The sequence below is a fragment of the Neofelis nebulosa genome, chromosome 13 (genome assembly GCF_028018385.1).
Source record: "Neofelis nebulosa isolate mNeoNeb1 chromosome 13, mNeoNeb1.pri, whole genome shotgun sequence".
Classification (NCBI taxonomy): domain Eukaryota; kingdom Metazoa; phylum Chordata; class Mammalia; order Carnivora; family Felidae; genus Neofelis; species Neofelis nebulosa.
Window position 1 is genome coordinate 23800021 of NC_080794.1, and position 69997 is coordinate 23870017.

At 50.5% G+C, this 69997-nt stretch overlaps 2 protein-coding genes and 1 long non-coding RNA gene across 5 annotated transcripts; all 3 read left to right on the top strand.

Moving 5' to 3' along the window:
• Positions 1-24714: 24714 nt before the first annotated feature.
• On the top strand, positions 24715-36971 carry LOC131492648 (liprin-alpha-1-like). Of its 3 annotated transcripts, XM_058696360.1 has the most exons (5): positions 24756-24846; positions 25124-25341; positions 26187-26279; positions 36019-36120; positions 36392-36967. In XM_058696360.1, the coding sequence occupies exons 3-5, from the start codon at positions 26223-26225 to the stop codon at positions 36605-36607; spliced, it is 375 nt and encodes a 124-aa protein (XP_058552343.1). In that variant the 5' UTR covers positions 24756-24846; positions 25124-25341; positions 26187-26222; the 3' UTR covers positions 36608-36967. The 3 variants fall into 3 exon arrangements, with proteins under 3 accessions (XP_058552344.1, XP_058552342.1, XP_058552343.1); XM_058696359.1 differs by lacking the exon at positions 25124-25341 and having other exon boundaries at positions 24740-24846; positions 36392-36966; XM_058696361.1 differs by lacking the exons at positions 25124-25341; positions 26187-26279 and having other exon boundaries at positions 24715-24846; positions 36392-36971.
• Positions 36972-38855: 1884 nt separating this feature from the next.
• On the top strand, positions 38856-39740 carry LOC131492667 (uncharacterized). The gene is made up of 3 exons (XR_009252228.1): positions 38856-38942; positions 39172-39228; positions 39346-39740. It is a non-coding gene; the product is annotated as an uncharacterized LOC131492667 (long non-coding RNA).
• Positions 39741-40339: 599 nt separating this feature from the next.
• On the top strand, positions 40340-44758 carry LOC131492408 (liprin-alpha-1-like). Its single transcript, XM_058696035.1, has 4 exons — positions 40340-40348; positions 40542-40676; positions 42232-42315; positions 44535-44758. Exons 1-4 carry the CDS (start codon positions 40340-40342, stop codon positions 44727-44729), a joined length of 423 nt encoding a protein of 140 aa, XP_058552018.1. The 3' UTR covers positions 44730-44758.
• Positions 44759-69997: the final 25239 nt, after the last annotated feature.

The following is a 69997-nucleotide window of genomic DNA, read 5'->3' on the forward strand; positions in this document are numbered from 1 at the left end:
AACCCGATTTTGTGGTATGAGTCACCAGTGTCCTTCTGTCTCCCTTTTCCCAAAGGTGATTTTCCTTTTGTTTTCATTTGGGTTGTCTGTGTTTCTTACAGTCCCCTGTGTGGGCTTCACTCCTCATTGGCTACACTTTTCAGAATGATGTAAGTGGAAAAGAGCAGAGATGGGGGCCAAGACCGTGAAAGTTTCTGGGCACCAGAAGCACATCTCTTAATGTTGGTGTGAAATTGGTCTTTTGAAGGGCAGAGACAGACCAGGGGGGACAGAGCTTTCCTGTGAACCCACACGGGCACGACTTGGTCTGTCTTGGGAGCTCATGTTCCCACAACACGCGACTCCGTGCTTCTATACGTGTGTTTGCATAGGTACGTGGAGGCTTAGAATCTCCCATCACAAACAGTTCCTGTATTGACGATTCTAGCATCTTGTCTTCAATGGTGGAGATTGCATCGAGGGACGTGGTCACCTACGCTCTCTGCAACGGGGGCTCCTGCCACACACGATGTTTCTGAATATCTTCGAACTTAAACACCCCTCCACGACTCTAATTTTCCCGCTTTGTCACTGAGCATGGGGTATACTGGAGAGCTGGGTTCTACGTACTGTGTTCTCATGAAAAGCCCCAAATAGGAGAGCCGAGGGATTGTCCCCTGGGAGAGCGGGCCCTGCTCCTGACTCGGCATGGCCTTACGCTGCCACCTCTCCCGGTGGTGTCTCCTAGTCAGGAAGTGTAGGTAAAAGGAACCTGAAAGTGTGCTCAGAATTTTATTTAGGCCACACCAGCTCCCGTCTTTAGCCTCCTGTCCCGACTGTGAAGGACTATCCCTCTGACCTGTGTGGGTCACCTGCGGTGCTTGTCTTCCTTGGCCCCAATATCTTTCAGGAAAATGAAGCTGTTCTTGGCTGAGGCAGTGCCAGGAAATCATCCCCAAAAGAGGGTGAAGTCTGTCGTGTGGGTATTTTAGACACAAGTGTAGGTTCCTCCCTGACTTGCTGAGCCCACACCTTCCACAGAAGCCACGTGAGGATGTCGAGGCCCTGGGAGCCGACTCCCGAGCCGGTGAAGTCACCGTTGCTCTCATCGTCGTTTCTGTTCCCGTGGCTTTGAAACATGCTGGATGTTGGGAGAACCCCTGGGACAGTTGTGGGCACCCTGTGGCCGTTCCAGGTGTTGGAGCCGATTCTACCCCCAGCACCATTCCCAAGGACACTGGGCAGTGGCCAGGGCTGGTTTGCAGGCTGGTTTGCAGGGCAGGCTGCACCCCAGGTGGTGCAGAAACAGGAGGAGGGGGAAAGAGAAGGCAGAAAAGGTGAGGTGTCTGCCTGAAGGCCAACAGAGGCACAGAGGGCAGAGAAAAGGGTTCACGTGGTTCTAAAGTGTGTCAGCTCAGTTAGATGAGCAGACACCATGTTTTGTTTTTTTGTTTGGCTTGGTTTGGTTTTCCAAAAGGGAAATTAGGCAGTCATGTCAGGCCAGAGAAGACAGGGAAGATCCCTGAAACAAAAGGGGTTTCGGCAGCAGCTTGGGAAGTTTCCTTCAAATCTTCATCCGGAGGTAGAGTAGCCAGAGACCATTTGCTCTCATCATCCTAGTTCTTAATCCAGGGAATGAATGAGAGAGAAGCCCACACATATAGGTACAGTAAGCAGAGTGTATAGGGAGAAACAGTGAGAGAGAGAGTCAGAGTCCCTATATCATGGATGGCCTGTGGAAAATACACCGCCCAATTTCAGTGCATGGATTTATTGACAATCATTGGAAGCTGGCCTTGCTGCCTTGGTTGGGAATACTGCCCTGTAGCCGACGGTCATTCCAAAGACACCACAATAGCAGTGTCAAAGCCCTATGTGCCTTAGAAGACACTGTCACTTGCTCCAAGTTAGTCTTAGGCCACGGCAGGCATGGCAAGAGTGCCATAGCTAAGATCTCATGTAATTCACCTAGTCAATGAGTGGATAGGTCCTCATTTAATTGTCTTGCTTTTTCACAGTGTCTTTTCTGTTTTTGTTTCTTTAATGCCAGTTAGTGAATATGAAGAGTTATATTACTTTCAGGTCAACTATTCCATAGATCACTCTGTGTTCATCATGACAAGGACACCGTTCAAACACCATCACCGATTTCACCACCCCCCAGTGCATCCCACCACCCCTATGGTACTATCAGATTGTTCTCTAATCTTAAGAGTCTGTTTCTTCATTGTCTGTTCTCTCTCTCTCTGTCTCACTCTGTCTCTCAGTGTTTCCGTTTGCTTGTCTGTTACTTCAATTAAACATATGAGTAAAATTACTGGATGGTACTTGCCTTTTTCTGGTTGACTTCTTTCCCATACCATCATATTCTCTACCTCCATCTGGGTCCTATAGTTGGATGTATATCTATATCAATATCTAAATCTATATCTATATCTATATAATCGATATATATTGATATATGAATAAATATATATGTTTACATATATCTATATATCTATAGATTCATATAAACATATAGAGATGTAGATACATTCATGGATATATTCATGGATATATATGTATAGGTATGTAATTATGTATATAAATATGTAAAGACGTATATGGGTATATGTGGATATATAAATATATATATACACATATGTTTGGATATAAATGAATACACATATGGATATATATTTTGATATATATATATAAGTACATGTATATGGATATATACAGACATATATATGAATATATATATATCAATCATATATATCCATATATATATCCATATATCCATATCCATGTATATATATACATGTATATCAGTGATATATATATATATCCATATATATCAGTGATATATATATATCCATGTATATCAGTGATATATATACATATATATATATATATATGTATATATATCAGCAAAAACAAGGAATGAATACTTTCCATTTGCAGGGACATGTTTGAAGTAGTTAGTATTCTGCTAAGCGAAATAAGTCTGTGAGAAAAAGACAAATCCCATGCAATACTTCCACTCATATGTAGAATTGAAGAAACAAAGAAGCACAGGGAAAAGGTAAGGGATAAATTGAAACTCTATTAGGATTCACTGCCACGGACTTTTGAGAAATTCATTACGGAAACTGTCTCTCCCCACAACAGAAACAATTCATTCGTATTTTACAGACATTGGAAAATGTGGCCAACACTATCCCCAATCAGAAAGCAATCCTGGAATCATTAATGATTACCCAGCAATACTGCCCTTGGTTCCCCACACAAGGAACTTGTGGTCTTAACAATTGGGAACAAGTAGGGAAAACATTTAAAGCTGGGCATTCTGAGGGGGTAACATTCCCCCTGAGGTCATCCTCGCTTGGTCCATTGTTGACACTGACCCCTCCCCTTGCGTTCACAGGATGTCTATACAGATGTCAAATTACCCCGAATAGAGGAAAGACCTGAGCTTTTGGACAGTCAGCCTGTGCCTTTGGTGCCTTTGCAGACAAGAGACACTCTCCCTCCCTCAAAGGGTGGGAGGATGTGGAGCCTCTAAAAACCTCACTGAGCAGTTATGACAAAGACCTCGCCCCCATGCAGAAGAGAACGCACGAAGGAACCCCATAAGGCTGGTCAATTCCAGCTGTTTCCGTCGTCAAGCAACATGGGCAATAGGTCCGTGAAGGCCTGCTCTTTCCGATAGGAAAAGAATGGCAACAATCAGTTCAGCTGCATGTCCATCACAGCCCTTTTACCACGGGCACTTTTAAAAAATACTCATGCTACTTACTCCACGTGGCCTGGACTGGGGCTCTCTCATGAGCCTCATTTTGACTCCAGCCCAGTGTGCCGTCTGTGCCCACGAGGTTCAGGCAGCTTGTGTGGTTCCTGCCCTACAGACCTTTGATGCTGCTATTGCCGTGTCTTTCGAATGACTGTCTGCCACAGAACAGTCTAGCCAACCAAGGCAGCAAGCCCAGCTTCCACTCATTATCAGAAACAATGCAGTGAAATGGTGTGGTGTATTTTACACAGGCGGTTTCTACTCCTACATGCCACGTCGGGGAGAGAGTCTGAACAGCACTGAAGAAGATCCAAGACAAGGCCCTGATCAGCAGGGTGCACGGCGGGCAGAGGGGCGTGGGTAGCAGGCAGGGGGTGCGCACTCCAGGGCCAAGTCCACCGCCTCACGACAGACGGGCAGGCCAGTGACAGGAAGTGTCCCGCGGGAGCACCAGCAGCTTCCCTGGGCAAATGCCGAGCTGGTGGTGTTTCCAGTCGTGGGGTTTAATTCATCTTTTAAAGATCTCTGGGTTTTTAATTCCTACGTGAGCTCTCTATTGTTAACGGTTGGCAATGATTTTCAAAATCTGAAATGTGCACGGGCACCTGGGTGGCTCATTTGGTGAAGCATCAGACTCCTGGTTTCACTCAAGTCATGATCTCGTGGCTTGTGAGTTTAAGCACCACGTCAGGCTCTGCACTGACAGTGTGGAGCCTCCTTGGAAATCTCTCTCTCCCTCTCTCTGCCGCTTCCCAGTTTATTATAAATAAATAAATAAATAAATAAATGCATGAATACACACATACACACATACATAAATGAATAAATAAACAAACAAAGAAAGAAATAAATGAAGAAAATCACACAAAATTTAAACGTGCATGAACTCCTGGTGACTCAGGTGTGCGAGCTATTGACTTGTGATATAGGGGTTGTATGTTTGAGCAGCACACGTGTGTACGGATGACTTCAAAAAGATAAAATCTTTATGAACATTTCTAACATGCACGCGAAATAAAACATTGCAAAAGAGCCAACAATCTGCAGCCTCTGCGGGAGGGTACTGCGTCTCTAACACACCCCGCATGCACACATCAGTGTATAACTGATGCCTGGCAGGGATTTTAACGAGGGACAGGAAAACCAGCAGGGCCTGCAGGGACAATCTGGCAGCATCCACCAAAATTTTACATTCCACCTTCCGTGACCCGGCAATTCCTCTTCTAGAAATTTATGCTTCTTAATAATCACTAATGTCTATGACACAAGAGAACAAGGTTTTTAACTTCAAAAACTGCATAGCGCCTGGATCCCATGGTCCAGAGAAGAAGGAAGTAGCTTGGGAGACTTGGGCCCTTCACGGGACTGGGGTTGAGCTGGCATCCGAAGGACGACAATCCCCCTAAACCCATGGAAGAGACAGGAGTGCTCTCACATGTTCAGGTAAAAAGGCTGGGAGTGTAATGTGGGCCTGTCTCCCCGGGTCCTATTCTGGGGACGCAGGAGGCGTCCCACACGACGGGGCCCCAAGCGGTGAGGACGTGCTGCCACAGGCTGACCTTTCTGTGACTCGTGTCTCTCGGTCATGCCCTGGACATTGAAGTCCACGACACTCTTGTCCACGTGCTTTGCCTTGAGGCTGTACTTGATGCCAAAGTCGCTCGAGTAATTTGAGGGGACTGGACAGGGGTCGGGGACAAAGACCGACGATGGACTGGTCTCTCGTCTATCACTCACGACAGCAACATTCCGGAATTAGGAGTCACCAGGACACGACGCACACGTATGAAAACACCACCCACGGTCACACATCAGTGAGCCGGCCTCGGCCTACAACTTGTGCCCTGGGCAGCGAGGACCCCAAGCCTGTGATGGGTACCTGCTTCTTGGGGCAGAAACGAGCCGCGTTCCCACTCGGGAAACTAACCCTTTGGAAGCTACTCACTTACCATCCCTTTCCAAAGGGACAGGAAATGCCCACACCTGGCCACAGCACCCGCGCCCTGGCTCATCTGATGACAAGCAAGAGGCGGAAGAAACCGGCTTGCTCAAGACACATCAAGTCCTCTGAGAAGGTGACACTCTTTCATTGGTAAAAAAGGTTCTACAACATGGGCACAACTGAAAGGTCAGCCAGTGACGTATTCGAGAGCACCCGTGTCCAGTAAAAGTGAACCATCATTAATTGAAAGGCTCGGGTTTACACTGTTAGGGGAGAAGATAGCTCTTCACTGACCAGGCCCCAGAGCCGACTGTCCAGGGAACACTGCTCAGAAAGACAGCTTCCGTGGCGGTGACACAGGACCCACGCACCCGGAGAGCACAGTCTCCCCCAGAGGAGACACCGCACTCCCCAGGAAACCACCTCCGGGGACATTGGCTTCTCCCCCTGCTCGACTGGCCTCAGGCCTTAGCTTTCTGAGAGGCGTGTTTCTCAGTTTTCCCCTGGTATTCAAAACCCACAACAGAGTGCAATTACCACAAGAAGGGAAACACGTTTTTAGAGGTCTCCAAAACAGGTCATCTGATCCCAGAATGCGTGTGAAAGGTTTGAAACCACAAACCGTGTTATTTTTTGACCTCTGCCTTCCTAAGCCATGGGCAGGCCTACCTCACGCGCAAAGCTCTGGGGATGGAAACTTTCGGCCAGGAAACATTCTGCAACGCCCAGTAGGCAGTGCGGGTGGACCGGTAGCCACCTGCAGGCCCTGCACGGTAAGTTGTGCTCGTGGACTTCAGCCCCGCAATGCCAACCCTCGGCGACCCCCTCCCGCCACAAGCACACCTGCTTTTCCATGAGCTCTTCCAAGAACAATACTATCATCAGTAACCACAACGGGCATGGTGGGGGGGCATCTGCGCACACGGCCCTAGGAGACATGAATCCCCGTCGCCCCGTTTTACAGGCAGGTAACGCAGAACCGCAGCTGACATGTGGTAAAGCCTGAATGCAGACAGAGGGTTAACTCCAAAACCCAACTGCTGTGATGTAAAACAGGGTATACACGGCCCTCAGTCAGAGACTGAGAGACTGAGGCCCAGAAGCGCCAGGACACCGGGCCTTAGCCCTGGAAACGGGCACGTGTGCGGCACTCTGCCATGTCTGCCCTGAACACCACCGGGTCACAGTGATACCCATGCAGGGAGCCTGGTTAGAAATGGTCCCCACGGGCACGGTCTTAGGCAGTGGAAGGCTGTCTGTCCCTGGTCTATGTGATCTGTAGATACCAATGTGGGGGATTTCTACAAGAAACAGTGTTCCTCTTCTCACTTGTTAACCTGGAACATCATCTGAGTCAGGGACTGGGGCGGGGGGCTTCTAGAAGCTCTGCACCTGGACGGCACCCCACAGGCCTGAGTCGAGGTGCTATCTCGAGAGGCCCAGTGCATTCCCTGGTCTAGAGGGAGGGGCTCCGTCACCTGCACTCTGGTTCCCATGACGCCTCACTCACCTGGTCAACTCTGCCCACCTGGACACCAAACTTGCCTCCAATGCCCCTGATGGACTGGACCTGGGACGAGTGCTTGGAGAGCTTTGACTGATACTCGTGGCCGACAGCTGACTGAAACAGGTCACAGAGCAAAGGTGTCAGCTGCCGGGCATAGCAGCTGTATCAGACACCCCCGGGCATGGTCCTCGGGGAACAGGCCCCCACCTTTGTCCACACCAGGGCTCCTCCTGGGAACAGGCTCTGTGTGCAAGCTGGTGGAGGAGGGATCCCCGAAGCCAGCCAAGACCCTACCAGGTGGGGATTGTGATCTGAGGGGCATGGGGAAAGGGCCACGAGGCCGGAACCTTCCCCAGCCGACTCAGGCACCCCACAGGCCTGAGTCGAGGTGCTATCTCGAGAGGCCCAGTGCATTCCCTGGTCTAGAAGGAGGGGCTCCGTCACCTGCACTCTGGTTCCCATGACGCCTCACTCACCTGGTCAACTCTGCCCACCTGGACACCAAACTTGCCTCCAATGCCCCTGATGGACTGGACCTGGGACGAGTGCTTGGAGAGCTTCGACTGATACTTGTGGCCGACAGCTGACTGAAACAGGTCACAGAGCAAAGGTGTCAGCTGCCGGGCATAGCAGCTGTATCAGACACCCCCGGGCATGGTCCTCGGGGAACAGGCCCCCACCTTTGTCCACACCACAGCTCCTCCTGGGAACAGGCTCTGTGTGCAAGCTGGTGGAGGAGGGATCCCTGAAGCCAGCCAAGACCCTACCAGGTGGGGATTGTGATCTGAGGGGCGTGGGGAAAGGGCCACGAGGCCGGGACCCTCCCCAGCCGAGTCTGACACCTGGCACCCACAGATGGCGATACAATCGCTAGCTCTGTAAAGCGAGGCACTTGCCCACCGTGTGGCATAGGAATGAGGACCAGAGATTTGCGGCAACAGGCGGAGACAGACTCACGCTCTTGGTGACACCAGGCACTCCACCACTCTACACACAAACTGCAATTGCAACGCCTGCTCTATCCACATACAGGGTCTGCCACGCAGGAAAGTCTAGGCTTCCCGCCACTCTGGCCTCGGTGGGACCAGCTACCCGGGCATCACAGCACTTTGCAAACAAAGCTTCTGGAATGCAGCCCCCACCGAGCATTTATATACAAGCCCGTTTCTGAGATCTGCCCACCAAGTTCAGTAAATGCCAGATGTCCCACATCCTCCAAAGCTGAAAATATGGACTACCGAGCTCCCAGGCAGCCCCCGGCCCTGCCTGGCCTCCCAGCACCAGGCTCTGTCCCCAGTGTGGACGGCCCAGACGTGTGACCCAGTGCGGGCATCTGAACCTTCCCTCTTACTGCCTGGGACACGGCACATACACACCCCTCCACCTGGTCTCTCCAGGGCCGTACAAGATACCTGGGTCAGGAGAGGCTGGGGTGAAGAGGAAATCAGGAGGCCCTTCTCAGCACAGTTGAAGGGAGAGAGAGGCGAGGTTTCTTCCAAACTTCGGAGCCCTGCCACTCTCTCCCCTCCCCGGCTCTGCTCTGATGTCCATCCTGCCTGGAGACCTGAGTCACACTGGCCTCCCACAGCCTCCGGGTTCTACTCAAAAGTGCTGACAAAGCTCCCCTGGAGGACAGCCTGCGGAAGGGACTCCCCAGCACAAAACTTACCAGAAAGGAGTTGTAAGAGAGCTTTTCTAAGAGTACTGCCAGACAGGCAGAGTGGCAATTTTTCCAAGTTTTTTCTTTAATCAAAACAGGTTGATCCAACTGAGAAAATCATGCCTATAACTAGGCATCAGCACCAGGGAGGGCGTGGTCTGGAAGCCTAGTCTCATGGCCCAGGCAGGAGGTTTGGCCGAGGCCAGGAACGAGCCAAGGAGCGAGAGCAGGAATGAGGTCCGCCTCACTGGCTCACCCGCAGACAAGGGCAGGATGCCAGACAGCAGTGCACACTGGGCCTGGCGGCTGCCACACCTGCCCAGGCCACACTCGTGCGAACAGTGCCTGCCTGAGCAGAGTTTTCCTCTCCAAGACTCCATCACATTCTCCTCAAATCTTAACACAGGGATCTCAGGGCTCTTTCCAACTCAGAGAGGACAGGTTACAAAGAACTTCAGAGGTATGCGTTTTTGAGTCTCATTTTTTCATCTTTATTTTTTATTTTGCGTGAGACAAAGACAGAGCATTTCAGGGAGTGCAGAGATACTGAGAGAGAGAATCCCTAGGAGGCTCTGCACTGACAGGAGACAGCCCGATGCAGTGCTCAAACCCAGGAACCGTGAGATCATGACCAGAGCCGAAACCGGGAGTCAGACACATAATAGACTGAGCCACCTAGATTTCTGACAAGCTGGTCCAATCTGGAAGAGCTGGAAGCCAACTTGCCTACAGGTGCAGGGAGGCACGGAGAGAGGGGCTGTGAGCCCATGGCAGCACCCCACCAAATTCATCTGTAAGGGCAGCCTCCCTACTATACCAGGTGTAGACACCCGGGCATTTCCGTCAGCTGTCTGGGTACCATCACCGCAGCGGCTGGTAACTCATGAGATATCGCTGAGCGCCTGCACGGTGCCAGGCCAGGCACGAGGTAAGGAGGACAGGTCCCAGCCCCAGAGAGCCTCCACGGAAATACAGTAATGTCCACGGTGAGTGAAGGACCACAGGCAGAAGACACGGGGGAAAGGCAGCTGCAGACAGGCTGGTGGGAAGGAGGGCTCCTCAGGGAAGCTTCGGGGCCTAGTAAGGCCAGAGCTCAAGGTGTTGAGAGGACAACAGAAGCAGAGAAGCCAGCAGTGACAGCTTTGTTGTTACTGCCATCAAGCTTCTCCTTGATAGATTCATTGTTTGCCCCAATGTGTCATTTTGCCAACCCAGAGCTAGAGACCCAGACAGACCATGAATTTCTCTCCGTTTCAAATCCCTACAACCCCATGGGCACAGGCTTTGTTTCAGGAAGGAAAGGCCTCTACCTGTTTCTCTCACTGTCCGAAGCACGCGGGGGTGATGGGTTGTCTGTACTGCAAAAGGCAACCAGACAACTTTGTAGAATCCAAAGATGATTCCACTCCCCACTCTGCCTGTCTAGATATCTCCGGGAATGACAGTCACACCAGGAAACGTCCCTGTCTGTTTCCTGTAGCTCACTCTTGGTCCAACCCCAGCGTAGGCAAATTCCAGACCTGGTGTGCGGTGCCCCTAGGACGCCCCAAATATCTGCTCTGTGTGAACACAGTTCAGTGTGGCTCACTGTGACCCAGTGGTGCAGTTCTGCACTTGGCTCAACACTGAGTCCGATCTGAGCAGCATCTGGAATTACAAGGGACAGGTTAGAATTATAGACCAGAAATTCCATATCAGCTGATGGCTTTCCTTCTATGCACAACAGAGGAAGACATCTGTTGGGTCTGAATAAGAGACACTGCTCAAACTGGGAAATTCACATCTACAGGGAGGTCTGCAGAATGTATACAGGTACCTCGCTGGAGAAACATGTAACACACCAACCCCTACACCGTAGTCTCTTGCATGGGGCATGGAATAGAGCGGAAGAGCTCCGGGTGTCTAAGGACAGAGGATGCAAAGTGCCACCAAAGGCTGATGTGTGCAGTCAACCATGCTGAGCCCTATAGCTGGATGGCAGAGGAGGCTGGCCCACTGTCCTCAGTGAGTGCTCTCTCCCAGACTCACGGGAAGTGACTACACAGAGGGCCAGGTCATCAATGCCTGAAGGACAGCAAAGCACCTGCTGGCTGAAGCCTCACCCACGCACTGAAGGACAGCCCCAGATGTGGTTCTGGCACAAGCTGGCTGAAGGCTCGCCAGCGCCGAGAAGCAGAGTCTCTGATCTGGTTCTGGTCTACAGACTGGCACAGATTAGGCTCGTGGTGAACCGGGGGCAGCAGTGACACCAACACTCACACTCAAGATGCTTCTGGGCTTCTGTCCCCCAGAGCCCCCCCACCGCCCCCGAGTAAGGCCTTCTGCCACATTGCCCACGCCCCGGTACACATGAGAATCCTAAAAGAGCTTCTAAAACGCAGGAACACCTCATGAGAAAGGTCAGTCAACAGAGGAGGATCTCACCTTCAGCGCATGGACTCAAAGCTCTTCTGCAAGAAGTCTGAGCCCCTACTTCGCCAACTCTGTGCCCGAAGTGAAACGGCACATGCTGCCAACACCGACCTTGTCCATCCAGTCCTGCCACATGCAGAACTTCCTGCCATAACCATGAGAGGCTTTTGTTCCTCTTTCAAGCTCTTTTCCTTGAGGGTCTGGTGTTCTTAAAACTCATTCTCTCTCAACTTCTGTATGCTTGAAGGGAAGGAGGGGAAGGGAAGGGAAGGGAAGGGAAGGGAAGGGAAGGGAAGGGAAGGGAAGGGAAGAGAAGAGAAAGAACTGGGAATTGTGGGAGGGCGTCGGTGCCTTCTAAGATGACACGAGAGGTCACGTGGTGGGATCTCTACACCACTAGGCCCCATTCCTCCACACCCCCAGTCCCTGCCTTTGCCAGTCTCCCCTTAGTCTGCCAGGCCCATCTTCTCAGTAGGGCTCAGAGTCAAGTTTACAGGGAAAACAGAAACTAATGTGCTCCGGGCCAGTGAGTCATCCCAAATCCAACAGTAGGTGTACGAAACTTGGAATTTTCTATATTCATATGGAGAAAAGGTTCTCTTTCATCAGGTAGCGGGATTAGGAGAAGCACTTTGCAAGCCTCAGCTCATAGCAGAGGTGGAAAGCAAGTCAACAATCCCACATCGCAGAGACTCTGAGGACGCTAGTCAAAGACAGTGAGGCAAAATGTTTAGACAACATCTCTTTACTTGAAGTACTACTGGGTTTACATATTCTGACATATTCGAAGGTGACCTAAGAGACTATCAGAATTTATCATCTAAAGCCCCTTTCTACAATTAACACTGGGAATAGTGAAGCAGATCCCAAGCTGTGGTCAAAATATGGCAGGTCAAGAAGCCTTTAGAGCTGTCACAATAAAGGGACCACAAAATGGCACAAAGGCCACCCCACAGGGCTGTCCAGGGGTCACCACGTCCACACATCTGGATGGCAATCCCAGAGTATAGCGAAAAAGCAAACGAGCCCTGGCCACTGCCCAGTGTCCTTGGGAATGGTGATGGGGGTGGAACTGGCTCCAACAACTGGAATGGCCACAGGGTGCCCACAACTGTCCCAGGGGTTCTCACAACATCCAGCATGTTTCAAAGCCACGGGAACAGAAACGACGATGAGAGCAATGGTGACTTCACCGGCTCGGGAGTCGGGTCCCAGGGCCTCGACATCCTCAAGTGGCTTCTGTGGAAGGTGTGGGCTCAGCAAGTCAGGGAGGAACCTACACTTGTGTCTAAAATACCCACACGACAGACTTCACCCTCTTTTGGGCATGATTTCCTGGCTCTGCCTCAGCCAAGAATAGGTTCATTTTCCTGAAAGATATTGGGGCCAAGGAAGTCAAGCACCGCAGGTGACCCAAACAGATCAGAGGGATGGTCCCTCACAGTAGGGATGGGAAGATCCAATCGGAAGCCATTGCATCCTAAAGAAAAGTCTGAGCACAGTTTCAAGGTTCCTTTTACCTACACTTCCTGACTAGGAAACACCACCGGGAGAGGTGGCAGCGTAAGGCCATGCCGAGTCAGGTGCAGGGCCCGCTCTCCCACGGGACAATCCCTCGGCTCTCCTATTTGGGGCTTTTCATGAGAACATGGGACTTAGAAAGCAGCTCTCCAGTATACCCCATGCACAGTGACAAAGCAGGAAAATTAGCGTCGTGGAGGGGAGTTTAAGGTCGAACGTATTCAAAGACACGGTGTGTGGCAGGAACGCCCACGTGCAGAGAGTGTAGGTGACCAAGTCCCCTGATGAAATCTCTGCTCTTGAAGACACCATGCTAGAATCATCAATACAGGAACTGTTTGTGATGGGAGATTCTAAGCCACCACATACCTACGCGAACACATGTATAAAAGCACAGGGTCACGTGTTGTGGGAACATCAACTCCCAAGACAGACGAAGTCGTGCCAGTGTGGGTTCACAGGAAAGCTGTGTCCCCCTGATCTGTGTCTCTGCCTTTCAAAAGACCAATTTCACACCAGCATTAAGATAGTCTCTTCCTTGGTGTGCTCATGGTGCCCAGAAACTTTCACGGTCTTGGCCCCCATCTCTGCTCTTTTCCACTTACATCATTCTGAAAAGTGTAGTCAATGAGGAGTGAAGCCCACACAGGGGATTGTAAGAAACACAGACAACCCAAATGAAACAAGAGGAAAATCACCTTTGGGAAAAGGGAGACAGAAGGACACTGGTGACTCATAGCACAAAATAGGGTCAGTCTCCCGTGGATCTCATCAGCACCCCTCTTCCTGGGGAATGGACATGGTGTGTCCTCGCTAAGATTCCACATGAAAGAGCAGGGCCCAGGGTCACAGACGCTTGGATGAACGGTCTCAGAGGCTACCCAACAAGTTCTCTGGCCACAGTGTGACAGCTCTAAGCTTGGGGGGCTGGGCAGCTGGGCCACCAAATGCACACCCACAGCCCCGTGGGTTTAAAAATTAACATGAATAAAAAAGAAAATAAGATGTTGCAGACTAAGACAACGTTAGCCCTCTATTTTTGCAATGTGACAATGCCTTACTCACTGCTTTAATTACAAGTGAAAAAATTTTTTTATTTTTGTTAACTTTATTTTGAGATAGAGCACATGCGTGAGTGGGGGAATGGAGAGAGAGAATCCCAAGCAGGGTCTGTGCTGTCAGCCCAGGGCTCGATGCGGGCCTCAAACCCACAAACCATGAGATCATGACCTGAGCCGAGGTCAAGAGTCAGACGCTCAACCAACTGAGCCACCCAGGATACCCTAATTAAAAAATTTTAAATTAATGGACATTATTTTATTCTCCTGAAAATGTTTACAAATAGCTTTAACTTAAGCTTCCGAGAGCATCCTGGCCTGAAAACCAGAGCCATGGCCCTGAAGCACAGAGACTAGGCTGTGGGCCTCCCCTCAGCACCAGTGGAGAAAGGTTCTGTTCGCCTCCTCTAAGGATGGCTGGCCGGACGCACTGAAAACAATCCAAGCAAGCGGGACAGCAGCCACCGGTTGCACAGGAGAGGCTGACCTACCCTCTAACTGCTGGATGTGCTCTGGTGTGTGTGCCCCGAAACCCTGTGGGCGGCCACCATGCCCATGGCTCAGCGGACGGAGGCCTTGGAGGCAGCACAGTGGGACACAGGCCTCCCTGCACCTGGCCCTCACCACAGCCCAGCCTGGCTGGCATCCTGGCGTCCAGGCCTGATGCTGCTTCCTCTCACGTGTGGGCAGGATGGTTTCCTCTTGCATCACTGTCTCCCACGCACGTCCTAGTGCCTTTCCAGAGTGGTTCCTGTCTCACGGGTCCCTGAAAGTGCCTTCTACCAAAGCAGAGAACACTCACCCCCACCAGGCACACGCACGCTCGTGGCTAGGAGAGGCCCAGCACACTGGAGTGAAAAGATCAACCGGCAGTAATCCTGATGCACACCAGAGGTCCTCTTGACCATTTTCCATCTTCTGCTTTCTGCCTGGACAGTCTAGGGCCTGTCGTGTGACCCGAGAGTCCTCTTCCCTGTGGGAGGGTTGGGCCCGTTCTCCCCACCCTGATGCCTCCGCGGTAGGACTAGGCAGAGCAGGCCTTCTCCAGAAATGGGTGGACTGGGGAGGTGGTCCCATCTATGTCCAAATCTCTGGAACCTGTGCATGTGACTTTATTTGGAAAAGCAGGCTTTGTAAGTGCAGCTACGTGGAGCACCTGGAGACCACCCTGGACTCCCTAGGGAGGGGGCTGGGGAGTACACGGATGAATGTTCTTAAAAGAGGAGTCAGGTAAGATCCACTGAGAAGGGACAGGGCACGAGAGCCAGCAAGCACCGAAGCAGGGCAGGATGGAGCCTCCCTGCTCCCGCTGAAATCTGCCCACGCACCGGTTGGTGTGGACACAGCGCTGGCCTCAAGTCAGGACGGCGAAAGGTGCCGCAGGAAGACAAGGAGGAGAATCAGAGGAATCCACGCCACTTCTTCCCACCAAGGACTCAAGCGACAGGGGTGTAAGAGAAAGCAGAACGTCAGAGATGTTGAGAAACACCATCAAGTGAAGCCACATCATCAGGAAGGAGGCAACAATCCCTCTTGGGCATGTGCCTGCTGCCCCTCTGCAGAGGCCATGGGGACAGACCCCTCCCGGTACCGCGGAGCACCCGCCTGGGAGGTGGCAGGACTCGGCCAGCAAAAGGCGAGGAGGACAGTGTGAAGTCACAATTACATTCAGAACACTCGACGTGACTCACAAGAAAGGACCTTAAGGTCAGCAGTGATGAGGGTACAGTGGCCTCAAGGAGGAGTGTGTAGCGGTAGGAGAGTCAAGGGTATTCGGTGGGACCTGGCGGGTCTGTGGAAAAGCCTGCAAGCCCCGGAACATTCAGTATGGGGGAACACAGCCAAGGATGGCTAACGCGTGTTCTCAGAGAGGCCACATCCCTCGGACATCTGCTCGGTGCTTGGTCTGTTTCTCAACTGACATTTCTTTTTTCAGCATCATTGGATTCACCAAATCAAGTTTTAATAAACCATGTGTAACCTATTGTACCTGTGGGGAATTGGTCTGTTTCCAGAAACTCTCAGATGCCGAAGGCTTGCCCAGCTTTGGTGGGGAAAAAAACAGAATCTTAGATGTAAAACGCAGGGAAGCACTTTGTTGTTCCAAACCTCACGGTTAACACTAAGGACCAGGAAGTGCAGAAACTAAAGATCAGCCAGCAAAGGTTCTCAACAGGAAGACACAGAATGACCTAACTATGCCCTGACAGAAAGGAGAAGGGAAGGGGCGCCTGGGTGGCGCAGTCGGTTAAGCGTCCGACTTCAGCCAGGTCACGATCTCGCGGTCCGTGAGTTCGAGCCCCGCGTCAGGCTCTGGGCTGATGGCTCGGAGCCTAGAGCCTGTTTCCGATTCTGTGTCTCCCTCTCTCTCTGCCCCTCCCCCGTTCATGCTCTGTCTCTCTCTGTCCCAAAAATAAATAAAAAATGTTGAAAAAAAAATTTTTTAAATAAAAAAAAAAAAAAAAAGAAAGGAGAAGGGAAGTGTTACTCCACAGAAAGTAACTATGTATCCTTCACAATTAGTAAACCATCGGCCCTGGCGGGAGAGACAGTACAGGAAGAGGAAATCCCAGCGATTGTCAACTGTGCCCTCCACACAAGGCCACGGGTCAGGGCGTCCATCCCTTGACCCAATGGCCATAAGCTCTCTGTGGCGGGGAGGGAAGGAACCATCCCAGAGTCGCCTGAGCTATGAGGGATCTTGTGCCAGAGTCTTCTGAGGTGGCCTCATGAGGGCTGCTTCCGAATCTGTGTCTTCTCCTGTCTCTGCCCCTCCCATGCTCATGCTCTATCTCTCTGTCTCTCAATAATAAACAAACATAAAAAACGTAAGGAAAATCTACAAATGGAGAATGAGGTCCACTCTTTAAACTTGTTCACAAACAAATGTAAAAAGTTGATTTCCATAAGAACACTAAGACCTTTATTAGAGTTGCACTACATTATTTCCAGGGTCTCGCGCCTTCTTCCTGGGTGCACACCCAGCACCCTGCCCCGCGGTGGGAGCCCAGTGCTTCCTGATTGCTCGTCTGAGATTTGTGGTGCCAGGGAGCCCAGGGTGGGCGTGGGGCAGGGGTGGGGGGAGGACTGGCCCAGGTCACCCCCCGCCCAGGCTTGCCTCGGCCTCAGCTCCCAGGTTCTGTGGGTCACTCCAGGCAAGCTGCCCAGGCCTCCAGGACTAGGCTCTGATAGAGCCAACGCACTGAGGACACCCACGATGCCTAGCTGTAGTAGGTGGAAGAGCACACTAATATTCAAGCAGATAAGCAGAAGTTAGGAGTCATCATAGATCATTGAAGTCTGAGCGCGCCACAGCCTTGTTACATACGAAGTCGGCCATTCTCCACCATTGTTCACATTCTAGTCAAAGAGCCTCCCGTGGCGCCGTCGCCGAGGGGCTGGGGCAGGTCAGCATGTCACGGACCGACGACGAGCTGCATCTTCTTTGGCTGCATAGAGGACAGACAGGTAGTGGCCCAGAAGTCTGCAGGGAGAGTCTCTGTGACCCAGCAGCTAAGTCACAAATGTCCTTGGGTCTACACTGTTTTCTCCAAGAAGGTGCCTTCCTAAAGTTTTGTCATCCTCCAGAAATCAAGACTGATTGGAAATTAAAAAACAAAAGTGTATACTAAAGTTACCAGCCCTTTAAAATGACCTCGCTCTGCAATTTTGTTTACAGGTATTTACCCACATTCCTGACAGCCATCGGGCCCCCTGCCCAGAAGGCAGTCCCAGGGGGTAAAGGGAGACAGGGCCACACTTGTGCCAGGACCCTGACCGGGCACAAGTCAGCAGAGTCCTGGGCTGCCTGGGCCTGCTCCACTGTCTATGTGAAATCACCTTCCTGCCATAGAAGAGACTACCTTTTCGCTTTCCAAATAGTCTTTAAGCTGCAGACTGTGCCACACGCTGGGACAGTCCCACAGCACCCTTTCCCTTGCCCTGTTCTCCTCACAAGCATGTGTTCATTCTTATGGCAATCACGACAGTCTTAAGTAGTGGTGTGGGAGTAAATCAGTCCTGGTTTTGTAGAAGGAGAATACAACGTTTTGTGTCTTTTCAAATAAATAACTGAAACATTCCTCCAGAGCACAAGGCCCTGGATTGCAGTGAGATATCAGGCTACCCCAAAAATACAACTTACAGGCTCTATTCCCAGGCTGCAGTCCACGTGTTATGATGTCAAAAATATTTCTGAAGACTATCAGTGTCAAACACCAAAAATGAAAGAAACCAAACTCCTCATCTCTGTGAAACTATTGGTTTCTCAATAGCTAATTGGTTTGTTTATTTATTTTTTATAGTTTTTTTTTTCATTTTTGAAAGAGACAGAAACAGCAAGAGTAGAACAGGGTCAGAGAGGTAGGAGGAGAAAGAATCCTAAGCAAACTCCCCACTGTCAGCACTGTGTCCAATGTGAAGCTCAAATTCACCAAGTGTGAGAACACGACCTATGCCGAAACCAAGACTCAGATGATTCACTGACTGAGCCACCCAGTCGCCCCTGTTTTTAGAGTTTGAGAGACAGAGAGAGAGAACAAGTGTGTATGAGGAGAAAGGGGCAGAGAGAAAGGAGGATGACGGCGCAAAGCAGGCTCCACGCAGAAAGCAGCCAACCCACACTTTTTGTTACCTCTGAACTTACAAAAATACACATTTCGGGGAGCGGTGGGGTGGGAGAACCAGAAGGCACTACCACGAATCTTAGTGTTTTCATTACAGAAAATATAAGGATGTGAACGAAAACACATCAGCAACATCTAAGGGACAGAATTTTCCCAGCATGGTTCCAGGAGCAAAAGGTCTACTTTCAGTATCAAATTGCATACAGTCAGGTGGCAACTATCCAAGTTAGTGTAAAACACTTTTATACACTTCAAACATAGGGACATTCAAATCAGACCACTGTTAAACAGTTTCTACAAATTTCCATTCCCAGGGAACCAAAAGCCTGAGGGTTCCTACAGAATTGTGAGCAGTAACAGAAATAACGGCATTTCACCTGAACTACAACTGACAGCGTGCCGGTCATGATCCTTATTATGAGTTCTGAGAAGGAGACTACATTGAGGCAGACAGAAAGAAACTAACGGACAAGTCCGGGGGCTGAAGGGGAAACGGCCTCTAGCGGGAAGGTGCCCTGTGGGCCCAGTGTGGACGTGAGGCACCCCACTCCAGACCTCGCAGGCACTCGGGGCACTGAAGAGTGGCCACATGCGTTGCCTGCTGTCCAGTATCGCAGAGCCCACTGAGTTCTTCCCCGGCTCAAGGCCCCATCCCGTTGTCCCATCTCCAATGTCCCCCCTTGGCCCGCCTCCTGCTTCACCCCGCTAGACTGCAAACCACCTCTTCTGTTGAAGAGGGCTCACTTTTATTTTTCAGTTGTCGGATCACTGGGATGTGGTCTCAGCCTGCCTCCTTCATCCATTTAACTCAGCTCTGGGACACGCTCAACCCACATGCGATCTGCTCTGCAGTGGAAAGTCCCAGAGAGATATGCCCGCACCACTCCTCTGGATCCCATCCCGGGCATCACAGCGCCTCAGCTGCTTGGTAAGAAACAAAACCCACTGCTGTTACTCGTTCTCAGAATCAAGACCAGTTAAAAATAAGAGGTACTGAATAGATGGCAAAGGTCAGAGTCTATTTATTTAAGAGAAACTCAAAAACTACAGGGGAAGGAAAAAGGAGGGCAACCTAGTGAGTACTCCAGAGAGACCACCAGATGAATGACAGTTTCTGAATGCTGCTGACCATGTCCTCACAGGGGCTGCAGTTACACATAATGAGATGGAGCTTCTGTGATCATAGTATCTCGTGGATATTTAGATGCAGACACTCTTAAAAGCCACGAGACTGCAGTGCTCCCACTGTTCCCATTTACAAGTGATTAAAAAGAAGCACAGGAATGCTACTACGTAGCTTCCCCAGAGCCCCAAACTCATCTGTGCAGGAGCCAGGCTCAGAGTCAAGTGCTCTGGGGTCACGCCCTCCCTGCACAACTTCTCAAGGTGGACTGGGAATCCTCGGGGGTCCTTTCCAGATTTCATACATGCTCTACGTCCTCTAGGGACCATAGTTGAATACGGGCCTCAGGTTCACTGTGGAGGAGATATAACCTATTTGCAGCTATATAGAACATTGAACAAACAACCACTGCTTCAAAACCAGGTACGCTGAGAACTGCTCAGCCACATGACAAATAACACAATGCTTATTTTTTAAAGTTTATTGTGGTTATCAGCTTGTCCGCCCAATTTGCTGAGTCCCAGAGCACCCTGGGAGGGTTTTCAACCTCCAATTCAGCGGCTGTGGGGAAGCAGAGTGATGAAATGGGAGGCGGGGGGTGTCAACAGCCACGTGAGGTCTCCCGAAAGGGGGAGGGGTCTGCAGGTCGAGTGACTGCGGATCTAGAGGAACGATGCCAGTAAGACCTCCCGCATGCGAGAGCCACGCAAGGGACACCAACCTGTTCAGGCGGTCTTGTCACTAGCGTGGCCGGGGTGGACCTTTTGTTTCTTGCCTAGCAAGCAGCACACTGAAGACTGATGACCTTCTTTTGGGGGGCATTGTGCAGCGAGTCCTGGCTACTGCTAATGCTGCTGAGGTTGCTCAAGGGGCCATCCTGAGAGCCTGTCGATCTGGGTGACCCACAGGAGAGCATCTTCCAGGCATGCTCGTTACACGACACACCGCCCCACGTGAGGGAGAAGCACAATCCCCCAGCTTCTAGGGAGGGCTGAGCCCTGGGAGCTGACACTCTCTCTCTCCCAAGTATATCTGGAGTCCAAGCGCCCTGGGTCGAGAACGCTCAGCACCCCTCCCAGGCCGTGACCCAATAACCATGTCGTGAGTCTCATGTAATGCACTGAGTCTGTCCCTGCATAGTGAGGGCCAGCCTCTCCTAACTCTGAATCTGGTCTGTGCTAACCAAGAGCAATCAGTTTCTGAGATCCCAAAGGAAGGATTGCCTTCCTGAGAGTACTTGGTGTTTGGGTGGCTGGTAGAAGAAATGATGGCTAGCCAACTTGTTTCCCTCCCTGGCCATTAAAGATGCTTTCACTCTGAAGAACAGTTGGTTCACCATGGGCAATATTGTCGAGGACCTGCTTAGCACAGAAAGAGACCATTCATGAACTACTGCATCCAAGCCCTGTTCCAAACATCTGAGCTTAGCTTACAGCACAAGCCTGTTACCTTGGAATCACTGTCTTCACTATCCACTGATAGGATGGCAAGGGAAAACAGTGAACTCCAGAAGCTTTCCCTCATTTCTAAGGTAATAACACAGGCATCTTGCCTTTGGGTTCCCACGGTAGAGGACGGAGGCTTCCCTTTGCCGTACCCATATGTGTTTCATATCTATCCATATCTTATTCCTGAGACCATCAGCTTGTCTGGGAGTTGTCCTAGTCATTGCATCCTAAGATTTATCTCATTTTCTGGACCACATGCTTCCTTGGGGAATTCCATCAGACATCTAAAGCAGTTAATATCTATCCATCTCAGGCTGTTCCACAGAATAGAAATGGAAGGAAAACTTCCAGACACATTCTACAAAGCCAGCTTTACTTTGATTGCCAAACCAGACAGAGACCCAGCAAAAAAAAAACAAAACCAAAACAAAACGACTATAGGATAATATGCCTAATGAATAAGACTACAAAAATTTTCAACAAGATACTGGCAAAACAAACGCACAGCATATTAAAAGAATTTTTCACCATGATCAAGTAGGATTCCTATCTGGGCTATAGGGCTGGTTCAATATTTGGAAATCAATCAATACGATACATCACATTAAGAAAATCACAGGTAAGAACCACCTGATCCTGTCAATACCGGCAGAAAAAGCATTTGACAAAACACAGCATCCTTTCTTAATAAAAACCCTCAAGAAAGTCAGAATAGAAGGAACATATGTAAACATCATAGAAGCGATGTATGATACAAGTCCGCAGCTAATATAATTCTCCTGGGGATAAACTGAAAACTTTCCCCCTGTGATCAGGAACATGACAGGGATGTCCACTCTCACCACTGTTGTTGAACATAGCTTTGCAATTCCTAGAAGCAGCAATCAGACAACAAAATGAAATACATGTCATCAAAATGGCAAAGATGAAGTCAAACGTTCACTCGGCACAGACCACATGATACTCTACCTGGAAAACCTGACAGAATCCACAAAAAGTCTTCTCGAACTGATACATCAATTCAGCAAAGTCGCAGAACACAATATCAATGTACAGAAACCCATCGCATTTTAATATACCAATAAAACAAAACAGAAAGAGAACTAAAGAAACTGATCATGTTCACAGTTGCACCAGGACCATAAAATACCTATCAATAACCTCAACATACTAATGAACCAATCCAAAGATATAAAAGTTCTGTGTGCTGAAAACGATACAAGGGTTATGAAGGAAATTGAAGAAGACACAAAGAAATGGGAAAACATTCCATGTTCCTGGATTCGAAGAATGAATATTGTAAAAATGTCAATACCATCCAAAGCAATCTACACATTCAATGCAATCCCCATCAAAATCGTGCCACCATTCTTTCCAAAGCTAGAACAAATAATGCTAACGTGTATGGAACCACAAAAGACCCCAAATATTCAAAGTAATATTGAAGAAGGAAACAAAAGCAGGAGGCATCAGAGTCCCAGATTTTAGCCTCTGCTACAAACCTGTAATCATCAAGACAGTATGGTATGGGCACACAAACAGACACATAGGCCAATGGAACAGAATAGAGAACCCAGATTCAGACCCACAAATGTATGGCCCACTAATCCTCCACAAAGCACGAAAGAGTATCCAATGGAAAAAAAAAACACAGACTCTTTAACCACTGGTGCTGGGAGAACTGGACAGCAACATGCAGAAGAATGAAACTAGACCACTTTCTTACAGTGTACACAAAAGTAAACTCAAAATGGATAAAGGACCTGAATGTGAGACAGGAAACCATCAAAAGCTGAGAAGAGAAAGCAGGAGAAAACCTCTCCGACCTCAGCTGTGGCAATTTCTTACATGACGCGTCTCCAACGGCAAGGGAATTAAAAGCAAAAATGAGCTGTAGGGACCTCATCAAGATAAAAACCTTCTGCACTGCAAAGGAAACAAGCAACAAAACAAAAAGACAACAGATGAAATGGGAAAAGATATTTGCAAATGACGTATCAGACACAGGGCTAGTATCCAAACACCTATAAAGAACTCACCAAACTCCACACCTGAAAACAAATAATCGGGTGATGAAATGGGCACAAGACATGAATAGGTACTTTTCTAAAGAAGACATCCAGATGGCCAAGAGACATGACAAGATACTCAACATCACTCATGATCAGAGAAATACAAATCAAAACCACACGGTGGTCAGAGTGGCGGAAATGAACAAATCAGGACACTATAGATGCTGAAGTGGATGGGGAGAAACAGGAACCCTCTGGCATTGTTGGTGGGAAGAAAAACTGGTGCAGCCACTCTGGGAACAGTGTGGAGGTTCCTCACCACATTAAAAAAAGATCCACCCGATGACGCAGCAATAGCACTGCTAGAATTCAGGGGATTCAGGAGTGCTGATGCACAGGGGACTCGTACCCCAGTGTTTATAGCAGCATTTGCAACAATAGCCACATGATGGAAAGAGCCTAAATGCCCGTCAATGGACAAATGGATCAAGAAGATGAGGTTTCTATATACAATGGAATACTACTTGCAATGAGAAAAGATGAAATCTGGCCATTTGTAGCAACGTGGAAGGAACTGCAGGGTGTTCTGCCAAGTGAAATAAGTCAGGCAGAGAAAGACAGATACCATATGTTTTCATTCATATGTGGATCCTGAGAAACTTCACAGAGGGGAGGGGAAAGGGGGAAACAAGTTGCAGAGAGGGAAGGAGGCATACCCTAAGGGGCTCTGAAATACTGAGAACAAACTGAGGGTTGATGGGAGGTGGGGGAGAGGGGAAAGTGGGTGATGGCCATCGAGGAGGGCACCTGTGGGGATGAGCACTGGGTGTTGAATGGAAACCAATTTGACAATAAATTATATTGAATACAAGAAAAAAGAAAAGATGCTCAAAGTCACTCCTCATCAGGGGACTACAAATCAAAACCACACTGAGATGCCACCTGACACGGATCAGAGTGTGCCTGTGGGTGGGCAGTCAGCACTGCTGCTTTGCTGGGACACAGTGTGTCCTCCAAAAGCGACAAGGGGTGGGGGGTCTCGCGCTTTGGGAAACATGGACAATCAGGAGCAGCAAGGCTCCAATGTAGCCCAGGGTGTCCCGAAGCTGGCCCAAACGTGGCCCATCAGCGGCATCGGGGCTCTTACAGGCTCCCGAGCCCCTGTCGGTGGCTGAGGAGCGGGGTGGGGGAGGGGCTTGGAAAGAGCACAGACTTGGGTTATGATTGCACGGAGACCCGCCCATGCATATTTTTGGGGGTGGTTTTGGCTTCTTGGCTAGTTTTCTAGAGCAGTTTTCGCAAACGTGAGAGGATCCTCCAGAGATTTCACACACATTCCTGCTCTTACTGAGGCACAGCCTCTCCCCTGAGCAGGTATCCGCAACCCCCGCCAGGGCGATGCCTTTGTCACAGCCCCAAACCTGTGCTGATGTGTGTCCATCGCCCAAGGTCCGCAGCTGAGATCGGGTTCGCCTCTGACGTTGTACCCGAGTGCGTTCCGGCGGGTGCGTGATGAGGAGTCTCTGCCGGTGCAGCGTCCCACCGGGTAGTGTTTCCTCCCTGACGCAGTAGTTTCCGTTGGTGCTGGCGCCACAGCGCATTTGCCAGGCGGAGAGGTGGGCGGGAGGCCGGCGGGCTCTTGAGGGCGATAGGAGCCCGCATGCGCTGTGGAGGGCGAGGGAGGTGCCCTTCTGAGCATCCGGGTTCTCCCTTGCTAGAAGTCTTCCACCTACGAAGATGTCGCCCTGGGGCCCCTGTTTCTCCGAAGACCGTCCCGATCGAGGCAGGTGAGTTCTGGTGGACCCAGTGCCGCTCGGACTCCGCAGAGGCCACAGTGCCAGCCGTGAGAGGCCGGGTGGCTCGAGGCGCCCTGGTTCTGCTCACTTGGGGGACAGCATTTGGCCACCCTCGGGAGGAAGGCCGGCCTGTCCGTGTGGACGCCCGCAGGCTCCCGTGAGTCAGTCGTGGTGGCCGCTCTGTGGCGGCGGGATGGTGTGGGGGGTGCCTCCCGTGGCAGTGCTGGCTTAACCGCTCGGCAGGCAGTAAGGGCCCTTCTCACTGCAGGTAGTGGCTTCTGGGAGGTTCTCCGGGTGCCCGCCTCAGCCGCGGCTGTCCTGTAAGGAGTGTGCCGCCCGCCCTCGCAGAGGCTGTCGGAGACCTTCCCGCCTTGTCCGTCCCCTGACCCCACACAGGCTGCACACGTTCTGTCCCCCGAGGCGGCTGCCACGAACAGAGGCCGCCTTAGGCCCTTGCGTCCTGTGGGCCAGGCCCTAGAGAGTCTGGTGAGCTGGGGAAACCCTATAGAAATTGGGAAGTTGACGAGAAGAAGGGGACAGTGTCCTTTGTTCCCTGGTCAGTGTTTCTCAGACTCGGTGGTGTCGGGACACTTGGACATCAGGGGATTATTCAGGGCCCCAGAGAGCCTTCGAGTGTGGTGGTTGTGTCTCTGGATCTCTACTGTGGTGAGATTAAACCGAGAATTGAAGCGGGCACCTGGGTGGCTCTCTGTGTTAAGGGTCCGACTCTGGCTCAGGTGGTGATCTCACAGTTGATGGTTTAGAGCCCCATGTGGGGCTCTGTGCTGCCAGCTGCCAGCCTGGACTTGTCTCAGATTCTCTGTGTCCCTCTCCCTCTGCCCCTCCCCTTCACGTGCCCTGCGTCTCTCTCTCTCAAAAACAAACATTAAGGAAACCAAACCAAATCCCAGCATCTCAGATGTGATGAACTCACTTAAAGACAATAAATTAGGACAGATTAACGTACTCATACCTTTCGTGCAAAACATACGTACATTTTCAGGACAACACTGTGTAGAAGCGTGGCATTTGCTTAGTGCAAGATCTTTATTGTTCCAGCTGCTTCTGCATTCAGTGTCTTGTGGCCAATGATGTTTAGGAAGGCGATGTGGACTCCCCCAGATGAACAGCTGGAGGCGACTAGGGTGTGGCGGTAGCTCCTCGGGTGTCTGGATGCCCTTTCCTGACTCTGCACTCAGATGGGTGGGGCTTCCTTGCTTCTCTTGGGGGTTAGCTGCCCGCACAGAGCGGCCTAGTTGTGTGGCACGCGGTGGACGTTTGGAACATCCTAGGCCACTACTTTCAGCTGATCTTCCATATTTTTCACTCAGCGAACACATTCTTGGAACCACCACCTGGATGAAGAAATGGAACCTTACCGTGCTTCCTACCTCCTACTGACTCCCACCGAACGTCCCCCAAAGGTAACCACGGTCTTGACTTTCACCAGCGATTGCTTTGGCCTGTTCTTCGCTTCATGTTGAGCCAACCCTTGAGCGCTGTGTGTGCTCAATGCACCTGCTTTCCTTGTGTGGCTGTGCTGGTCCTCCCCTGCTGTCGAAGGCCCAGTGTGTGAGCACAGCACGGTTTATTGTTTCTGCTGTGGCTGCTCCGGTTTGTGCAGAGGCTGCCTGCAGAATCACATGCATCGTATTGGGTTGCCTTGGAGGAGCAGGGCGTGAGTGGTGGCACGTGTCTGTTCCCCACAAGCAACAGCGTGCGGGAGCTCAGGGCTGGCCGATGCCTGGTATTGCCTCTTCTCGTGTGTTAGCTGGTTGCTGGGGCTCAGGTGCTGGGAGGTATGGTGTGTTCGTGGGACACTCCCCTGTGTGTGTCTTGGCCACTTACATGTTTCTTTTGAGAAATAATTGCCTTTTGGAAGCCACTTTGTGATTAGGTTGTGTGTTTTGGTTTTTGTTGATTAGAATGAGTTCTTTCTATGTGTGTGGAATACATCCGTGAATGGCACAGCTTTTCACATTCTTGTGTACGTCTGCCTTACGTTCTCTGTGTTGCCTTGTGGTAAGTTTCTTTGGTTTCTATCCAATAGTATAACCATTTGTATGTTTCTTGCCTTGGATTGGCTAGGGCCTCCAGTACTGTGTTGAAGGGAAGTGGTGAGAGTAGGTGTCCTTGTCTCCTCCCAGATACGAGAGAGAAGGGTTTCATAATTTTTTGTATACTTAATATTTTTTAAAGTTTCTTTCTTTCTTTATTGATTTAGAGAGCATGCATGGGAAGGGGAGTGGGAGGGGGGAAAGCGAGTGGATCCCAAGCAGACTCCGCACTGTCAGCAGAGTCTGATGCCAGGCTTGAACTCATGAACCGTGAGATCATGGCCTGAGCTGAAATCAAGAGTCAGACGCTTCACCGACTAGAAGCCACCCAGGTGTCCCAAAGAGTTCAGTATTTTACCACTACATGTGACACTTACCGTGGCATTACTGGTAGATAGTTGTATCAAAACATGAAAATTCTCCTCTGTTTTTAGTTTGCTCTGATTTTTTAACAATCATCAAAGAAATAATAATACTAAATTTTCTGAAATGTGTTTTGTGCATCTTTGGGGACAAGTGATTTGTGTAATGTGGTTTAACTGAAAACAACTTTTGCCCTTCTAGATTAATCCAAACCTGATGTCTATGCATTCTCTTTGCACTGGATTCCATTTGTAAATAGTGTGCTTTACATTCTTGCATGTGTATTCAAGAGAGAGGTGGGTGTTCCCTTGCACCCTCTTGTGCCGTCCTTGCTGGGGTTTGGGTTTAAGGTCGTGCTGGCCTCCTAAAACAACGTAGGAAGAAGCACTCCTTGTGCTTTCCCAGAAGAGTTTTTGTATGTGTTCTTTCTTTTGGGAAGAAGTGCTAGGCCAACAGCTGGTGTAGGGTTTTCCTTGTGAGAAGGGTTTTCATTGCAGATTCCTTTCTTAAGTGGAAATAGGAATTTTCTGATTTCCCATATCTTCTTGTGTCTATTTAGATAAGGCATTTTGTTTTCTAGGAGTTTGCTCAGACCTCCCAGACTTTCCAAGGAATAAGTTTCAACTGGTTTCTAAAACCCCCCTATCTGCAGCATCTGGTGTGATATTTGCTTTAGAACTTCTTGATATTGGTACTTTGTGCTTTGTTTCTTTTTCATAGAACCAACTTGGGCTTTTTTGATTTCTGTCATTTACTATTTGTTTCCCGCAGCACTGATTTCTGCCCTTTTGTTTTCCATCTACTTGGTGATTGTTTGCTGTCCCATCTGGTAGTTCTTGAACTAAATCCTTCATTTGATTTTTAGCCTTTGTTCCTTTCCAGTATGTGTATTGTATTTACTTGCTTATTAGTGTGTTGATTCATTTCAGAAGGAGAGCATGAGCAGGGCAGAGGGTCAGAGGGAGAGAGAGAGAGAGAGAGAGAGAGAGAGACAGAGAGAGAGTCTCGAGCAGGCTCCTCACTCCGTGTGGAGCCAGGCTGGGGATCGATCTTGTGGCCGTGGGATCATACCCTGAGCCAAAATCAAGAGTTGGTCACCAAGCAACTGAGCTATCCTATGATATATGTATTCTAAAGCTATGAGTCTCCCTTTAAGCACACCTTTCCTGATCTCACAAGTTTTGATAAGCCAAATGTTTATTATCTTTTATGTGAAACTATTTCCTAACTTTCATTGTGGCATCTTTTTCTTAATTCATCACAATGTTTAGGAGCATAACACATCTTGATGTTTCGGGGGATTTTCTCGTTCTCTTTGTGCGGATTTCTAGCTTAATTCCATGAAGGTATCTGTCTCAGTGTTTTGGGGTGGTTGTAACAAAATACCATAGACTGGCTGCCTAATAAGAAACAGAAACTTCTTTCCTACAGTTGAGGAGACTGGGAAGTTCTCAAGATCAAGGCATCTGCAGATTCCGAGTCAGGGGAGAGTCAGCTTCCTGGTTCATCGACAGCCTGCTTCTCCCTGTCCTCCTGTGGTGGCAGGGGTGACGGTGCTCTCTCAGCCGCCCATGACTGGTCATCACCGGAAGTCTCCCTGTCTTTCTCCCATCACTTTGGGCGTGATGAATTGTTGCGGGAAATGAACAGTGAATCTAATGGTATCCGTCAATATGCCCTGCCGTATTTCAGTCCTTTGTGATGAGCTGACTTTCCTAATGGCCTGGCATATATTCGTTTTCATGAACTGTTCCTCGGGCACGTGAAACTAATGTGTATTGGGGGAATGCAGTAGTCTCTATTTATAGGTTAGATGAAGTTTGTTAATGACACAATTCAGATTTTAGTAACCACTTGAAACCAAGTAAGGAATAGGCGAGAATGAGTTTAATAATATAACTAACAGGCATATCCAAAATATCATTTCAGTGTATAGCCGGCGTGAGAAAAAATTATATATGATTTTGAATTCTCTTTTTTCACGTTGTCTTTAAAATGTGGTGTGCATTTTATACTTTGCACACGTCGCACTTTGAGGAGCCGCGGTTCAAGTACTTGCAATAAAGCACGTGACCCCATATTGGACAGCCCCGTCACACTGCCTTGAGTTTTCTGTTGTCGTCAGTTCTGTCAGATACTGAGAGATGTATCGTCAAGTCTCCTATCGTGCTTATGGATGTGGCTCTTTTTCCTTTTCTATGTTTGTCAATTTTTCTGTATTTTGAGATGGCGTTATTAGGTCTATGCAAGTTTAGAAGTCTTGTTCTCTTGGTAGATGGAACTTCCATCGCGAAATGTTCCTCTTTGTCTCTAGTAGAGCTTTTTGCTTATAGAGGTTACTTTATTGGGGGGTCCTGGTGGCCACATCAGTTTTCTGTTCGGTAGAGTTTGTCTGGGGATCTTTTACTTCCACCTGTCTGTGATCTTACGTTTTAAGGTGTACCTTTGTGACCAGCGTAGGCTTAGTTTCCTTCTAACGCATTTGAGAGTCAACCTTTTGCTTGCAGTATTTGTGCACACGTAATGACTGATATGTTAGTTTACACGTACCGTATTATTAGTTTCTTCTTTGTCCCAGCTGTTCTGTCTTCCTTTGGTCTCTAGCCTTCGTTTAGAAGCAGGAAGGAGTTTTTAATTGTACACTGATCTGTTAGGTTAATTGGAGTGTATCTATTTCTATCTATTTCAGAAATAGAATGTATCTATTTCTATTTCTGGAATGTATATCTATTTCAGGTGCATTTTAAACTGACCCCTGCCCGATTCAGGACTTGTACTGCTTCCCTGACACTGCTCTCTCCTTTTATCTTTTCTTTGTTTTAAGATTTATTTGTTTTTTGAGAGAGACATAATACAATCGGGTGAGGGGCAGAGCAGAAAGGAAGACACAGAATGTGAAGCGGGTTCCAGGCTCTGAGTCATCAGCACAGAGTCTGACACGGGTCTCCAACTAACACACCGTGAGATCTTGACCTGAGCCAAAGTCGGACACTCAACTGACTCAGCTACCCAGGCGCCCCTGCTCTTTTCTTTGACACTTGAACCACACTGAACTCCTCTTCACCTTTCGTTGGCTAATATTTTTACGTTTTAGATGGATTTTCCCCTTGTTGTCATTGTTTCGTGCACTTAATGCTTGTTAAGTTTTGTTCTCATAGTTACCCTTTCTGTTGTGATGTTGTTCTGCAAGCCTTGTTTTTTCATATTTCTTTCAGAGACTACATTTCTTTTCTGCAACAAGCTGCTTTAATATTGATTTTAGTTTGTATCTGTAGTTGATGTGTAGTCATGGTTTGTGTGTGTGTGTGTGTGTATGTGTGTGTGTGTGTGTTGTTTTTGTTTGTTGTTCAGTTTTTATTTTTGTTTTTGCTTCTGTTTTGCCTGAAAAACATCTTTACTTTGCCTTCACTGTGAAGAATGTTTCTGTTAGGTAAAGACTTCCAGGTTGGTGGCTATTTTAGTTCACCTTTCATACATGCCAATCCATCATCTGGCTTCATTTGCTTTTCTTGAAGAGTCAGCTGGTAGTGTTGTTGTTGTTGTCCCATGGAAGGCGGTCTCTTTGTCCTCTCATGACTGTTAACATCTTTTTGCCTGAGGTGTTCCTTGTGGAGTCACTCTCTTGGTTCTTTTATCAGTTTTGATTCTTATCTTTGTAGTGAAGTGGTACTACCCATTCTGTGTTTCCTCTACTTTGTGGGCTCCTATTGGACCTTTGTACCACATCTTCTGTGTCTTTTGGGCTTGTGTATTTTCTTGACGTTTTCTCTGTGTATGGTCTAGATATATTTTTACCTACCTATCTTTCAGTTCACTGAGGCTATTCACCTGTGTCTAGTCTGATGTGAAGCCCACGGACTGAGTTCTTAATGCCATTAACAAGATTTTTTAGTCTTTTAATTATGTTGGAGAGCTAGATAGAGTGGGAGCAAGGGAAGAACAGAGAGAGAGGGAGACATAGATGCCGAAGCAGGCTCTAGGCTCTGCACTGTCAGCACAGAGCCCAACGCGGGGCTCAAACTCCCGAATCATGAGATCATGACCTGAGCTAAAGTCAGATGCTTAACCAACTAAGCCACTCAGGCACCTGGAGATCGTAATTTTAGCTCCGATAATTTGCAGTTTGAGAATCTGTTTTGAGTCTCTGAAAAGTTCCCATTTGTCAAGAATGGTTTTTGGACAGTTGACTTTTGCATCCAATCACTCCAGTCTATGTGTCTCCTCTTGGTCTGTTTCTCTTCTTTCTTCTTTGGGTCGATATGATGTAAAACTTTTTTTTTTTTTAATGTTTATCTATTTATTTTGAGGGAGAAAGAAAGTGAGAGCAGGGGTGGGGGTAGAGGACGGGGGAGAGAGAGACACTGTTGAGCAGACGCTCTTTTCTGTCAGTAGAGAACCCAACCCAGGGCTCAAACTCACAAACGTGAGCCGAAACCAAGTGTTGGTCACTTAAACGAGTAGACTGAGCTATCCAGGTGTGTCTCTTTTTTTGTTTGCTTGTTTGTTTCTTTCCTTTTCTTATTAAAAGAATTTTTTTTGTTAATATAATTTACTTTTGAGAGGGAGAGAGAGGTAGAGACAAAACTTGAGCAGGGGAGGGGGAGACAAAGTGGGAGACACAGAATCCAAAGCATGGTCCAGGCTCTTGACTATCACCACAGAGCCTGACGCGGGACTCAAACCATAAAGTGTCAGATCATGACATGAACCAAAGTGGGATGCTTCCCCGACTGAGCCACCCAGGCATTCCTTTCATTTCTTTGCCTTGCTTTGCCTTGCCTTGCCTTGCCTTTCCCTTCCTTTCCTTGCCTTGCCTTGCCTTGCCTTTCCTTGCCTTGTCTTGCCTTGCCTTGCCTTTCCTATCCTCCCCTTTCCTTTCCTTTCCTTTCCTTTCTTTTCCTTTCCTTTCCTTTCGTTTCCTTGCCTTTCCTTTCCTTTCCATTTTTTTCGTTTCTTTTCTTTTCTTTTCTTTTCTTCTTTTTTCTTTTCTTTTCCTTTCTTTTCTTTACTTTTCTTCCTTTTTCTTTTCTTTTTTCTTTTTTTTTTCTTTTCTGTTCTTTTCTGTATTTTTTGGTCTTGCCTTATCTTGTCTTTTCATTTCTTCTTTGTTTTTATTTTTGTGCTGGACTGTATGGAGAAGCATAGAGGCTCTTCGTGTGCTTTTATTCCTTCAGCATTTCATCCCACACACCCCGAGTGTGGCGGTTATTGGGCCCACTCAGGCGTGAGTGTGTTGAGACTGGGGCTCAGTCTTTGTAAGGTGCAGTGTGAGCTGGGCTCACGCTGTCCCCCACCCCCGTGTAGACCTCCAGAGTCTCCATTTGGAGGCCTGGAGTATTTCCGAGGACCCGTCCTTGATGCTAGGTCCCAAAGCCCAGTTATTTCCTCCACAGCACAATGAGATGATGGAAGGGTCAGCTTCTCAGGCAGTGCTTGCCGAGTGCCGGGCTCATTTTCTGTGCCTCCCTGTGCTGTCCAGAGCTCGGTTCGCTGCGACTTTCTGCTTGCCTTTCTGTTAGGTTTCCTTTGCAGCTCGTTGGTATATTGCCTGCAATCCCTGAGGAAATTCAGAATCCTCACATGTCTTGAGGGAGAGAGAGGACTCTGAACATTAGAGTTGGCTCAGCGGGCTTCCCTTTTGTTGGGGTCTCAGTCCTTCCAGTTGTGACTGCCTCAGGGTCTCCTTGATGCCTTCAAACATGCTTCAAATTGAATTCATTTTTCCTAGTTCATGATGTGTTGATTAGCAGGCTACTCACATGTATAAGAGCAAGCCAGGGAAGACTGAGAAGTCATAGTAAACATTTTGGTCATCAACATTTGTTACAGGAGAAAACAAAACCCAGTAGTCCTTGCCTAGTACCCGTCGTTCTTCTAAAATGACCATCCAGTTTGCGCACGCTCAGCCAGCGTCCATGGAGTGGTGATGGTGTCAGCCTCCCAGCTCCCTATCCCCACCGCCATGGCCGCCCTCCTCTCCTGTCAGGTGCCTGCCCAGGGCAGGCTTTGTGGTGACGGGCTGGCTATGGCAGGGCTTGATGGTTTTCCCAGAGTTTTTTGTAACGTCCCTTGGCATCTTCCTGACTTTCATAACGTTCCCTCTGTGGCGGTTCTCTTTGGTAGCATTGACTGTCCTTCTTGTCAAGTGCCTGTGTCATGAGCCTCACAGGTCCTCGTGGCCCCTGGTCTGCAGGCTGACTTAGACCCGCTGCGCTCCGGAGCGAGTGAGCCGCCAAGACACGTTTGGTGGTGACCCGTGGGGTTCTGGGTGGCCAGGACATTGTCCAATGCCAAAGAACTTTAGAGGACAGTCCCTTGCTTTCAGCGTACTTCCTGAGTTGAGGGACAGAGCCGGGATGGAACTGGTCCAGGGAAAGGGCTCTGGTTGTGTAGCCAGACCACTGGCCACTGGCACTTGTTGCCTTCAGGACCCTGGGGTGAGCTTCCTACACAGGGCCAGCCGCCCTGATCACACCCCCGCCTGTGTCCGCTCAGACGGTAGCTGCTTCACCCCTTCCTACCCAACATCTTGGTGCTCACTTGTCTTTCTCGTGAATAAATGTCGTTTGTGGCATTTTCCCCCCGACAGGGCATCTCCTTCTGCGTGAAAAACCTGTGCAAGCAGCCATGGTCTCCTCAACTGATTTTCTTGGGTTTTCCCTTTTTGTCTTGGAGTGGTTGACATGCGGTGGATGGTGGTTCCTGCTTCTCTGCAATCTTCTCTGGGGCGTCTGGGAAACCGTGTGCTTCCTCTTCGTGGTAGAAGCTGCTTCTCCTATCATCGTGACCATTTGAAAAGCCAAACCCCTTTCTAAATTCACCAAGCTATCCTGTGCCTGCATTGAAATGTGCCAGTTTTCGATCCTTCCCTTCCTTCTGCCTTACGTCGTGATATCAGGTCTTCACTTGTCTTGCAGTTTGAGTTGAGTCTGCAGGTGTGCCCGTCTCACAGCAGTCCTACATCCACAGAAATGCCACATCTTCCACACGAGACACAAAGATGTCTCACACATAGCACCAGGTTTTTGCATGTGCTGGGGTAGCCGCAGCGAGAGCTTCGAGAATTCCCCTTTCCTTGTGCCTCCATGGTCCTCACGCAGGCCGGCTGGCAGCTGCAGCTGTGGACCTCAGTACATGTCAGGCCATTCAGCCTTTCCTTGTCATACCATGAGTCTTCTCTACATCGCGGGAGCACGTCCAGCATCCCTGGGGACACTTCAAACGGGTCCCAAGGTGTAAATAAGGTTCGTGACATTGCCCTTAACAGGGTGAAAATGACGCAGGAACCCTGAGAAATCACTTTTCTTCTGGTGCTTGATTTACTGGAGAAAGGAAGTGCTTACCAAGAGCTGAAAGCAGATTCGTGCAACACTTGAGGTGACCTCAATAGCAACAGGAAGTGGTGCACACTTCCCCCAGAGGACAGCGTCTGCTACAGCTCGTGTTATGCGGTTAGGACTTAATCCTGCGTCTCCACATTTGTTTGCCTTTCTCTTGACTGCAGATGGCACCAGGTAGGTACGGTCAGTTTCTGTGTGCAAAATGATACGTTTTATCTTGTTAGAGTAGGTTTGTGTATGTTTTCGGATAGGAAATGCTATAATAGCCTAGTATCTGCGTTTATTTCATGCACCCGTGGCCTCCCTTTTACTTACTATCTTTGATATTTCGTAGCTGCTCAGCTCATCTGCCAGTCTTTCCAAATGTCACACATCTCCAGAAAAGTTTCCAATGTATTTATTGGAACAAAAATCCCCACATAGAAATGGGCCTGCACAGTCCTACATCAAGGATCAGATAGGCGTCTGTGGGTTCACCTTGTCAAATCAGATTGCAAGGAACGTGTTCAGTTCTGTGGTAACATTCCCGTTGATTTGGAAAGGGTTAATTTATGAAGGAACTTGAAGTATGTCACCAGTTTGTCCTTGGATTTTCTAGAATGGCTGAAATCAACCACTCTCTTTATTTGGAATGTCAGTTTTTAAGCGAACCTTTATCCCCTCATTTGTCCTACAGAGACAAAAGCTCTGGGGCGCCTGGGTGTCTCCGGGCGTTAAACGTCTGACTCTTGGTTTAGCTCAGGTCATGATGTCCTGGTTCACGGATTGAGCCTTGCACCAGGCTCTGCGCTCGACTGACTGGAGAGTGTGCGTCCACCTCCTTGGAGCCCATCTGTACGCCATGTCCTGGGGGGCGCTCGGTATTGGCGGGAGAGAAACCCCATGTGGGGTGGTGGGCCCTGGCATCACTCTCCTCAGAGACCCTTCATCCATAATATTTCCTGCTTGACTAAAGAAATAAGTCTTAAACTCTCCCTATCGACAAGAGTCCTACCATCATTTTTGAAAAGCCCATTTGGTATGGTTGACTTGACTGAGACAGGGGTCCAGGCTAAGACAGCAGCTTTTGAGTACCGTCAGCCTTTCCCCGCTGCCGCTCCACAAGCCTGCTTGCCAGACGAGGCCAGAGGCTGGGGATGGACAGCAGGCTTCTCGGCCTGTTGCTCCCGAGTCAGCAGAGCTCCTGAGTCCTAGACCTGCCAGGCACCTGCAAACGTCTGTCCCCTTGAGTGTCGGTCCCTCCGAAAATCCCCGGGACTCCTGTGGGTGGTGAGGAGGGGACTGGTGTGTGTGATGCTACTTGAGGGTGGTGGGTGCTGGGACTCTGGAGGGCCACGGAGGCCTGGTGTGCTCTGGTAAAGACCCCCTGTGTCTCTCCACTTTTGTCCCCTCTCCGACCCTAGGAGTGTGCAGCTCTCGCTGCAGAGCTCCACACCTGCAGGGAGCAGCTCGTGCAGAGAGAGGAGGAGATCGCCAACCTGAAGGCGGAGAGAAACAACACCAGGGTCAGTAGGTGCACTGCCAGGGTCTTTCAACACAGGACACCATTCACTCCCTTTGTCTACATGTCCCCATGGAGTTGGCTGGGACCTATTGTTCTCAAACCTTGTTTGATCCGTGAGGAGGAGTGAGGCTATTTTAACACATTCGAGGGGATGGCTCCCTACCAGGGCACTGAATTGAAGGGATTCAGACTTGATTTTGCATTTGGTGAACTTGAGGCCCGGAATTGAAGGTGTTCTTGAAACACGCTTTTCCTTTTGCCTCTCCCGCCAGCTACTGCTGGAACATTTAGAGTTCCTCATCTCCAGGCACGAGAGATCTCTCAGGAGAACATTGGTGAGGCGACAGGCGAAGACTCAGGCCGGCATGTCCAGTGAGGTGGAGGTGCTCAAGGTCCTGAACTCCATATTGGACAACGACAAAACGGAGGATGAAATGGTGTGCCTTGCCATGGCGGTTCTCAATTTGTGCACATGCTGTGTGTTATAGGCACACTTTGTGTGTTTGTGTGACTTGAGTTTCCTTTTCATCTTCTTGAATTCTTGTAAGAAGACAGGTCTGTATGGTTAAAAAGCAGTAGTTGGTGGAAATGTGTGTATCGATTGGCTAGTACAAATTACATAATGTAATTTATTTCAGGGAAGATTTGTCTCCAATGTTAAATTGAAAGCTGTTAACAAGCAAGTTTGTGAACAGGAGCATCCGTGAAAAACCTTACCAGCATTCTGTCATGTTATTTGAGGCAAAGGGGATCTTAGGGTAACTGTACAGTAAGGCCTAGTGAAACACCTCTGTGTACAAGCTCAATCCCTTTGTTTCCAGGTGAGAGAGCAGTTACGTGTGGCACTGGAGAGGTGTAGTTTCGTAGAAGAATTAGAGGGCACACGCAGAGTTCAGCTGCAGACCTCATGACAGGATTTGATTGGAGGGGGTTTCCTTTTTATCCATTGTTTTAAAAACAACATATGAAGACTAGCAGTGGGGGCCGTCACATGTTGCTTCCCTTTCTGGCTTTCAAAGGTGCAGAGCAAGATGAAAGAGCTCCTGGCTACCCTGTGCACTCTCGTGGCCAAGCTGGAAGAGGAGCTAGACATCTCAACGAAGGACCTCATCCTTTCTCAAGCAATGAACACCATATTACAAAGAGATGTCCATGAAGTGAGTGTCGGATGAAATGGCCACACCGTCGTCTAGCCAAACGTGGGGTGTTTGGTTCGGTCATTGCCCAGTGTGTCCTTCGTCTCCCACGGGTTTTGAACATTTGGATTTTGGTAGAAGTAGCAGCAGAACGGGACGTGACTCCGGGGCCTGGGCGGGCTGCCTCCCTGTCTGCGCGGTGGAATCTGTCCTCCCTGGGCTCTCCCCTGCCGAGGCCTGGCGGGCAGGTGGCGGAGTGCCCTTGGGTGTGGAGTGTGGGCCACCTGAGCTTGGCCCATGCCATGCTCTTGGTCCGTTTTGGGAACACACTCGGCACGTGGGAACCAGCGTGGTGCTTCCAGGTCGCTGCCGGGGGCACGACCGTGCGAGGGCGGCTCTCCCGAGGGGCCGTCACGGCCGCCTCTGCCGCCCTGCCCTCCTGCCAGGGGTTCCGTGCTCCTGGTCGTGGCGGTCAGAGTGAGCGAGGGGCAGCCCGCTGGTCCCGGTGTAAGGTCATGGAGGAGTGGGGACGCTTCTGCACGTGTGGTCATCGATGGGAATCTGATCCTTGTCACAGAAACCAGTAAGCTTAGGATGGTTTCTCTGTGCCTCCTCCTGTCACTGTGAGCTGCCCTTTGCGGACAGTCCCCACACACCCCAATCCCAGCCCAGCAATGCCACCTTGGGAAGACCCTGTCAGACCCTCGAGTGTGTACGTACATGAGCAGTCTGTTTAGTACTTAGCGTGGGTGAGGTCATGTAAGAATTTAAAACAAAAGTATTTGCAGAAATTATATAACCCGTTCAGTGAAGTTGTTGTTTGGCAAAGGTGGGGGGAGACCCCGCAGCAGAGTTCAATATGCAGAGAGTTTAGAAAATCATTTCTTAGGACTCATCACTTTCACTCTTGAGACTGCTGACATAAATTGCTTAGTAAACACAGAGGGCTGGAAGAGGAATCTCTCGGGTGGTGGACAAGAAAGGCAGGGCAGGACGGTCTGGTTCCATTTGCAGTGTCAGATACCATGGGATACAATGTTGTTACAGGGTTAGGCTATAGAAGATGACTTCCAGTTATATGCAAGGTGGAGTTTGGCTTCCTTTTGTTAACACTGCTGCTTCAACTTTGTGGGAATTGGATGAGATTTCCTCCACCTTTTCCCCGGGGAAAGGATGGTGTCTCATGGTGCGTGCCTCCAGAGGCAAGTCGCTGTTCTGTGGAAAGCTCAACGGTGTCCGGAGGCAACCGAGGTTGTGACTTGCGGGAGATTTTATTATCCGTTTGTCTTTGAACACATGGGGAAGAATAAGCCTGGGTACCTGGCCAGAATCCCGAGCAGCCTCCGCACTGTCGGCACAGAGCCTGACGCAGGGCACCAGCTCACAATGCGTCACCGGCTGAGCCACCCAGGTGCCCCGAGGATGCTACTTTTCTGTTTGTTTGGGAAATGAGGATTTCGCCCGGTTTTTGTGTCTGGAGTGTGTTAATGTGTCGTAAGCTAATTCCTTCCCTGTTTTCCCTCTGAAGTACCTGCTGTAGACCATGGCCCAGAAGGAAGACATGCAAGAGAGGATCACTACCCTTGAGAAGCGTTGCATCAGGGCACAGCAGGAAGCCACCTCTCTGCCCGACCTCAAGGATAAACTTGAAAACGAGATCACAAAGAAGGACTCTCTGCATCGACAGGTCGTTGGTTTCGTTGTACTACATTCCACTTTTATTAATTACAAGTCAGGTTAAGGACCCACTGTCAATGTCAGGGTTTTAGGATCTTAGAATCTTGTGTTGACCAGTGGGGTTACTTCAACGTCCAGGGTTTAATTCTTTCGAATTTTATGGAAGCATGTTATGGGGCTACCCTCCTTGATTCCTTCTTTGTCTTGTCTTACATGCACATTACTCTGTTGCCTGTTAGCACTGTTTCCAAAGGAACAGGGAGTGGCCGGGAATGTGTAGGCAGCTGGCCATTTTGGTTAGTACCTGAGATCGGGGGGTGGGGTGGAATGGCAGGTGCAGAAGCACAGTCTGGAGTGAGGATGTGAGACCCTGTGTTTTGGGAAGCCGCACGGCTCTTCCTTGGTTGTCTCAGGTCATCCGGCATTGAACAGGAAAACCGCATCCAGCTTCTTGGAAACATAGTGAGTTTGCCTGGTGTGTTTGTCAAATGTGTCAGTCGACCCAAAATGATAATCAAAGTGAAAGACTAGGAAGCCATGAAAATGACATTGAGGAATGCTGTTTGAGAGCACGTAAGATGTTCCAAATCATGAGTGTAAAAGGCAGATCGCGAAATACTATGTGTACAGCATGTGATTTATTTTTGAGGGTTTTAAAGCATGATACACGGTCTGTATATACACAGAAAGCTATATGCACACAGAAGATGGAAGGAGTCTGTGGGAACAAATGTTAACCTGGCAAAAACCTCACCTTATACATGATTTTCAAAATGACTTTATATATTTTTAATGCTTATTTATTTTTGAGAGAGGGAGCCAGAGAGAGAGAGAGAGAGAGAGAGAGAGAGAGAGAGACAGAAAGAGCATGAGCAGTGGAGGGCCAGAGAGGGAGAGAGGGAGACACAGAATCCCAAGCAGGCTCCAGGCTCTGAGCTGTCAGCACAGAGCACGAGGCGGGGTTGACCCCATGAGCTATGAGATCATGACCTGAGCCGAATTGGCCGCTTAACCGACTGAGCCACCTCGGCTTCCCTAAAAGTCCTTTAACAAAAAATCTCGTGTCTAAGTTTTCCACGTTGAAGTTTTCCACGTTTTTGGTCAAGAGGGAGAGTGCTTTTGTTGAATAATGGTACACTTCCAAAAAGAACTCAACTGGCATCAAGCAGGCTCTCAGAAGCTCTGTGCTGACTGATGTGCCCACATCAGAATGTCCTATGGAGCGAGCCCTCGGACCACAGTATAAATATGTTCACGAAGGGTTAGGACCGAACCCTTCCCTCCTTAACTTGTCAGGAAGAACGAGGAAGCTCCTCCAGAAGATGGGTTTTCTTTAATGTGTGGGAACTTTGTCTTTTGAAAGACTTCTTTGAAGATACTGAAGAAGAGCAAAGAGTTTGGCAAGACATGTTTTGCGTAGTGAAACGAGGACCAAGGCAGTGGGTGACTCCTTGCAGAAAGGAAAGGTTTACTCTGAAGCACCTCCCAAACTGTTGGCTTCAGTCAGAACGAACAGTAGATCTCTGCATTTAGCTTTTGTTTCACTTTATTAACAATGGAAACGGAGAGAAGACTTGCTACACTTTGATGCTTTGCCTTCATTTCCTAGATTGCAGATCAAAACCGCCAGTTGCAAGAGCGCCTGGAGGTGGCGGAGCGGAAGCTGCAGCAGACCCCGAGGAAGGCCAAGATGCTGCCCGAGGAGGAAGCCGAGCCGGCCCAGAGGGTGGCCACCCTCTGCAAGGTGGGGCCCGCCTTTCCTTCTGGGTCCCATGGTGGGAATGTCATTTTCATGGCGGTCCGTTCTTGTATCTCAATTCTCACCGGTAACGTCGGCGTGCCAAATTCCGCGAACCAGCTGAGATCTGTTTTCAGTGTTACTATGTCTGAGATTGGAATGCTTTTCAAACGGCAGTCATCATTTCCAGTTTTGGTCCTTCCGGTTTTGTCCGATGTGTGCTGTTTGCCGGCGGCTGCATCTAAGACTCACTGCTTTTCAGAGTTAAGTCAGCGACTCAAAGCTCAAGGTAGTAGCCTTGGGTAAGAGAAGGACAGGGGTGCCTGGCTGGCTGAGTCAGTGGAGCTTGGGACTCTTGATCTCAGGGTCATGAGTCTGAGACCCCGTTTGGTGTAGAGCTTACTGAAGGAAAAAAAAAACCAAAAAAGCATAGAATTTTTCCGAGAAATGAGAAAATCCTATCCTCTTTTCAACACAATCGTTTTTATTTAAAAAATTCTTAAATGTTCATTTATTTTGAGACAGACAGAGAGAGCGAGCATGGGCACATACATGAGCAGGGGAGGGGCAGAAAGAAGGAGATAGAATGCCAAGTAGGCTCCATGCTATCAGCACAGAGCGTGACACAGGGCTCGAACGCCCAAACCTTGAGTTCATGACCTGAGCTGAAGCCAAGAGTCAGAACCCGACTGACTGAGCCACCCAGACACCCCTGTAAGAAATAAATCTTTAAGGAATTCACTCGGAGGTTCAACAAATAGAGTCGAGGAACGTGCCAGACACAGTCCCTGCCCTCCCAGCTCTCATAGCCCTCACCACCCACAGAGGAAGGCAGCAGTTGAAGAGGTAGTTTCCAGACATGATGTGGTCGGTGCTGGGATCGAGTGATGCACACAGGACGAGGGAGCACATGACTGGGCAGCCAGTCCGTCCTTCCGGAACCTGGGCTGAGGGAACCTGTAGCAGGGAGCCTGTCGGTGCTTCTGTGTCACCGGTTCCAGTGCAGTGAGGGTCCCAGTGGGAAGGGGGTGGGGTCGTCACGGGATGCTGACCCTCAAGGCTGCCATCAAGTCGGGCAGGCGGCATTGGGCACCCATAAGCCCAGGCTCCAACAGAGCCTCTCCTCCTTTGTGATCTGCATGTCAAGTCTCCGTTTGTTTTCTCGCCTGTCCTCTCTCCTGTCCCTGGTCAGCCGTGTAGCCCGACCGTTTGTCTTTGGACACTCTGCTGCTGAGGAAGCTAAATTGTTGGAAGTGACTTCCCAGCTTAGGAAGCTAGCACGCCTGTTTGCTCTTTCTGCTTGCTGCTTCCTCCTGTCCGTGCTGAGTGGCCAGGGGTGTCTCCCGGGGGACGAGGCACTGTCCAAGGATCCGGGACCCGGGGTGGGGACGAGACCGTTGCCTACCCCCGGTCACCAGCATGGCAGCCCACTGCTTCCCACTGGCACGCATGAGGCCTGTAGGGACTGTGAGCAGGCGGAAGGCCGCTCACAGCATGTCGTGCGTAGGCACAGCGTGTGGTGTGGGGCCGCCAGCTCTTCTGACCCCGCTGTCGCCCACAGGCCGAGCAGAGGCGTGGCAACATCGAGGAAAGGCTGCGCCAGATGGAGGCCCAGCTGGAGGAAAAGAACCAAGAACTGCAGCGGGTACGTGTGCGAGCAGAGCAGCCATGCACCTGGCAGTGGTTGAGGATGAGGCACAGGCTTGGGGTGTGGTGGTATGGAGTGGTCCCTTGTTTCCTACTTTTCCCCTTGTGGACGCCAGGCCCCTTCTCGATCCCATCAGGGGTACAGTGGACTCTTGTGCGAGTTGGATGCTACTGAACACTCCTAGCATGTGGACAATGTTCTCTGGACGCTGGGGCCCCGGAGGCAGTGCTGCCTAGGGGTGGAGGCACCCGCACAGCCCACTGTGCCCACCAGCTCATTAGCAGCTACTCACGGTTGACGCGGGACCTCGTGGGTGTCCCTTGGCCAAAGCAGAGGTACTGGCCTGGGGTAGGGCAGCCTAGAGGAGGGGTCTCCTTCCTTAGGACATGACACTGAGGTCCTGAAATCAGGTCACGGGCCTGACCTTGGTCCCCACATCCTGAATTTCTACTTGAGATGAAAGGCACAGGTCAGGGTAGATGTTCCTAAGAAGAAGAATAGCGTAATCGAGCCTTGACGAAAGGGAGGCCCGTGTCCCTTGAATCCCCTGAGATTTTTCCCTGCGGTAGCTGGTCAGATGTCAACGTGAAACACCCAGGAGACAGAGCAGGCAGCGGCCTCCCCATCTTGGGACGTCCATCCAAGGCCATCAGGTTTTGTTTTCACCAGAAAACTCGAAACACTCACCCTTAACTTACACCAGAAACTCGTGTGCTTGGCCCTCAGGGTCAGAGAATAAAACATGAGTTCTCGCGGAGTGAAGCTTCTGATGCCAGCGTGAGGGCTCGTGTTGGCCGACCCCAGCCTGCCATGCCACATGCACACAAGCGAGCACAACCAGACGCTAGCCTCTTGGGCCGAGAATTCGACCTCACCTACTTAGAGAAGCACTTCATTGCCTTTAGGACTGTATGGTAGTTTGGAGGGACAGGTGTTGAGATAAGGATTCTATTATAACTGAGACAATTCCAAGGACACTTTTAAGCTGTTTTGCTTGAAAAATACTTGGGTGCTGATCCCTTCTTGTGGGGTGACCAGGGTCTTTTCCAAGTGATGGCCGTTGCTGCGTGTTAGGTGAGGTGGTCGTGCTTTCTGTTGCCTGCTCCCAAGGAAAGAGGTGCCAGCAGGTGTGGCTTAGAGATGAGGAAGCCCGAGCATGGAGGGACTGTCCATTGCCTAGCCTGCGGGTGTGTCCTGTGGGCTCTTCCTCCTCCCTGGGCCCCCCGACTGCAGGGCACATGTGTAGTCCGTACCCCACGGCCCTCCGCCCGGCAGGAGCCCCTGAATCCTGCCGGCCTGTCCTCGGCGCTTCTGTTTTGGGTTAATTCAGGAGATGCGGCAGAAACGAGTTTTTAAACCAGACGATTGATGAGAGTTGTATATAACACAGACCCGTGAACTTTGCGGTTACGTTCGGAAATTACTTGAGGTAATTTGTTATGAATTTCTAATACAAGTTCCATTACAAAACGTTCAGGAGATGTGGGAATTTCACGAAAAACAGGTGAAAGTCTTTCTCACCACTGAATCTTTCCCAAAGTGGATTTTTTTTATCTTTCGGTTTTGTCAATGGATTCATTTCTTTCCCCCTGAGGCCAGATCCGAGCTTCTGTTTCCGCCCCGGAATATTCCTCCTCCTGTGTGTAGATAAGCTGATCCCCTTAAGAATATGCTCTTTAGGGGCGCCTGGGTGGCGCAGTCGGTTAAGCGTCCGACTTCAGCCAGGTCACGATCTCGCGGTCCGTGAGTTCGAGCCCCGCGTCAGGCTCTGGGCTGATGGCTCGGAGCCTGGAGCCTGTTTCCGATTATGTGTCTCCCTCTCTCTCTGCCCCTCCCCCGTTCATGCTCTGTCTCTCTCTGTCCCAAAAATAAATAAAAAAACGTTAAAAAAAAATTAAAAAAAGAATATGCTCTTTCCTGCATGTACATCTGCCTCCTGAGCCCATCTGAGAGCTAATAATGAGGACATTCGTGAGGGCCCATGTGTGTTTTGTTTCCCAGAAACAAAGGCACCTGCTAAGTGATGACCCCGGGAAGCAGGTTCCTGCGTTTCTGTGTCCCGGGAGGTCGGTGCTGGCAGTGAGGCACAAGCACGCCCAAGAGTGCCGTGGGAAGGGGCAGCCGAGGATGGCGTGCGTGTGGGTCGCACCGCTGGTCATTCGCACGTCTGAGCCGATGTTCGCACTTTTGCTTCAAGCCTGCGTCTTCTCTTTCAGGTAAGGCAGAGAGAAAAAATGAATGAAGAGACTAATAAATGTCTGTCGGGCACTATTGACCAGCTCCTTTCCGAATCTGACGAGCGTCTTCAGCGTCATCTTAAGGAGAGAATGGCTGCTGTGGAAGATAAGGTAGGACATGAGAGACAGCGGCTGAGTGCCCCCGTCCTCACAGAGGAGACGCTCACGTTGTGATCCTGAGGAGCAGCGTGGAGCAGAGGCTAACAGCCACTGTAGAAAGTAGAAATGATTCTTTCACGCGGAAAACTGCAGGCTGTTACCCACTGTCTGTGTTAAGTTCCCAGTGTCCTGTCCCTGCCCGACGTATGTGTGCGGGAAGGTGCGTCTTACTGTCTAGAAGAGGAGTATGGTCTGGGGAGGGCCCGAGAGTAAGTATGTGAGGCTTTTACTAACTGAGAGGTAAGGAGTAAGCTAGCTTCATGCTAATCAAAGATGGGCCCAGAAACAGCCATAGGCAGTATATAACTAAGGGGAGGAGCCGTGTGTCGATAACCCTTTGTTGATAGGACCCGGCAGTGGCTGGATGTGGTCAGCAGGCCCTCGTTGGCCACCCCTGTGCTGGAACCTTCAGCCTGGTTCTTGTCTGGGGAGCTAATTTGTACCTCTTTTGTCCAGACGGACCGGTAGGAGTGCGCACTTCTGTCAAGCATTTAAGCAGCTGAAAACAGAGTTTCTCCTGTTCCATCTCCTGCCTTCCCTCTTTTCATCTGGGTTGGAAAGAGTCTAAGCCTGGACTCTTACACCATCATAACGGATACACTTGAGGTGTAACGGGAGGGAAGCAGTATCATAGGATCTCTGTGAGAGAAGCTCTGGTGGTGACAGTTGGGTGCGGACCTGATACTACCGGTTCTGGTGACACCTGTGTCCCTGTAGATGAGCCCAGAATCTTCCCTAAGATGGGCACTTGGAGACACCAGTGAGCAATGCTAATTACACGACACACTTGTTTTGGGTAAAACCCATTATGAGGTGCGTTATTATACCCCACGTGAGGTTCTACCTTGATCACTGGGGCCAGCCTTTAGGTAGAATAGTTGTATGTGAGATTGGAATTCTATGTACGAAACTTAGGTCAGGTTTCCCAAGTGACTGAGGCATCACAGACCCTAAAAGCTAGTACGAACCAGTGTACCTGCTGCAAGTAAACTTAGGAACTTGTCATACTTACAGTCAGACAGTGATCCGTGAAGAAATTGTACATGGACAAAGCATGAGGAAAGGCTGTTACTGCAGTTTCACAGACAGCATTTCACTCTGTGGTCATGTGACCCTGTTCGTTGGTATGGCCATCCACTCCATGACTTTTCTGTGGTGCTGCGTTATTGTAAAGAGAAACGTAGGCGTGCTCTAGCATGTGGAACGTTTGAAAGAATCAACACTAAAGGACTGTACCTTTCTCAGAAGTCTCCGTTAAGAGAAGTGGGCAATCTGAAAAAACAGTTACAAGAAACGCAACGTGAGAAGGTATTTCCATCTCTCAATCATTCAGTGATCCCTTGAGACTGGAAAGGAGCCGGTGACCTCTGGGGCTGACACTTCCTCCAAGGCGAGCCACCACTGTGCTTTCGAGGGGCCCCACGCTCGCAAGTCTGAATGGCACGCATGTGGCGGAGTTGGAGCTGTGCAGCCTATGGGGTTCAGATTTCTGAGTCCCTTCGGGGGTCCGCTCGAAAGCTAAAATGTTCACGCAAACCTTTCGTTGAGTGCAGCGTTGCCCAGCAGGAAGGAAACAGGTGACACGGGTGTCATCCCAAGGATTCTCGCGGCTGCATTGGAAATGGTCAAACAGACGGGTGATGTTAGTTTTCATGTAGCCCGATGCAGGCAACGTGTTACTGTATCATGTAAATAGTATAGACATGAAGGAGCTACTCTACAATGTTTTTCCACATTCAGTCCTTGCAACCGACGGGCCGTCTCACAGTTCCATCCCCTGTGGTCGGGACCAGCCCCACTTTGGGCACTCAGTTAGCCACGTGCGGCGGTGTCTGCTGCCTGGGACGGCACTGCCTAGGGCGTTGTTGTGTGACCGAAGGTCCTCTTCGGTTTTGCTCCCTGGTGCTGCGTGTGCAGACGTGAGGCTGGGCTGCGGAGGGTCCACGAAGGAGCACGTGCCTATTGCACAGAAGGGCTATTCCCCCACCGCCCACAAAGTCCTGCTCCTCTCTACATAATTAGGAACAAGTGTTAGTGGCTCGGTGTTTCTCCTCTGTAACCTTGTTAGGCCTGTGACCTAACTGTTCAGTAGGGTTTAGGACGTTCACTTGGTGATCCGGGTGTTTACTGGAGGACTCTTGGAGACAATGGTCTTGGGGTTTGTAACTGCTGAATTTCCCCATCGTGTAATGAACCTACAGTGTTGTATCAGTTTCAAGTAGACAGCATACCGTTTCACCAATTGCACGCGTAACTCTGTGCTCACCACCATCACTGTGGTCACCGTGTGTCACCATACAGAGTCCTTAGGGTATCACGGACCGTATTCCCTGTACGGTGCTTTTCATCCCCGAGACGGCCTTATTTGATATCTGGATGCTTATGCCTCCTAATCAGCATCACCTCTTTTGCCCACCGCCCCTACTCTCCTCTCCTCTGGCCACTACCAGTTTGTGCTCCGTGTTGAACGGACTCTTGAGGCAAAGAATCGTTAACCTTGCTTGCAGTGAGTGTCGTTGTCATTTGCTGCTTTGCAGGATCGGCTTCTACAGAGCATGGAAGCACTGAGGGCTGAATTAAAGCGGGCAAGACTGAGAGGCTCTTCGCTTCACCACGGGTATGACATTTCCCGGGTCACAGATGTGTTTGAGATGCGGCTGGGGGCGGCTTCCCTCTGTCACCAGTATGACCTGAACCAGCTCATGGTTCCAATGTAGAACCGTGGGTGTGCTATGTTATGACCCGAACCGGATCAGAGTTACACACAATAACCCTGAGCGTGTTGTAGTCTGATGCGATCCATTTTCCAGGTACCACCTAACTGATGATGGGGCGGGGCTGGGGGGGACACTGCCCTTCACCGTGCCTAACATGAACCACCTCACAAACACATATGTTAGCACCTGCTGTGTATCTTCCAGAGGAATCCTTTGGCCGAATGGGCAGAGTGACTGGATGTAGCTCAGGGAGCCGGTAGCTTCGTAGTTGGCAAGAGGGAGAAGTACAACCTCATTGCAGAGGTTAGGTTTGGAATCTCAGGAGACCGGGAGGCATGACAGAGCTCACAGCCATGGGAGGAGGCGTGGAAGTTAGGGAAAGTTCTGTTCGTGTTTGGGTGGGTTTATTTGCGGCCTCCCTCCACCGAGTGTGGCAGTGATGGTGTGGGGCTAGGAGGGGTCCAGCGTGCCAGATTCGGACCCAGCGTCCCCGGAAGCTGTGGTCCCTTCGGTAACGCCAGTGGGGTCACCATGGGAGTGGACACGTGGCCATGGTTGTGAAGGTCACCTTCACATTGGTGGGGTTAGTGCAGTGCTCCCAGTTTCTTAGCTTTTTGAAAAGAGTGGAGAATGACATGTAATCGCTTTAAGTCTGTTGGGACATTGGTGAGTCGCCTGTGAGGGAGCGGGTCAGCCGGCTTGTGAGCTGCGTCCTGCAGACAGTAATTGTCAGCAGGTATTAAAAGGTTTGCTTGCTTCTTTGTAAGAAATAGGTACCAGGTGAGAGTCATTCTGGTGTGACAGTGCCTCGAGTAGCTGACTGGGCCCCCTTAGGTGCAGGCTCCTGCTCCAAAAGCAGGCCCACTCAGGCCGCACTGGGATTTGTGCAACGGAAGTCAGCTTCTCTTCTTTTCCAGAGAGCAAGGAGCCACTGGACTCCCGTGCAGGGTTCAAGTGTGGAGGGTGAGCCCGTGGCTGAGGCCGGGCACGTGGGCTGGCGGGTGCTCCTTCACAGCTGCTGACCGCTTCGTGCCCAGAGCCTTTGCTGAGGGGAGCAGCTGACAGCCCAATTAAGTGACTCCACCCTAGGGGCTCGGGGCTCCATGGAACTTTTCTGGAGACTTCTGTGGCCAAGGGGGACATTTGTCTGTTAGTCTAACTGCACAGAGGCCAGAGACGCTTTTGCCTCCTGTGTACGGGAGCTGCGAGGTGTGGTTCCCAAGGATCCTGCCGCGGATGCCCCTGGGGCGCCCGATAGTGGCTGGAGGAAAACCTGGGGTCACCTGGCATCACAGCGAGGGCCTTGGCACACGTGGTCCGATGGCAGGTGAAGGCCAGAGGGACGTATAGGAGTGCTTCCCGGTCAGTTGGGCACGAGGTGGTGCAGACACGCTGGATGACAGCTTGACTGGGGGCAGGCGCTGCTCCACTCGGGGACATCTGGGCCGCGGGGATGCGTTGCACCTGCTGGGCCCGGGAGACCCTGTCTCCACAGGACCCGGCTAGCGGGCTTGCACTGGAGCCAGGGGCAAGGATGCCTTCCTTGGAGACCTTTTTCTGTGACCTCATTTTCCTAATTGACGGGTTTTGGCCTGGCTGACAAAGTCCCCTTTTCTTTAGATAACAACCTTGGTGTCTGTGTGCGTGTTTGTTGATTGTTTCCCTCCGTATTTCAGGCGGACGCACGTCGGCAGCATCCCAGCTTCCAGGTTCCGTCTGGCGGACAGCCCCACGGATGCCAGCAGCAGCAGCAGCAGCAGCACGGTGTTGCAGCGCCGCCGGAAAGGCCGTGTGGCCCGTCTGCGACATGAGCCTTCCAAGGCAAGGACCTCCATCCTCTGGGGGCTCTCGTGGGACCCACCTGCCAGCTCCAATGTCACCTGCCTTTTCCTGTCTGTGAGGCTCTTCTGGAACTAAAGGACTGATAGGCTGCTTTCTCCTTGCTGCTTCCCCCATTCTTCTTTTGCTGCCTTAGAATTTACTTTTGAGAGCTTTTGTTCTTTCTTTGTATCAAGTAGCAATGTGGATTAAGATAGGACCTAGTGTTAAGCACAGCACAATGCAAATTAGTAAGGGTTTGAAACGCTAATGAAGGTTAAATGAACACGTGTATTCATCCTTAAACAACAAAGAATTCACCTTTGGAGTTTAAGTACTTCTGTCCTTTGTCTCTTCGGCTGCGTATATTTTTATATATTTGTGTAAGTTTTGAGCACCTGTAGTCATGGAACAAGTTTGGTGCAGACATCGTCCCAGAGCTAGGGTGCAGCATGACTGAAAAACCCAGATGAGGGGCGCCGGGTGGCTCAGTCGGTCAAGCGTCCGACTGCTGATTTCTGCTCATGTCACGATCTCTGGGTTTGTGAGATCGAGCCCCGGAGCCCCGCAGCCCCGCTTGGGGCTCTGCGCTGACCACGCCTAGAGCCTGCTTGGGATTCTCTCTCTCTCCCTCTCTCTGCTCGTCCCCCACTTGAAATAAAACAAACAAAACAATAAATACATAAAAAGTCAGAGGAGAGGCCTGCACCCCTATGTGTGCACAGTGTAGTGAGAAGAGACCAGCAGCGAAAGGGAAGTAAAGGCGATATGTGTGTTAGTAATCTATTTCTGTTTGACAGATGATTGACAAGTCCTTAGGTGGGCACCTGTGGATAGCCCCAGAGTCCAAGGGTGGGTCTCTGGGCACTGCCCAGTGTGGCAGTGGAGAGAGAGACACAGAACTGGCAGAGACCAAGCGGTCACGACAAGGTGGAAGGAGCTCAGTGAGCCAGGTGCTCAGGGAAAGGGAGAGCGGTGGCCTGGTCGTGCTGGGTGGGGCCAGGCAAGGTGGAGGCCGAGGAGCACGGTGGTCTGGTCCAGGAGCCCTTGCGCTAAAGCCCACTCGCCAGAGTTCCAGAGTCTGTGTAGACACAGTAGGGGCAGCTTTCTGGAAGACTTGAACTCTGGTTGGGAGCAGAGACGCAGTGCTAGCTGGAAGGAGACACAGGGTAAAAGTTCTGTGGTTTGTGTTTTGTCAGTTTGCTGTTTTGCCCTGGAGCGTCTGTGGTCAGTCGTGGCTGGCTCGTGTTGTTTCTCCTGCATCTTCATTTGTCAGTAGATAGTGGGGTTTTGCCCCAATAGTGATAAATTGTCGTTAGCGTATCACTGTATAGTACAGGTGGATACGGGTTTGATCTAGGTAATAATTTGTAAACGAAGTGTTTCTTCAAAAGACATAAGGCACTGAGCATAGCTGAACGGAAGCTCGATACAGACAGCACGCTTTGCGGAGCCGACGCTCGTGTTCAGGACTCCAAATCTCATGGGCTTACTGAGCACAAGTACTGCCTTCTACACTGAAACTCAGGACTCCTACAAGTGAAGCTGTCACCTGCCCCTAAGCCCGTTTTTATCACGTACCTGCCCAGGGCACCCTCCTGTAACCAGCACAGTGATTTGTGAGAGGTTGTCACTCAAATTCTAGGTCAGGATTTCACATTCACGTCCAGCAGGGCATTAACAGAGTGGGTTTGTTTGGAGTTATACAAGGTGTTGCGGGAACTTCGGCATCCCCTAGGGTGATACTGTAAAAGTGTAACTTGGTTTTCAACCAAGTTACAGGAAAGTCTAGAATAGGCACCTGTTAGATGTCTTTGTTCGGCAGGATGCCATGTTTTAATGAGTTGTGTATGTTGTAATGGAGTTTTACGTCCCTGAGTGATAATTGGTAGCGTCTCTGGTAAACACACGTTTACATGTGTGGTGGCACAAAGTTCTGCTTCCAGTCGTGGTTGTTTCTAAATCTTCTCTCAATTATATCCATCCTGTTGTTCTCTTTAAAAGATGTTTGCTCGTTTTGTCTTGGAAATTTTAACTTCCTAGTGTGCAGTAAATCTGATTTCTCTTCCTTTCTTTGCATGCCTCTGTCAGCCTAGTGATGTAAGGAAGCATCGGAGGAAGCGAAAGGGTTTCGTAGTGCAACCTAGCCGTGTTTGTCTGTGGTGTGGGGGAGAGTGCCCGTCTCTTCACAGTGAGCACCACAGCTGGGTAAGGACGAGCGGCTGGCGTGTGCGGGGAAGTACAGGAGCCACTGGGGACTCGAGCGTGGCGGCCGGTTTCCACGGTACCTGCGACGGCCACCAGAGCTCGCCGTTGTCTCTCGTTTGTGTCTTGCTCGCTGCGCTGCGTACTTAGTTCCATGAGACATAGAAGTTTCTAGGAAGAGAAATTACTGAAGCAGAGCCATAGACTTTCGATTTCGGGATAACCGCTTTTGACAGCCGTAGCCAGTAGCATTCAATGAGCTCTTCGGGTTCGCCACCTGGTGTGTGCAGTGGTTTAGGATCCTGTTACCTGGCCCTCACAGACATCCCCGCGAGCCACAGCTTGTGTGGTTAGCCCATTTCCAGATGTGCAACCAGAGCCCGAGAGCCCGGGTCCTGTGCATGAGGACACTTTGCAGGGCAAACACTGGCCAAGAAACCACTCTGCCACATACCCCACCTTTGCTCGGGCGCCCTTCTCCCATTTACAGTGCCCCTCACTGGGACAGGACACCTCCTGTGTCCAGGGGACAATGATGTGGGTGTGCCCATTCTCAGGGGAAGCGCCGTGCCTCGGGTCGGAACCCTCGACCAGAGAGTCCGCCTCATAACTGGGATGCCTTGCTTCCTGGATCGTACCCCCATCCCAGACCTTCCCAGCCATGTGCTGACAGGGCCGTGCCTCTGATACAGAGCTGGGCGGCAGCTGGGGGAGCCCCTCCACTGCAGAGATGGTGTGTCCGTTCAGTTGAATTCTCGCGTTCAAGTGCCAGTTCGGTCACTGGTTGTTTTGTGACCGGGGTGTATTAATCACCGTCTTTTTCTCCTGCCTTGCCCTCCTGGTAAGTGAGGACAGCGAAAGAATCATGGCCCTTGGGGTGTCCACACACTGCCCATCGGTGCACGGTCCTCAGAGATCAGGAGCTCACATCGGCGACGGGGCACAGGGCACGCCCTGCATTCTGCTGGCTCGTGCTGCCTTTTCCTCTGTAGCAAGCCTTTCTCAAGGAACAGAGGGTCGTGTGATGAACACCCAGGCAGGACGGCCTGCTCCCCCAGCTCACTGATGGCTACTTGGAGGGCTCTTTGGAGGTTTTGGGGGATGAAGTCTAGGTGTATGTGCAGTGGGAGTCAGGTCCATGCGGACAGGGCCAGCACGGGCATTGCACTTCCCAGCCTTGCGGGAGTCTCCCGTTTTGGTTGAGACTGAAATGGCCCATGGGCACAAGTCTGGCAGGACCCAGTGCTGGGCCGGGGCCTGTGTGTGGAATGTGCTGCGACACAGGGGAGGGTGTGCTCCCGGAACCCTCCGTCTCTGCTCACCTCATAGCCTGGTCGCTAGTGTGGCTCTCTGTCCTGTTCCCTTTCGGTGTTTGTTTTCTCCATATCCTTGCTTCCACCTGGGTATGAAATCTACTTGCGTGAAGCAAGTCTAACCCTGTTTGGTTTTCTGTGGATAATTTGTAGCCTGTTAAGGTAGCCTTTCGTTGTCTGATGATTGTCATGGAAACCAGGAGAGGAGGCAGGTGTCTGTAATTGTTGGTTATGCTTGTGTCTTCCCTGAGCTCAGCTCCACTTGGTGCTGACCGCCATGGGTGTCCCGAGCCCCATGCAGCTTCGGAGGTCCTGGTACAAACCCAGTTGGCTGTGCCTGTCTCGCCAGTCCTACACGTGTGTTTCATGAGATCCAGCCCTGCCTCACCACCAGGACCTGCCAAGGGTCATAACGCTGGCGGGTCCGTGGCCCCACGGTCCTTTCCAGGGGCCACAGCCACAAGCCACAGACCCACAACCTGTGACAGAAGGAAAAATGGAGTCAGAAGGGGTTCATTTGTCGTGACGGCAGCCAAGGGACACTGTGTCTCCACCGTGTCGAGCAGACTGTCTGTAAGCTGCCGATGAGTCCGTCAGTTTGTAACCTCAACCGAAATGTCCCCGAGAAGCAGAAGTCAGACCCGAGTGTGGGGTCAGGGGGTTGGGTACCTTGTCATTTTACACACGTCCCTGTAGATTCCAGCCTTGCATCGCTACCAGAAGTGACAGTGGATTAGGCCACAAGCTCGCTCCATTTCCCCCAAACAAAGAGCTTTGCACAATGGTGCATGGGAGGGCTCCGTGCTCACCAGGGTTTGCCCTGAATGGCGTCAGGAAACAAGCACCTTCCTTCTCAGCTGGCCGTGGTGTATGGTGACATGGTCTGGGTTTCCGCCTCTACCTTCTGTGGCCGGGCTCCTGGTGGTGCGAGGTCCTGGGGAGGGTACACCCCTCGGTGCAGATGGGCTGGGGGTCTCAGTGGGCCCACTGCCCGGACGCGAAACCACCCTTTCCCTGGCGTTAGGCCGATCCTAGGACGTCGTTTTGGACGCTGCACAAAGCACAGCTCATAGCTTTTCAAATGAGTTGCTGGCTGTCATTTCAGGGTTGTGTGCTCCTCTGTCTGGGTGCACGGTGAACTCATGTCACTCTCCTCTCCACCCCACAGTTGCTGCCTTTGGAGGAAGAGTCACAATATAGTGTGGCAAGGACACGATGTGAACCATCAGCTCCTTCTTCCCAGAGGTCCCTGAGCTTGGACAGGCTGCAGCAAGGGGCACTGCCCAAGGCCAGCCACGAGGACATCAGGGACGCAACAAAGTAAGGGGCACAACAGGCAACGTAGGAGATATGCCTGTGGGCTGGTTTTCAGCTCTGAGAACCCTTTGATCTCTCCATGGGGGAGAAAGGGTCGGAACAGGGATTCCAAAGAAAGGCCAATGAACTGAGTTTACGTGCACGGTGTTCTTGGGATACCTGCCTGGGTGCCCTGGGTGTGGCCAGCAGGGCAAAAGGCAGGTGGGAAAGACCAGAGTCTTGTGATGCTGGTGGCTGTAGGGCAACCTCGTTTGCTCAGATCCTACACACCAGCAGTCCTGAGACCTGCCTTTTCCTCCCGGTGGATCCTGGGTGACATGCTCCCTAGGGCTCCTCTCCTGGGCTGCACTGTGCCCTGTGGGTTTGTCAGGAGCCATGCTCTCTTCCCCCCACCCCCACCAGGCAGCTTCAGCAGCCTCTCTGTTACTCGCACCACGTCCTGGGGTGGCTCAGGTGTGCATGTCCTCCGTGCTCCCGGGTCACGGCCAGGGAGGGGTGCTGAGCGTTCTCCACCCAGGGTGCTTGGACTCCAGATATACTTGGGAGGGAGACAGTGTCAGCTCCCAGGGCGCAGCCCTCCCTAGAAGCTGGGGGATTGTGCTTCTAATCACGTGGGGCGATGTGTCGTGCGAAGAGCACGCGTGGAAGATGCTCTCCTGTGCGTCCCCCAGATCCACAGCCTCTCAGGATGGCCCCTCGAGCAACCTCAGCAACACTAGCAATAACGAGGACTCACTGAACAACGCCCCCAAGAAGAAGGGCATCACAAATCCACCCGCTGGTTGCTCGCCAGAAAACAAAAGGTCCACCCCAGCCACGCCAGCGACGAGCCTGCATGACCAGGTTGGTGTCCCCTGCGTGTTTGCAGCGTCTGGGTGGTCTTACTGGCCTCATTCCTCTAGATCCGTGGTGTCTCTGCCTGCAGACCCCTCCCCGTGTCGGGAGACCTCACGTGGCCGTTGACACCCCCCACCTCCCATTTCATCACTCTGCTTCCCCACAGCCACTGAATTGGAGCCACTGAATTGAAAACCCTCCCAAGGTGCCCTGGGACTCAGCAAATTGGGCAGACAAGCTGAAAAACACCAAAAACTTTAAAAAATAAGCATTGTGTTTCTTGTCACCTTGCTGAGCACTTTTCAGCTGTACCTGTTTTGAAAGCAGTAGCTGTTTGTTTGCTCAATATAGTCTATAGCTGCCAAGCAGTATCATGTCCTCCACGCTGAACCTGAGGCTCCTCTGAAACTGTGGGTCCTGGAGGACGTAGAGCACGTATGAAATCTTGAAGGGTCTCGCATGGATTCCCAGTGTACCTTGAGAAGTTGTGCAGGGAGGATATGTTGTGGCTCACGTGAGGGTGTGGCCCCAGAGCACTTGAGTCTGAGCCTGGCTCCTGCACAGTTGGGTTTGGGGCTCTGGGGAAAGTCCATATTAGCATTCCTGTGCTTCCGTTTTCTCACCTGTAACTCGGAACAGTGGGAGCACCTCCGTCACATGGCTTTCAGGAGTGTCTGCATCTAAATATCCACGAGATACTTGCAACACAGAAGCTGCATCACATTATGTGTAACTGCAGCCCCTGTGAGGACCTGGTCACCAGCATTCAGAACCTGTCCTTCATGCTGGTGACCTCTCTGGCGCACTCACTAGGCTGCCCCTGTGTTTCCTTCCCCTGTAGTGTTTGAGTTTCTCTTAAATAGACTCTGACCTTTGCAGTCTAATCAGTACATCTTATTTTCAACTGGTCTCGATTCTGACAACGAGTAACAGCAGTGGGTTTCATTTGCTACCAAGCAGCTGAGGCGCTGTGATGCCCGGGATGGGGGCCCAGAGGAGTGGTGCGGGCATATCTCTCTGGGACTTTCCACTGCAGATCATGTCACACGTGGGTTGACCGTGTCCCAGAGCTGAGTTAAGTGGGTGAAGGAGGCAGGTTGAAACCATATCCCAGTGATCTGACAACTGATAAATAAAAGTGAGCTCTTTTCAACAGAAGAGGTGGTTTGCAGGCTAGCGGGGTGGAGCAGGAGGTGGGCCAAGGGGGAACATTGGGGATGGTGGGACGACGGGACGGGGCCTTGAGCCAGGGCTGAAGTCAGTGGGCTCTGTGATACACCGGACATTAGGCAAGGCGTGTGGCCACTCTTCAATGCCCTGAGAGCCTGCGAGGTCTGGAGTGGGGTGCCTCACGTCCACACTGGGCCCACAGGGCCCCTTACCGCTAGAGGCCGTTTCCCCTTCAGCCCCCGGACTTGTCCGTCGGTTTCTCTTTCTGTCTGCCTCAATGTAGTCTCCTTCTCAGAACTCATAATAACGATCATGACCGGCACGCTGTCAGTTGTAGTTCAACGGTGAATTGCCGTTATTTCTGTTATTGCTCACAATTCCGTAGGAACCCTCAGGCTTTTGGTTCCCTGGGAATGGAAATTTGTAGAAACTGTTTAACAGTGGTCTGATTTGAATGTCCCTATGTTTGAAGTGTATAAAAGTGTTTTACACTAACTTGGATAGTTGCCACCTGGCTGTATGCAATTTGATACTGAAAGTAGACCTTTTGCTCCTGGAACCATGCTGGGAAAATTCTGTCCCTTAGATGTTGCTGATGTGTTTTCTTTCACATCCTTATATTTTCTGTAATGAAAACACTAAGATTCGTGGTAGTGCCTTCTGGTTCTCCCACCCCAGTGCTCCCCGAAATGTGTATTTTTGTAAGTTCAGAGGTAACAAAAAGTGTGGGTTGGCTGCTTTCTGCGTGGAGCCTGCTTTGCGTCGTCTTCCTCCTTTGTCTCTGCCCCTTTCTCCTCATACACACTTGTTCTCTCTCTCTGTCTCTCAAACTCTAAAAACAGGGGCGACTGGGTGGCTCAGTCAGTGAAGCATGTGAGTCTTGGTTTCGGCACAGGCCGTGTTCTCACACTTGGTGAATTTGAGCCTCGCGTTGGGCGCAGTGCTGACAGTGGGGAGTTTGCTTAGGATTCTCTCTCCCCCTCTCTCTCTGCCCCTGCTCCACTCTTGCTGTTTCTGTCTCTTTCAAAAATGAAAAAAGAAAACTATAAGAAAATAAATAAACCAATTAGCTATTGAGAAACCAATAGTTTCACAGAGATGAGGAGTTTGGTTTCTTTCATTTTTGCTATTTGACACGGATAGTCTTCAGAAATGTTTTTGACATAACACGTTGGCTGCAGCCTGGGAATAGAGCCTGTAAGTTGTGTTTTGGGGGTAGCCGGATATCTCACTGCAATCCAGGGCCCTGTGCTCTGGAGGAATGTTTCAGTTATTTATTTGAAAAGACACAAAACGTTGCATTCTGCTTCTACAAAACCAGGACTGATTTACTCCCACACCACTACTTAAGACAGTCGTGGTTGCCATAAGAATGAACACATGCTTGTGAGGAGAACAGGGCAAGGGAAAGGGTGCTGTGGGACTGTCCCAGCGTGTGGCACAGTCTGCAGCTTAAAGACTATTTGGAAAGCGAAAAGGTAGTCTCTTCTATGGCAGGAAGGTGATTTCACATAGACAGTGGAGCAGGCCCAGGCAGCCCAGGACTCTGCTGACTTGTGCCCGGTCAGGGTCCTGGCACAAGTGTGGCCCTGTCTCCCTTTAGCCCCTGGGGCTGCCTTCTGTGCAGGGGGCCCTGCCTGATGGCTGTCAGGAATGTGGGTAAATACCTGTAAACAAAATTGCAGAGCGAGGTCATTTTAAAGGGCTGGTAACTTTAGTATACACTTTTGTTTTTTAATTTCCAATCAGTCTTGATTTCTGGAGGATGACAAAACTTTAGGAAGGCACCTTCTTGGAGAAAACAGTGTAGACCCAAGGACATTTGTGACTTAGCTGCTGGGTCAGCAGAGACTCTCCCTGCAGACTTCTGGGCCACTTCCTCTCTGTCCTCTATGCAGCCAAAGAAGATGCAGCTGGTCGTCGGTCCGTGACATGCTGACCTGCCCCAGCCCCTCGGCGACGGCGCCACGGGAGGCTCTTTGACTGGAATGTGAACAATGGTGGAGAATGGCCGACTTCGTATGTAACAAGGCTGTGGCGCGCTCAGACTTCAATGATCTATGATGACTCCTAACTTCTGCTTATCTGCTTGAATATTAGTGTGCTCTTCCACCTACTACAGCTAGGCATCGTGGGTGTCCTCAGTGCGTTGGCTCTATCAGAGCCTAGTCCTGGGGGCCTGGGCAGCTTGCCTGGAGTGACCCGCAGAACCTGGGAGCTGAGGCCGTGGCAAGCCTGGGCGGGGGGGGGACCTGGGCCAGTCCTCCCCCCACCCCTGCCCCACGCCCACCCTGAGCTCCCTGGCACCACAACTCTCAGAAGACCAATCAGGAAGCACTGGGCTCCCACCGCGGGGCAGGGTGCTGGGTGTGCACCCAGGAGGAAGACGCGAGACCCTGGAAATTATGTAGTGCAACTCTAATAAAGGTCTTACTGTTCTTACGGAAATCAACTTTTTACATTTGTTTGTGAACAAGTTTAAAGAGTGGACCTCATTCCCCATTTGTAGATTTTCCTTACGTTTTTTATGTTTATTTATTATTGAGAGACAGAGAGACAGAGCATGAGCATGGGAGGGGAAGAGACAGGAGAAGACACAGATTCCGAAGCAGCCCTCACAAGGCCACTTCAGGAGACTATGGCACAAGATCCCTCATAGCTCAGGCGACTCTGGGATGGTTCCTTCCCTCCCCGCCACAGAGAGCTTATGGCCATTGGGTCAAGGGATGGACGCCCTGACCCGTGGGCCTTGTGTGGAGGGCACAGCTGACAATCGCTGGGATTTCCTCTTCCTGTACTGTCTCTCCCGCCAGGGCCGATCGTTTACTAACTGTGAAGGACACATAGTTACTTTCTGTGGAGTAAGACTTCCCTTCTCCTTTCTGTCAGGGCATAGTTAGGTCATTCTGTGTCTTCCTGTTGAGAACCTTTGCTGGCTGATCGTTAGTTTCTGCACTTCCTGGTCCTTAGTGTTAAGTGTGAGGTTTGGAACAAGAAAGTGCTTCCCTGCGTTTTCCATCTAAGATTCTGTTTTTTTCCCCACCAAAGCTGGGCAAGCCTTCGGCATCTGCGAGTTTCCGGAAACAGACCAATTCCCCACAGGTACATTAGGTTGCACGCGGTTTATTAAAACTTGATTTGGTGAATCCAATGATGCTGAAAAAAGAAATGTCAGTTGAGAAACAGACCAAGCACCGAGCAGATGTCCGAGGGGTGTGGCCTCTCTGAGAACACGCGTTAGCCATCCTTGGCTGTGCTCGCCCCATACTGAATGTTCCGGGGCTTGCAGGCCTTTCCACAGACCCGCCAGGTCCCACCGAATACCCTTGACTCTCCTACCGCTACACACTCCTCCTTGAGGCCTCTCTACCCTCATCACTGCTGCCCCTAAAGTCCTTTCTTGTGTGTCACGTCGAGTGTTCTGAATGCAATTGTGACTTCACACTTTGCTCCTCGCCTTTTGCTGGCCGAGTCCTGCTACCTCCCAGGTGGGTGCTCCGCGGTACTGGGAGGGGTCTGTCCCCATGGCCTCTGCAGAGGGGCAGCAGGCGCATGCCCAAGAGGGATTGTTGCCTCCTTCCTGATGATGTGGCTTCACTTGATGGTGTTTCTCAACATCTCTGACGTTCTGCTTTCTCTTACACCCCTGTCGCTTGAGTCCTCGGTGGGAAGAAGTGGCGTGGATTCTTCTGATTCTCCTCCTTGTCTTCCTGCGGCACCTTTCACCGTCCTGACTTGAGGCCAGCGCTGTGTCCACACCACTGGGTGCATGGGCAGATTTCAGCGGGAGCAGGGAGGCTCCACCCTGCCCGGCTTCGGTGCTTGCTGGGCCCCATGCCCTGTCCCTTCTCGGTGGATCTTACCTGACTCCTCTTTTAAGAACATTCATCCGTGTACTCCCCAGCCCCCTCCCCAGGGAGTCCAGGGTGGTCTCCAGGTGCTCCACGTAGCTGCACTTACAAAGCCTGCTTTTCCAAATAAAGTCACGTGCACAGTTTCCAGAGATTTGGACATAGAGGGACCACCTCCCCAGTCCACCCGTTTCTGGAGAAGGCCTGCTCTGCCTAGTCCTACCCCGGAGGCATCAGGGTGGAGAGGACGGGCCCAACCCTCCCACGGGGAAGAGGACTCTCGGGTCACATGACAGGCCCTAGACTATCCAGGAAGAAAGCGGAAGATGGAAAATTGTCAAGAGGACCTCTGGCGTGCATCAGGATTACTGCCGGTTGATCTTCTCACTCGAGTGTGGTGTGCCTCTCCTAGCCACGAGCGTGCATGTGCCTGGTGGGGGTGAGTGTTCTCTGCTTTGGTAGAAGGCACTTTCAGGGACCCCTGGACAGGAACCACTCTGGAAAGGCACTAGGACGTGCGGGGGAGACAGTGATGCAGGAGCAAACCATCCTGCCCACACGTGAGAGGAAGCAGCATCAAGCCTGGACGCCAGGATGCCAGCCAGGCTGGGCTGTGGTGAGGGCCAGGTGCAGGGAGGCCTGTGTCCCACTGTGCCGCCTCCAAGGCCCCCGTCCGCTGTGAGCCATGGGCATGGTGGCCGCCCACAGGGTTTCAGGGCACACACACCAGAGCACATCCAGCAGTTAGAGGGTAGGTCAGCCTCGCCTGTGCAACCGGTGGCTGCTGTCCCGCTTGCTTGGATTGTTTTCAGTGCGTCCGGCCAGCCATCCTTAGAGGAGGCGAACAGAACCTTTCTCCCCTGGTGCTGAGGGGAGGCCCACAGCCTAGTCTCTGTGCTTCAGGGCCATGGCTCTGGTTTTCAGGCCAGGATGCTCTCGGAAGCTTAAGTTAAAGCTATTTGTAAACATTTTCAGGAGAATAAAATAATGTCCATTAATTTAAAATTTTTTAATTAGGGTAGCCTGGGGGGCTCAGTTGGTTGAGCGTCTGACTCTTGACCTCGGCTCAGGTCATGATCTCATGGTTTATGGGTTTGAGGCCCGCCTCGAGCCCTGGGCTGACAGCACAGACCCTGCTTGGGATTCTCTCTCTCCCCTCCCCCACTCATGCGTGTGCTCTGTCTCCAAGTTATAAAAATAAAGTTACAAAAATTAAAAAAATGTTTCACTTGTAATTAAAGCAGTGAGTAAGGCATTGTCACATAGCAAAAATAGAGGGCTAAGGTTGTCTTAGTCTCCAACATCTTATTTTCTGTTTTATTCATGTTAATTTTTAAATTTCAAAAATGATTTCTTTTGAAAGAGAGGAGAGGGGAGGAGGGTCAGAGAGAGGGAGAGAGAGTCCCAAGCAGGGCCTCCAATGTCAGCACAAACCTGATATGGGAACTTTTTCACCAACAGAGAGATCATGATCTGAGCTGAAATCAAGAGTCAGGTGCTTAATTGACTGAGCCACCCAGGTACTCCTAATTTCGATTTATTTTTAAAGATGTTAAGTAACTTCTGCACAGACCCACGACCCAGGTATCAAGAGTTGTATACTCCCCTGACTGTGGCAGCTGAGTGACCCTGGTTTTTGTTTCTTTTACATTTTTTTAATGTTTATTTATTTTTGACAGGGAGAGAGAGACACACACAGAGCGCAACTGGGGGAGGGGAAGAGAGTCAGGGAGACACAGAATCCGAAAAAGGCTCCATGCTCTGAGCTGTCACCAAACAGCCCGACCTAGGGCTTGAACTCATGAATCGTGAGATCATGACCTGAGTCGAAGTTGGACACTCAGCCAAGTGAGCCACCGAGGTGCCCCTGTTTTTCATGTTTTGCTCAAAGTGCCACCACACACATCATTTCAAGGAAAACTGTGGCCGAATTGCCCCCACCCTGGTTCTTACTCCCCTCCCTTCCCCATGCGATAGTATTCTAACCGTTTTGTCCCCTTACTTACCTGCTAACTCATGTGTGCTCAGTGTGAGCCCTGGCACATCCACTTCAGATTTACCCAGTGGCATCTAGGTACTAAAGCGATATTTATTGCTCAGCCACGTGGATTGCAAGGAGGACAACACAAAGGGCTCACGGTGCCACCTTATGCTCCGGGATTGACACGTGAACTCACCCACCCTCTGGGAATTCTACGCCCTGGGTTAGGTCAGGGTATGCATCAATGATTAAGTGACCATGTGGGTTGATACTGGTGGAAGATGGGTGATGCATTCATGAGGGTTTACTGTACATCTTCCTTTGGCATTTGTGCAGAAGTTTCTAGAATAGAAAACGTTAGTAGCTGTTCAGGGATCCCCTCCATGCGATAGATGGTCTCAGCCTGGCCCTCACTTTGGATGCTCCCTGGCCCTCACTTTGGAACGTAAGGTAGCCCGCGTTCAAACTTTGAGCTGCACCGGCAGCGGAGACACGTCTCCCATCACAAATCAGCGTGCAAGTCCTACACGTCACGATTCCACCTTGACCTTGCTTTCACATTTTGATTCGTGTGACATCAGGATGCTTCCTACAAGTGGTGACGTCTTAGACCTGCTGAAACGTGGCCTATGATGACATCAAAGTCACGATGGGAGGTAGTTGCTTGTCTCCAACTCCCTTTGAGAGGTGGAGTCTAAGGCCTCCCCTTGAGCCTGGGCCGGCCTCAGTGACATGCTTGACCAAATGGATGTGTAGATGGGATGCTCCGGGAACCTGTGGTTCTTGAGTGTGACAGAGTTGCTCACAGATGGAAGCGGTGCGTGCTTGGCACTGGCTTGTTTCTAGGGGAAGAGAGGACTTGATTTCTCTACTCTGTAATTCCTAACAATGCAGTGCCTGTCGAGGTTGGTGTATCATTTGTGGGAGTCGGTGGCTTGATGAATTGGTGTCTTGGTCTCTCTGCAGTCGCAGTGACCGTTCATGAGAAGTGCAGCTGGCTTCTCCCTTGTTCCCCGAGTCACCCTGCTCTAATCCAGACAGCAGTCCCTGTGCTGTGCTTGTCTCTCAGCTTCATCACAGTCCCTTCAGAGAGGTTTCCTTGGGTTATTTATATATTTTTTCATGTCTATTTATTTTTGAGAGAGGGAGATAGGATGTGAGAAGGGGAGGAGCAGAGAGAGAGGGAGACACAGAATCAGAAGCAGGCTTCAGGCTCCCGGCTTACAGCCCAGAGGTGGACGCAGGGCTCGAACCCACAAACCTCGAGATCATGACCTGAGTCGAAAGTTGGACGCTTAATCTGGTTAGTCACGCAGGTGGCCCTTTTGTGTGTGTTTGGGCGGGGGGGGGGGTGGGTGGGTGTGTGTGTGTGGATGTGTGTGTTTGCGAGTGTGAGTATGTGTTTAACTTACAGTAATAGATTTTTTTCACTTGTGGCAAAGTCCTCATTTACAAGGAACAAACACTGGAGGCCATGAGAAGATGTATGCTGGCAGGTTGCAGTAATGATTTCTGTTGGCACGAAGAGAAAACTTTATGCAGCTATAAATCTTTGGAAGCTTGTTATTTTCTGTATTTTCTCAATGTGTCTGAAAACCAGTTGAGCTATTTCGTTAGCCAAATGCACTTCCTCCTTCCCTCCTTCGGATTTCTTCACAAAGCCGTGTGAAGTGTGAAAGGATGTCCTGGAGTCCTGGAAAGGTCTGCACGCCTGACGACTTGCCCTGGTGGCAGACGTCCTCCTGACGTTTTTACTCTTCATCGTGTTACACACGGATCCCTCCAGATGCCTGGGAGTTCCTCAGTGGATCGCTGGGTTTCAGAGAGAGACCTGTGAGCAGCCTCTCACCTTCCGCCGGGAAGAAAGGTCTGTGCCTTATCAAAATGAATGAAATCTTGCCATTTGCAGTTACATGCATGGAACTGGAGGATATTATGCTAAGTGAAATTAGTCAGAGAAAGACAAAAATCATATGACTTCACTCATATGAGGACTTCAAGAGACAAAAGGGATGAACATAAGGGAAGGGAGACAAAACTAATATAAAATCAGGGAGGGGGACAAAACAGAAGAGACTCATAAATATGGAGAACACACTGAGGGATACTGGAGGGGTTGTGAGGGGGGGATGGGCTAAATGGGTAAAGGGCACTAAGGAATGTACTCCTGAAATCATTGTTGCAGTATATGCTAACCAATTTGGAGGTAAATTATAAAACAAAACAAAACAAAACAAAAACAGAAAATTAAAACAAAAAAGAAAAGTCTGTGCCTTGTCACCATGGTATTCCTTCCCCTCAGACCACAGCAGTGAGTCCCTGGGCAAGGATGGGGAGGGGATTCTCCCTTTGGGTGTGCGGAGATCAGATCAGGATAGAAATTTTTTCTGGGAGGATATTTTGTTGTTTATAAGGTAAAGTCAAGAGGGCGCCTGGCTGGCTCTGTTGGACCAGCATGTGACTCTTGATCTCGGGGTCACAGGGTCGTGAGATTGAGTCCCACGTTAGGTGTAGAGATTACCTATCAATCAATCAATCAAGCAATCAATCAATATAAATAAATGACATTTAAAAAATCCAGCTCCGTTTCCTCTGTTGCCTGTGGTTTTCAAAGAGAACTCAGGAGCTGGGGAGCAGGAGCATATGGACTGTGGGCATGGCTGCCAGGCAGGATGTGAGGAATCAGGCACAGGTGCTCACCCTGCCCTCTGATGAGGCTGGCTTCCAGAAGGGCCAGGAATGGTGTGGCCTTGCCGAGTTTTCCTCATGAGTCTAGAACAACAGGCAAAGCCCTCTTTCACCTTCACCCTCCGGGAGATTTAGCCTCACCGGCCCTCCCCAGAGACCCTGTCCTTTTGTGTGACAGTTTCCCCTGGTCCGAACTGCAGGCAGCTTAAGTCGTGCATGCAGTTGGGTGGCCTCTTCCCAGCTCGGGGCCATGGGGCACACTTGACTGGAGAGGCAGAGACTGTGTACAAATCACACAACTTCCGGTCTGCCATTGTTTCGTTTGTGAATGGGCGCCCCGGCGAGACACTGCCTGGTTTCCCCTCCCAGGACTGAGATTTGAGTCTGATGTTTAAAACCGCGTCCACAGTAGATTGCATCTGGGAAATTCGTGCCAGGCTTAGGATACCTAGAGAGACGGGAGCGAGATTTGAGGTGGCCTTGAAGGGACAGTGTGGATCCTGCCTTACCTGCTAGCAAACTGTTGCCCTTTCAGGGCACAGTGACAGGGGTCGCATCTGGGCACTTGAGAGCTGTGCCCTGATTTGCCCCTCGCTGCCATCCCGGATTTGGACTTGAGACCCAGTAGAGCTGGAGGGGGCGGGTCCACACAGGCTTTTGTTCTGGCTGAATTCAAGCCCCAGGAGCACCCCAGTGTGGCACCCCAAAAAGCACCCACTGGGTGTCCCCAGTTGAGACACATGGGTGTAGTTTCCCCTTGATCGACTTAAAATAGTGTTTCATTTGCTTCCTGGCCCAGGTGAAGTCTTACTAGTACTGGTGTGGAAAACGAGTCGGTTCTCATACATAGTTTCTCTTGAAACCCGTGAAAGTTCGATTTTACATTTGCGGGTGGGAAGAGTCTTGTCCTGTTCAGGTGTGAGTCTGCTGTCCTTGGTCTCGGTGCCAGATGGACCCTTCTAGCACTCATGTGCTGGAGGTGGAGGGGACAGCACATCCTCTGAGATTCCCAGTAGGAGAAAAGTCCACATTGTACCAGCCAGATATTTCCCCCGCGAGGTGTGAAGCAGCCCTCCAAGAAATCACTTGAAAAAACGGACACGATTGTCAGAGCCTGAGTTAGGGATGTCACTATTACCCTTCCAGGAAGTACTTGAAATCAAAATGATTCCTGTTGTTTCTTTGAAGTGAGAAAGTCCATGGAACCGAGGAATCGCTCACGTTGTTGGGCTCCTTCATGTTTGGACAACACTATTGTCATGACTTAGTGAAGGCATGTTTTCTTTCTTACTTGCTTGCTTTCTTTACTTTATTGATGTTTATTAATGAGAGAGAGAGAGAGAGAGAGAGAGAGAGAGAGAGAGAGAGCCACAACGGGGGAGGGGCAGGGAGCGAGGGAGACAGAGGATCCAAAGTGGGTTCTGCACTGACAGCGCAGACCCAATGTGGGGCTGGGACTCATGAGTGGCAATATAATGACCTCAGCCAAAGTCGGATGCTTAACAGACTGAGGCCCCCAGGTGCCCCTGGATGGGTGCATTCTTAATGGATGACTTAACTGCATGGGTGACTTTTTGTTTTCCAGAACATTTTCTTAACTGAATTGAAGCCGGAATGTTTCTGATGGTCTCAGATGCCCTTTGAAAGCAGTGTTAGAAATCCCACATGATGTTTCTTTTGTGTCTGATGTAGTCATTCCTGCACGGGGTTGTGGGTGGGCATTTGGTGGCCCGGCTGCCCAGCCCCCCCAAGCTTAGAGCTGTCACACTGTGGCCAGAGAGCTTGTTGTGGCCTCTGAGAGCCGTTCTCCAAGGTGTCCCTGACCCCGGGCCCTGCTCTTTCAGATGTGGAATCTTAGGAAGGCCACACCATGTCCATTCCCCAGGGAGAGGGGGTGCTGATGAGACCCATGGGAGACTGACCCTATTTTGTGCTACGAGTCACCAGTGTCCTTCTGTCTCCTTTTTCCCAAAGGTGATTTTCCTCTTGTTTTCATTTGGGTTTTGTGTTTCTTACAATCCCCTGTGTGGGCTTCACTCCTCATTGACTACACTTTTCTGAATGATGTAAGTGGAAAGGAGCAGAGATGGGGGCCAAGACCGTGAAAGTTTCTGGGCACCATGAGCACATCAAGGAAGAGACTATCTTAATGCTGGTGTGAAATTGGTCTTTTGAAAGGCAGAGACACAGACCAGGGGGACACAGCTTTCCTGTGAACCCACACTGGCACGACTTGGTCTGTCTTGGGAGCTGATGTTCCCACAACACATGACTCTGTGCTTCTATACATGTGTTCGCGTAGGTACGTGGTGGCTTAGAATCTCCCATCACAAACAATATTGATGATTCTAGCATCTTGTCTTCAAGAGGGGAGATTTCATCAAGGACTCGTTCACCTACGCTCTCTGCAAGTGGGTGTTCCTGCCACACACCATGTCTTTGAATACTTTCGAACTTAAACTCCCCTCCACGACTCTAATTTTCCTGCTTTGTCACTGCACGTGGGGTATACTGGGGAGCTGCTTTCTAAGTCCCATATTCTCATGAAAAGCCCCAAATAGGAGAGCCGAGGGATTGTCCCATGGGAGAGCGGGCCCTGCACCTGACTCGGCATGGCCTTACGCTGCCACTTCTCCCGGTGGTGTTTCCTAGTCAGGAAGTGTAGGTAAAAGGAACCTTGAAACTGTGCTCAGACTTTTCTTTAGGCTGCACCGGCTTCCGATTGGACCTTCCCGTCCCTACTGTGAGGGACCATCCCTCTGATCTGTTTGGTCACCTGTGGTGCTTGACTTCCTTGGCCCCAATATCTTTCAGGAAAATGAAGCTGTTCTTGGCTGAGGCAGAGCCAGGAAATCATCCACAAAAGAGTGCGAAGTCTGTCCTGTGGGTATTTTAGACACAAGTGTAGGTTCCTCCCTGACTTGCTGAGCCCACACCTCCACAGAAGCCACGTGAGAATGTGGAGGCCTTGGGAGCTGACTCCCGAGCCGGTGAAGTCACCATTGCTCTCATCGTCATTTCTGTTCCCGTGGCTTTGAAACATGCTGGATGTTGGGAGAACCCCTGGGACAGTTGTGGGCACCCTGTGGCTGGCTCCAGGTGTTGGAGCCGGTTCTACCCCCATCACCATTCCCAAGGACACTGGGCAGTGGCCAGGGCTGGTTTGCTTTTTCGCTATACTCTGGGATTGCCATCCAGATGTGTGGACGTGGTGACCCCTGGACAGCCCTGTGGGGTGGCCTTTGTGCCATTTTGTGGTCCCCTGATTGTGACAGCTCTAAAGGCTTCTTGACATGCCATATTTTGACCACAGCTTGGGATCTGCTTCACTATTCCCAGTGTTAAATGTAGAAAGGGGCTTTAGATGATAAATTCTGATAGTCTCTTAGGTCACCTTCGAATATGTAAGAATATGTAAACCCAGTAGTACTTCAAGTAAAGAGATGCTGTCTAAACATTTTGCCTCACTGTCTTTGACTAGTGTCCTCAGAGTCTCTGCGATGTGGGATTGTTGACTTGCTTTCCCCCTCTGCTATGAGCTGAGGCTTGGAAAGTGCTTCTCCTAATCCCGCTACCTGATGAAAGAGAACCTTTTCTCCATATGAATATAGAAAATTCCCATTTTAGTACAGCTACTCTTGGATTTGGGATGACTCCCCCTGTGCTCCGGGCGGAGCACATTAGTTTCTGTTTTCCCTGTAAACTTGACTCTGAGTCCTACTGACAAGATGGGCCTGGCAGACTAAGGGGAGACTGGCAAAGGCAGGGAGTGGGGGTGTGGAGGAATGTGGCCTAGTGGTGTAGAGATCCCATCACGTGACCTCACGTGTCGTCTTAGAAGGCACCGACAGCCTCCGACCTTCCCAGTTCTGTCTCTTCTCTTCTCTTCTTCTCTCTTCTCTTCTCTTCTCTTCCCTTCTCTTCTCTTCTCTTCTCTTCTCTTCTCTTCTCTTCCCTTCCCTTCCCTTCCCTTCCCTTCCCTTCTCTTCCCTTCCCTTCCCTTCCTTCCCTTCAAGCATACAGAAGTTGAGAGAGAATGATTTTTAAGAACACCAGACCCTCAAGGAAAAGAGCTTGAAAGAGGAACAAAAGCCTCTCATGGTTATGGCAGGAAGTTCGGCACGTGGCAGGACTGGATGGACAAGGTCAGTGTTGGCAGCATGTGCCTTTTCACTGCGGGCACAGAGTTGGCGAAGTAGGGGCTCAGACTTCTTGCAGAAGAGCTTTGAGTCCATGCGCTGAAGGTGAGATCCTCCTCTGTTGACTGACCTTTCTCATGAGGTGTTCCTGCATTTTAGAAGCTCTTTTAGGATTCTCATGTGTGCCAGGGTGTGGGCAATGTGGCAGAAGGCCTTACTGGGGGGTGGTGGGGGGGGCTCTGGGTGGAGGACAGAAGCCCAGAAGCATCTTGAGTGTGGGTGTTGGTGTCACTGCTGCCCCCAGTTCACCACGAGCCTAATCTGTGCCAGTCTGTAGACCAGAACCAGATCAGAGACTCTCCTTCACGGCGTAGGCAAGCCTTCAGCCAGCTGGTGCCAGAACCAGACCTGGGGCTGTCCTTCAGTGTGCGGGCGAGGCTTCAGCCAGCAGGTGCTTTCCTGTCCTTCAGGCACTGATGACCTTGACAGAACAGTCTAACCTGGCCCTCTGTGTAGAGTCACTTCCCGTGAGTGCGGGAGAGAGCACTCACTGACGACAGTGGGCAAGCCTCCTCTGCCATCCAGCTATAGGGCTCAGCATGGTTGACTGCACACATCAGCCTTTGGTGGCACTTTGCATCCTCTGTCCTGAGACACCCGGAGCTCGTCGGCTCTATTCCATGCCCCTTGCAAGAGACTACGGTGTAGCGGGGTGATGTGTTACATGTTTCTCCAGGGAGGTACCTGTATACATTTGCAGACCTCCCTGTAGATGTGAATTTCCCAGTTTGAGCAGTGTCTCTTATTCTGGCCCAACAGATGTCTGCCTCTGTTATGCATAGAAGGGAAGCCATCAGCTGATATGGAATTTCTGGTCTATAATTCTCACCTATCCCTTGTAATTCCAGATGCTGCTCAGATCGGACTCAGTGTTGAGCCAAGTGCAGAACTGCACCACTGGGTCACAGTGAGCCACGCTGAACTGTGTTCACACAGAGCAGATATTTAGGGGGTCCTAAGGGCACCGAACACCAGGTCTGGAATTTGCCTACGCTGGGGTTGGACCAAGAGTGAGCTACAGGAAACAGACAGGGACGTTTCCTGGTGTGACTGTCATTCCCGGAGATATCTAGACAGGCAGAGTGGGGAGTGGAATCATCTTTGGATTCTACAAAGTTGTCTGGTTGCCTTTTGCAGTACAGACAACCCGTCACCCCTGCGTGCTTGGGACAGTGAGAGAAACAGGT

Excerpts from the sequence above, each read along its gene's own strand:
- LOC131492648 (XM_058696359.1), top strand. The coding sequence starts at position 26,223 with ATGGAACCTTACCGTGCTTCCTACCTCCTACTGACTCCCACCGAACGT. Across the intron at positions 26,280-36,018 it reads CCACCGAACGTCCCCCAAAG|GAGTGTGCAGCTCTCGCTGC; the intron begins GTAACCACGGTC and ends CTCCGACCCTAG. Across the intron at positions 36,121-36,391 it reads CGGAGAGAAACAACACCAGG|CTACTGCTGGAACATTTAGA; the intron begins GTCAGTAGGTGC and ends CTCTCCCGCCAG.
- LOC131492408 (XM_058696035.1), top strand. Across the intron at positions 40,677-42,231 it reads GGGTGGCCACCCTCTGCAAG|GCCGAGCAGAGGCGTGGCAA; the intron begins GTGGGGCCCGCC and ends TGTCGCCCACAG. Across the intron at positions 42,316-44,534 it reads AGAACCAAGAACTGCAGCGG|GTAAGGCAGAGAGAAAAAAT; the intron begins GTACGTGTGCGA and ends CTTCTCTTTCAG.